This window comes from Ziziphus jujuba, chromosome 4 (genome assembly GCF_031755915.1).
Source record: "Ziziphus jujuba cultivar Dongzao chromosome 4, ASM3175591v1".
Lineage (NCBI taxonomy): Eukaryota > Viridiplantae > Streptophyta > Magnoliopsida > Rosales > Rhamnaceae > Ziziphus > Ziziphus jujuba.
This window is the reverse complement of record NC_083382.1, coordinates 25,185,197-25,257,285: the sequence shown is the minus strand read 5'-3', so window position 1 is coordinate 25,257,285 and position 72,089 is coordinate 25,185,197. Positions and strand designations below refer to the sequence as shown.

The 72,089-nt window shown below is 32.6% G+C and overlaps 1 protein-coding gene and 1 pseudogene across 1 annotated transcript; one reads left to right on the top strand and one right to left on the bottom strand.

The window, feature by feature from the left end:
* Positions 1 to 12,941: 12,941 nt before the first annotated feature.
* On the bottom strand, positions 12,942 to 69,472 carry LOC107435742 (cysteine-rich receptor-like protein kinase 7; annotated as a pseudogene).
* Positions 42,259 to 46,451, top strand: LOC107434343 (cysteine-rich receptor-like protein kinase 10). Its single transcript, XM_060816414.1, has 7 exons — positions 42,259 to 43,066; positions 43,559 to 43,648; positions 43,886 to 44,016; positions 44,096 to 44,306; positions 45,435 to 45,672; positions 45,873 to 46,014; positions 46,113 to 46,451. The coding sequence occupies exons 1-7, from the start codon at positions 42,259 to 42,261 to the stop codon at positions 46,449 to 46,451; spliced, it is 1,959 nt and encodes a 652-aa protein (XP_060672397.1).
* Positions 69,473 to 72,089: the final 2,617 nt, after the last annotated feature.

The window sequence follows — 72,089 nt, the reverse complement described above, 5'->3', positions numbered from 1 at the left end:
CTTCTCGGAACCCTAGACAAATCTTGATCCCAGGAAAACCCTACCGGACCGTCCTATGAAAAATCCGGCAACATCTCCCCTAAGGGTAAAACATGCCCAAAATTTACCTGCACGAAAATGCACTCCTATATGGTACCATCTTATCTCTCCCACCTTACTGCAATAATTTCTACAATACCAGCACTTCGATAACAATTTATATAAAACACATATGTATATATATGCAATAGGAATAATCAACTAAATAAACAACCAATTATACTTTTAATCATTCACGTCCGCCCACACCACTCACTTATTGCCGTACATTTCAAATACATTTCAAATATTGTGTTACAAAATATACCGATGTGTAATATAGGAAGAAAAGTAAAACAATCATCACATCAACAACAACAATAATAATAATAATAGCAATCATTTTCCTGATAAAAATAGTACTAATATCATCTGTCATATTTGCTCGAAGGTAATCACTTGTCCAATGGCTATTACATAATCACAGTTGTCCCAAGGACTATCTCACCTGCCCAAAGAGTACCACTTGTCCAATGACTATTATACTTGCCTAATGGCTATCTTTCTTGCTCGTAGGCTGTGATACTTATCTAGATTATATCATATGATGATAATAATAAACTAAAAAAAAGAAATTAATAATCATAATGATGATGATAATACTAGTAATAATGAAAATAATTGTAAACATAATTATGATAAATAATAATTGTAATATTAATAATAAGAATAATATTAATGATAGTAATGACAATAAAAGTAATTAAGTATAATGTTAGAAACTCAGGTTATGAATAGATAGAATAGTACGAGGTCAAATAATATTTTAAAATTCAAAATATATTATTGAATATACGCTCGTATCAGGGGTACAAACGATACCCTCCAACATGCTGCGCAATCCATGATTCCAGCTGTCGCCGATACACTGCTACCAATACAGTCCTGGGTGGTTGCCTAGATTGACCGTCCAATCCCCTGGACTCGTAGGGAACACAGTTACAAGGCTACCTCTTCATGGACCACATCGGATTGCTATCCCCATACAGTATGATACATACAAATATAAATTATATATATATATATATATACAAAGGATACTTAATGCACATACTATATACCAGTGGTGTCCTACGATGCCCAACGTCCCAAGGCACCATCTGATGGGAAGGTTATAGAGAGAAAACCGACATCCAGGCCACTCTGGTGTCCTAGCAGCACCAATGCGAAAAACTCAATCCCGGCCACAGAGGGGGGCGGCAATGGCCAATATCAAACTTGCCTGCCCTCGGTCCGGTGGCAACCACGGGAGAGTATAAACCTGCACGCTCATCACGCTCCATCAACACGTTACTCACATCCACAACTACAGAACACCGATACGTGTATGGTGCATCTAAAAGCTATAAATTTTTATAGTATTATTAAAATAATAAGTTTCGATAAAATAAGATAAAATCAAGTTTATGAATAAATAAATAAATAAATAAATATATAAATATATATATATATATATTTTTGAAACACTAAATTTAAATAAATATTTTTCTTCAAATCCATTAAATCAATTTTCACCAAACAATATAAAAATTCTTACATAACTAAAATCACATAAATTATGAGATCGCACATCGGTTGAAAGGGGGAATGAAGCATGCCTTAAAAGAGGGTGTGGATACCTTTCTCTTGTGCGTGTTTTGACAAAATCGTGCGGGCTGGGCCCAAAGCGGACAATATCACATGCGGGTGGATTGGGTTGTTACAGATGGTATCAGAGCCAGTACCCGAATCGGTGTGCCAGCGAGGATGCTGGACCCCAAGGGGGGAGGATTGTGAGATCCTACATCGGTTGGAAAGGGGAACGAAGCATGCCTTAAAAGAGGGTGTAGATACCTTTCCTATAACACCCCGTCCTAAAGTACACCGGAAATTTCTCAAATTTGACCAAGGTTGACCGGATTTGACCGTCGTTGACTGAGAAGGGGTCAAATGTTGACTTTTAGGTCGTGATGAAATTTTACATTGACCAAGGTACCGTTAAAAAGTACACGTTGTCACGAGTTCATAGACTAGTAGTACGTTGAAAATGGAGCTACAGTTTGAAAGTTATGAGCAAAAAACGTTAAGGTCCAAACTGTCCAAGGGGTGCCTGAGTTGACTTTTTGTTCATGCAAAGTTAAGCTTTGACTCATGCATGGTTGTGATGTACTCATCGATACAAGTTCATAGACTAGTGGCACGTCCGATTTGGACATGTGGTTTGAAAGTTATGGACCCGTAGAGTTTTTCAAATACAATACTATTTTAATATTATTTTTAAATATCTGAACAGTATGCCACGTGTGACTTAATAAAAGGTGCCATGTGTCACAACGGTGAGATGCCATATGTCAACTATGGTTAATTCTATACAATAATATTATTTAATTATTTTATTTTATTTTCTTTTTATTTCTTTTTCTTTTTTCTTTTTTCTGTTTTTCTTCTCCCCATGTGGGAAAAAGGGAGCCCCCCAGGAACCTTCTTCTTCTTTCTTCTCTTTTCTTTCTTCTCTCCCTCGGGTCCATCGGCCTTCATCATTTCTGGCCACCCATTGCTTAGACGCGTCGGCCATAGGCATAGCCCAGCTGCCAGCGAGCTTGGCTGTCAAATTTGGTGGAAGCGGCGGCAGCCGTCTCTCTCTCTCTCTCTTCAGCCGAATCCGCCGTGTTTCGGCGCACCCAAGCTGCACCGACCACACCAACCGGTAGCCCATCATGTGAGCTTCGTCAAAGTGTGATCTGGTCACCGGGGAAGGCATTGATGCGCCGGGAAACCGCCATGGAAGCCGGCGGCAGCAGCCCATCTGGTCATCGGATTCCCGCCGTTTCTGACTATGTTCTCGATCCCTTTCCCTTAATTTGGATCCTCTGAAGCTAATGGTGACCTTTTTTTTCTCCAATTCGAGCTCCTTCATGGCGTACAAAGGAGGGGCAAGTCAGCAGCGGCTTCCGACGAAAATTTCAGCCACCGCCGGCAGTTTCAAGCCAATCAAAGGTCAGAATCGTATTCTCCATATCCTTAGCTTCGCATTGACATCTTGTTTGTAAATTATGGATGTTTATTTGAGAAGCTGTTATTTTTTTATTAAATTATTAAATTAAATATGAAAAATGGAGATTTAAATTAAATTGTCTATTATATATATATATATGTGTGTGTGTGTGTGTTTTTTTCTTTTTTTTTTTTCTGTATACATGTGTATGGGGATATAGATAAATACATGCATGATATATATATATATATACCTGTGCTGTAATGTATATAAATACATGGTGATATGTGAATATGTATTGAGATGTGTGAATGGGTATATATATGTATATATATATATATATATGTATATATATATATATATATATATGTATAAATATATATTGTTGAAGCCTTTGTTTATGCATATCAAAATGTATGTATACATAGATATCTGGACATTGCGCTTGTTAAATTGTTTGTTAAAAGTTTTACCGTGTACATATATTTAAATGTGTGAAAATCTAAATATATATATGTGAATATATACGTAGACAGCTATGGATGACTTATAATAAACTGTATTGCTATATCTCTAATGTATTTTTGTATCTTTACTTGTATGTGGCCTTGATGATAATTTTGTTATAAACTGAATTGAAGGTTTGAGAAGAAAAAAGATAATTATATTAAATTATTGTGATCAAGAATATCCGTATATTTGATTATTTATTATTTATTATTATTGTTTATGTATTTGATAAAAGCATATGAATTGGATTATATATTATCTAAATTTAATATTTTATAATATTACAAAATTTATAGTTTTTTTAAGATGCACCTATACACGTACTGGTGCTCTGTATTGTATATGTGATTATGATAAGCGCGCAAGTTGTAATGTCTCACGTGAGTTGCCATCGGACCGAGGGCAGGCAAGTTTGATATTGGCCATAAGCCGCCCCCCTCCATGGCCGGGATGACGGTTTAAGCAGCAACGCTGTCGGGACGCCGAAGCGACCGCATGCAAGTTTCTCTCTTTAACCTCCTGTCAGTCGGTGATTGAGACGCTGGGTACCTTCGGGCACCACTGGTATATAGTATGGTGCATCAAGTATTTTTATTTTTTTTTATATATGTTCGTACATATATTTGTATGTTATATTATTTGATATTATACTGTATATACCGCACCATACGGAGGCGGCAAACAAATGTGGTCCATGTAGAGCTAGCCTCATAACCATGTTGCCTACAAGTCCAGGGGATCGGACGGCCCATATAGGCAACCACCCTGGTTTGTATTGGTAGTAAAATGCCGGCGACAGCTGGAATCATGGATCATGTAGCATGTTAGAAGGTATCGTACGTATCTCCATTGCAAGCATGCATATTTCATTTTAAGCTATGGATTTTAATATATGATTTTATGTATTTATGTTATGTTATCTATTTGTGATTTAATTTCTTACTAATATTATTAATCGATGTTATTATATTCTTGTTACTATTAACTGTATTTAACTATTTATTTAATCATTATTGTCACTGTTATCGGGATTGTTATTATTATTATAATGATTATTTTTATTGTAATTTCAATTTCTATTATTATCATTATTATAGTTATAGTTGTTATTATTGATTATTATTTTTATTTTTATTAACATTATTATGAGATCTTTAATTTTAATTTTGTTATTATTTTTATTATTACTACTACCATATGGTACCTTCGGATAAGTATCACAGCCTACGGGCAAGAAAGATAGCCATCAGGCAAATATAGTAGTTCTCGGACAAGTGGTAGCCTTTGGGTAGGTGAGATAGCCCTCAGGCAAGTTACATTAATATATGCATGGGAATATGACAACCCTCAGGCAAGTTATATTAATATATGTGCGGGAATATAATAGCCCTCAAGCAAGTTACATCAATACCATCATCATTAAAACGTTTGTTATAGTTTTTTTCTTGATTGTTAATGTGATGTTGCTTTATCTTTCTTTCTATGTTACGCATTGGCATATTTGTAAAAAGATATTTAAAGTGTATTTGACATGCGTAGCACTAAGTGGGTGGTGTGGGCAGACGAGAATCTATGATGGTATATTTTAATTGGTTGTTTACTAAATTAATTCCATTATATGCCTTTTATTTAATTTGTTTTCGAAGTGCTGCCATTTGTGGAATTAAATTGAAGTAATGTGGGTGGAATAAGGGGATGTATATAAAAGTGTGTTTTCAGTGCAGGAAATTTGTGGTAAGTCCAACCCTTATGGGAGATTCTGCCGAATTTTCCATTGGAAGGTCCGGTAGGGTTTTCCTGGGATCAGGGCTTGTCTAGGATTCCGGTGAGGAATTTTGGATGGGTCCTGACATTCCCCTTGCGATGCGTTTTGATAAAACCATGAGAGCTGGACCCAAACGGATAATATCACATGCAGGTGGACTGGGTTGTTACATAAATGCATTACTTATGCACCAAAATTTCAACATTTAAATCAACAATAAACTTAATAAAATTTAAATCATAATTTCATCCAACTATTCTTTCCCACAATAATTCAATTCCATGAATAAGTAAATAATCAAACACATAATATATTTTTGTTATCACGGTAATTGAACACAATTAATTCCTCAACCTTCAGATCAATTCACAACATATATCATTTAATTAACATATAATTTCACAATTTCACATATAAATAAGTATAAGAAAATATATTCTAATAGATACTATAACCTCACAGTAAAATTAACAATAATTTAATACTAATAATTTAATAGCAGCTTAAAACTACAACTTCCTAAACTTTCCAAAATATTATTTCAAAGCCATACTTATTCAATTCAACATGCATCTGGCATCTCCAATATAAATCATTATTTAAATACTACACATATACATTTTTTAGGCTATCAAATTAAAATAATAATATTTTATACAAAAATGGCATCTTTCAAAATACTCCATCATCATTTAAAAATGAAGTGCATATAAGAAGCTAAAGAAACCCGGAATACGTTACTGACTTTCGTTGGGCTCAATTCGATTGGTGGTGATGGGCAAAATGGACAGGAAATTTCGGCAAAGTTCAACATCTCATATCTATCAAACAACGAGGAACTGAGCTGAAAGGACCTCAAAATTGAGCTCAGAGGGCCCTAAAATATTAGAAAGGAGTATCAATTTGGCCGGGTGATGACCGGATCACAGAAAAACTAAATTTACTGTCACCGACGACGGAGGCCCGATCTAGGTGCGTCCAGCGACGGTCGACCTTGTCCTTTCGGGTACCGGTTAGGTTTTCCACTAGCTTTCCACCTGTCCAGTGTGTGTGGCTTCCGGCAGCTAGAACCCACGAAATCGTGAGGGACTCGAGAGGAGAAATTAAAGGAAGAAGGAAAGTAGAGGAAGAATAAGGAAGAAGAAGGAAGAAGAAGAAGAAACGAGGCCACCTGGGCTGTTTTCCCCTCCCCCCCACCACAGGAAAGAAAGAAAAATAAAGAAAAAGAAAAAGAAAATTAAAAAAAAGAAATAAATAAATAATATTAAAATATTAAAATAATATTATAATAGTATAATATATAAAATAATAACAATATTAATATAATATATCATTTACTTGTGTTTGACATGTGGCATTCTCTCATCGTGACACAGCCATATACTAAGTTACACGTGGCATATACTGTTCACATGTTAAAAAAATAATATTAAAATAATATTTTGTTTGAAAAACTTTGCAGGTCCATAACTTTAAAACCACATGTCCGAATCGGATGTACCACTAGTTCACAAACTTGTATCGATGAGTACTTCACAACCATGTATGATTTAAATCTCAATTTCACAAAAATAAGAAGTCAACTCCGGCACCCTCGGACAATTCAGACATCAACTTGTTTTACTCATAACTTTCAAACCGTAGCTCTGTTTCTAACGTGCTACTAGTCTACGGACTCATGTCGATGCGTACTTCATAATGGTGTCTCGATCAACCTAGAATTATTGTCGAATCAAAAAGTCAAAGTTTGACCCTTCTCGGTCAATGATGGTCAAACCTGGTCAACCTTGATCAACATGAGAAAATTCTAATGCACTTCGGGGCGGGATGTTACACCTACACGTTGCCCTTGCTTGGATCAAAGAGAAAAATCCAACCCACCAAAATATAGTAAAGCCAGCAGCAAAATACAGTAAAACTGGTCAAAACTCCTCCTATGCGCACAAGCCCATTTTGCTTTCCTTTGATGCTGCCTTGACTTGATTCCATGAATTCTTAGATATTCATTGAATCCATGAAGTATTGAAACCATTTCATGCTGTCGGGAGTCCATATTTGCACGAAAATAGCTACCTGGGTCTGTATGAGCCTCCACCACTTGTACGCTTAAAACAGGCCTTGTATCTTCAAGTATGGATAAGCCCTTTTGAGAATGAACTATTTGTTGTATAAAGGTAGTAAGGTTTTCCTTAAACCTCCTAGCTTGAATCTTAATGATAAGCTCGGTCTTCATTCGTATTGAGTAGGCACCTCAGCGAGTTGTTAGTTGTGCGGGTGCGGGCGGATTCTCATAAGAAGGGATGCAATGTCTTGATGAGGATCGAATCAAGATAAAAGGCTTTATGCTAGAAGTAGATGCTAGGAAGTGATAGAGAATAGAAAAGACGATGAGACATCATACTTGGGAGCAATTCAAGAATGTGTTCACCACAGACTATTGCCCTCTTACTTTCCATGGACTGCGAAGAAGAAAATTTAAAAGGTTGAATGAAGGACATATGACATTCTCCGAGTATGAAAGGAAGTTCCAGGAGTTATCTGAGTTTTGTACCTGTTTAATTCCAGATGATGCTAGCAAAAAGGCAAGGTTTATAGATGGCTTGAATGAGAATATTGCTCTGAATATTTCTAGGGAGGCGCACCTACCTTATTAGTCTGTGCGAGATGCCATGCTTGAAGTTGAAAGACAGATCTTAATGTGCATATCAAGGCATAGGTCATTTAAAGGTGCCTACTCAGGAGCCCGTAGCTAGGTCAACTAAAAAGAATTATAGTTCGAGCTCCTCTGACAGTGGAGGACGGAGTAGTAATGAACCAAGCCCTAACATAGCTCGATGTAGAAGGGCCATCATTTTCTATAGACAACTGGATATTTGATAAATGGTAGTATTAACCCTTTCTGAAGGTCTAATTTTGAAGGCATTTCTAGACGAGCTAGTAGCATTTATGGTAAGTCACACGGTTGGCCATGTGAATGGGATAGTGTATGCTTTCAATGCTTGCAATCGGGCCATATGAAGAGGGATTGCCTCTATCTACAAGGCAGCACGGGAGTTTTGGGAGTTGGCCCACAAGCTCAATAGGCCAATGGTTTTAGGGGGTCAAAGTTCACACGCAACTTAAGCTGCAGGTGATTCATCTGGATTAATGCAACAGCATCAAGACTAACATAAGCATCAGATGAAGGCCTCATCCAATAGTCTGTAGGACTAGGAGAGCCACTATGGCTTAGCAAATGCTTAAAGGTTGTCTTTTCTGCATTAAGGACCAAATGATGGAAGTAGACATGATCCTGTTGAATCTTTTTGCATTCGATGTGATTCTAGGTATGGATTGGTTTGCTACAAATTATGCCTCTATGGATTTCTATAAGAAAGAAATGACGTTTAGGCATCTGGGCTTACCAAATGTAATGTTCCATGGAGAGTGCAAGAAACCTTTATGAGGTTTAATTTTTGCCCTTACTACCCTGTGTTTGCTCAAAAAGGGTTGCAAAGGGTATCTTTCTCATGTAATTGATACCCTAGTGGATGGGATAAGTTTGGAGGACTTACTAGTGGTAAAAGACTTTTCTAGACGTATTCCTCAAAGAGTTACCAAGATTACTACTGGAGAGGGAAATCAACTTTGCGATTGATTTGGTCCTGGACACTATTCCTATTTGCTTACCACCATGTCAAATGACACCTGTAGAATTAAAGGAGTTAAAGGCTCAGTTGCAAGAACTGGTAGTTAGGCCTAGTGTATCACCTTGAGGAGAACTAATCCTATTTGTAAAGAAGAAATATGGTAATCTTAGATTGTGTATTGACTACATGCAATTTAACAAAGTTGCTGTTCTGTACCATTATCCATTGCCAAGGATCCAATGACCTATTTGACCAACTCCAGGGTATAAAGGTGTTTTCAAATATTGACTTAAGGTCTAGATACCACCAGTTAGGATCAAGGAATCTGATATTCCAATACTGCTTTTAGAACTCGGTATAGGCACTACGAGTTCCTAATGATATCGGTTGGACTTGTTAATGCTCAATTGGCTTTCATGGATTCAATAAGCTGTATATTTCATATGTACCTAGAATATATTGTCATTATGTTCATAGATGATATTTTGGTCTACTGAAAGAGCAGAAAAGATCATGAGAGACATTAAAGAAGTGTGTTATAGACCCTAAGGCAGCATCAACTGTATGCCAAGTTTAATAAGATCAAGTTTTGGCTAAACAAAGTGGATTTCCTTAGGCATATAGTATTAGCAAATGTTATTTATGTAAGTCCTAAGAAAGTAACATCCATGTTGATTAGGGAGGGCATTACAACAATGACCGAAGTGTGGAATTTCTTTTGCATAGCAGGATACTATTGCCATTTTGTCAAGGGATCTCTAAGATAATGAGGCCACTCCATCACTTAATCCGAAGGGGGCTAGGTTTGAATGGACGGATAGATGTGAACGAAGTTTCCAAGAACTAAAGAAAAAGGTTGACATCAACGCCTGTTTTAACCTTACCAGATGGGAATGAGGGTTTCAAATTCTCCTACGATGCATCCAATCAAGGTTTGGGATATGTTACGATGCAAAGCCAAAGCGTAATTGCTTATGCTTCATGACAATTAATGAAGCATGAGTTTAATTGCCTTACTCATGATTTGGAGCTTGCTACTCCGACCATAAAAGCCTTAAGTATATTTTCTACTTTTAGGGAATAAGATAGGAGGTAGAAGAGGTGGATGGAGGTATTAATGGATTATGATTGCATGATTAATTACCATCCAGTCAAGGCTAATGTGGTAGTTAATGCTTTAAGTAGGAAAGCTACTGCTATTTACAATCTTTCTGACTTCCTCTAATAGTTGAACTAATGAAGTTAGGAGTGGTTATGCATATGATCATTTTGGAGTACTCTTAGCAAGTTTTTAGATGCAACTAGTCTTAGTAGATCACATTCTAAAAGTTCAAACGGAAGACCCTAATTTGAGAATAATTAAAAGCTAGGTGGAAGAAGGGCTTAACCCAAATTTCTTGGACAGAAAGGATGGAGTCCTAGTGTACAGCGTAGGCTTTGTGTTCTTGACATATCAGAGCTTAAAAGGGAGATTTTGGAGGAGGAAAATAGTTTGATGTATGCGATGCATCTAAGGAGTAATAAAATGTATCAGACATTGGTAATGGATTGGCATGAAAAAAAAAGTCACAGAATTCATACCAAAGTGCCTGATATATCAACAAGAAAAGGTGAAGAGATAGAAGTCTTCAAGACAACTTCAACCTTTACCTATCCCCATACGGAAGTGGGAGCACCTCACTAAGTATGATGGTATATGGGTTCTTTCTAGAAAATTTGGCTACGTTATTTGTGAACTGTATAGTGAGTCTGCATGTGGTATCAGTGAGCATCACATCCAATCGAGATCAGTGTTTCACTTCAAGGTTGCGGTGGAATTTTGTAAAGGCAAAGCTAAATTTTAGCACCTATTTCCACCCACAGTCTAATGCACAATCAGAGCAGACAATCTAGACCTTGGAGGACATGCTAAAATCCTACATCATGCAAGTCAAAGGAGGTGGGATGAGGAACTACTGTTGGTGGAATATCTCTACAACAACAATTATCAAGTGAGAATTAAGAAGCATTGTATGAGAAGCAATGCAAGACCCCACTGATATTATTGGTTAATCAAACACCAATAACAATTATCAGCACAATTGTTGTACCTCCATTGGTGGTGGAGTTTCAAAATGGAGGAGAAAGTGCTAATCCGGGTGGTGGAGCTGACATAAGGAAAACATATGATTCATAACGAAGGAAGAAACTCATAGAATATATCTGACACCCTAGTTTTTCATCATAGGACTGAGGTATATAACTGATAACATCTTCTAAGCAAGTTAAGCATTTGTTTTTCGTCAATTCTCTGGTACACTGTATGATAGCATATATGTTGTCTGAATCTTTGTAAGGGGCATTCCCACCTACAAATCTTGAAGGAGTAGAAGGCAGCTTGTGATGATAGATTTGTTAGCAAGTTAACCAGTTAACAATCCAAAAGAAATGGATCGTTTACATTGTTTGGATTAGGGAACGAGTATTTTAGAACATTGTTGAAAGTAGAGAAGAAATGCTAATTGGAATAGCATATCAAACAAAGAGTAAACCCTGTGGAAGCCTACTTTTGGTTTGAACATAGACCTCTGATCCTTTTAGCAGCTCTATTTGTTCAATATTAACATTCTTTTGCAGAGGCATAGCCTACGCATTGTACAGGCCATAATCAATATCAAGGTTCTAACCCGCACTGATGTTGTGAAATCCACCATTTAGAGAAGCATATCCAGCAAACAAGTGAGGGTAAGGTTTAAGTTCTTCTCATATACACTTCTAGAAGGGAAAAGGATGAATTACAGCAGTAATAGTTAAGTTCTAAATCTTGAGCTAAAGAAAGATAGTAAAATTCATGAATACATGGAAGTAAAAGCAAAGGGAGAGCATATAATGAATGAGATTGCATTTTTACAAGCTCTAAAAAGACTGGGAGCGAAATATACCAAAAAAAAAAAAAAAAAAAAAAAAACAAGGAGAAGAACAAGTGGAAACCGAGCCTTCCCTACAATTACTGAAGCAAAAGAAAAAACACCCAGTTGACTCTTTTATTTATTTCTTTTTTATGAATTTTTTTTTTTTTTTTTAAGTAAGTTCATCAGCCAGGGTTGCTTTTCTATGGCAGATAGTTAATTATGCAGTTACATGTACAAGCTGGAGTTGATTTTTGACAAAGAAAGCCGGGCAAGAAGGCAAGATTCTATGAGAATAATATATAATCATATAAGTGCTGACGTTCTATTTGACAGTACTTCAAATGAGACATGACCTTGGGAATGGCTTGGTACACATTACCTATCACATTGTGCCACGTATTCAATCAAATGCTCATCAAATGAGGTTAGCCAAATCATTGTGTACAGGATTCATAGTGGTCCTCTCTGTCAACCCTATTAGACTTGCTCAGAGGCCATTTCAAAATGAGTTTAGTATTTGTCACCAAAGGGCTTCATACAACAGATTTATTAGAACTCCCATGTATATATGGATTTATATTATATGTATATTTTTTGAAGCAGTAGTATAACAAAATATTTATTGACCGACTTTTTAAATATATATATTTTTAGCTGATGATTAATTTGGTTGTTGAGCTTTTGAAAGAACAGGAACACTTTAGAAAGATAATAAAAAATTTTCTTTCTCGTTTGTTTTTAAAGGTGCCGTGTGGATCAAGTCTCTTCCATTGAGGAAAAAAAAAAAAAAAAAAAGGTGGGTAAAAAATGTTTCGAATTGTGAATTATGTGTGTTCGATTTGCTCCCAATTAATAACGTGAAGTTCATCTTTTGTTCTTGTGTTTCATTCCATATGCCACAGCGAATATTCTGTTACGAGAAGGATTATTTTTGCTACATATTGAATATATATTTTTTTTAATCCATCATTCATTGTTTTAATAAGGATGAAACCATCAAAATCTGTATTTCTTCTTGATCAAGTCTGGGAAAATGACTTGAGTCACTCACTCAAGAGCATCTACCAAGAGGAAAAGAAGAATCCATAGACATTTAAATCCTCAGTTTCCGATTATTCAGTCTTGCTGTTACTCTGCTGAATTCTTGAATGCCTCTAAAATCTAGCTAGTTTAAAGTATATATCAATATATATATATATATATATATTCATCAGCTGGTGAAATTGCTACTACAAATCATTTTGTCAACTTGTGAGGATAAGGAATTTCAGCAAAATATGCTGGCCTTGAAGGAACTAGGGTAGACGTAGAGGAACTGCTAAGCATTGCAGAAACCTCAGACATTTTGGGTCTATCAGCTGCAGCTTCTTGAACGCAGAGTAACCCAATGGAGATGCAGTTTAAAGCTTCATGTCTAGGCCATTTACCACCCATTGCTCGATCCACTAACTCCAAAGCTTTTCCATTGGACCAGTGTTGCCATGCCTGAGGCAAAGTAAATTGAAGCATACAAATATCAATTACCTTAAAAAGAAGATAAAGTCTTAGCATTTTTATATAGTGAACAATCAGAATCATTGTACTCACAAGACTTTGAAGATTTGATAAATTGCGAAAACTTGAGCTCTTTTGACCTGTAATAATTTCCAGAACTAAAATACCAAAGCTATAAACATCTGATTTAGTTGAAAAGTTTCCATTCTTAGAGTATTCTGGTGCCATGTACCCACTGCATCCACAGTCAAAAACAAGAGAAAATTACAAGTCTTTACCATAGAAAATGAAGTATAACAAGCAAGTATGCTTTCTACTTACAAAGTACCACAAGTCCGATTTGTATTGCCTTGACTCTGGCTTCCACAGAATAGCTTTGCTTGACCGAAGTCTGAAATTTTGGGAGTCATGTCTGCATCTAGCAGAATATTGCTGGCTTTCAAATCTCGATGAACAATCCTAACCTGAGAATCTTCATGTAGGTAAAGTAGCCCTCGAGCAATACCCAGAATGATTTTATATCGTGTTTCCCATTCCAAAGAAGAATGTTTTCCTCCATCTACATCATTTAAGTTTCAGGTATACATTAGTTAGAACAAAAATACAAGTGCAGTAAAGCCAAACTTCTTTCTGAAGCTGTTAAATTTCATACAAAAGAAAGAGAAGTTGACATTCCATAACAGTAAAACGAAAACTAGCAAACCTTGACTTTTTTTCCTTTCTATTTCCTCTGAGAAGGAGCAAAAGATAATTATAAAAAAGAAAAAAAAAATGTAGAAAACTTGAACCTACCTAACCTAAATATTTACTACGATAGAAGAAGAAATTGCTAAGTGAACCTACTTATGATAATAACAACTTTCTCAATATGGAGAAAAATATCTTTGTGCCAACATTTAGAATAATTCCTTGAAAGAACAGAGAATTCTGGGAGAGAAATTTGGTGGCAATATTTCTTTCATAAAAAGAATAAAATAAAAAAGGAATATGTAGCTAATAGAAAAGAGATCAAATCATAATAATAATAATAATAATAAGGTATTTAATCCATACCAAATAAAATTTTGTCTAAGCCACCATTAGGAAGATATTCATAGACAAGTAGCTTTTCTCCATCTTCTAAACAAAATCCCAACAATCTTACCAGATTCCGGTGCAGCAACTTAGAAACAACCATTACCTCTGCTTTTAGTTCATCTAAACCTTGAACTGATTGACTTGATAGTTTTTTGACTGCTATTTCTTGTCCGTTATCCAGTTTACCCTTGCATACGGACAGTGTCATTTTAGACCATTAACAAAAATATTATACAGTGTACATTGATTATAATCAACTAAGTACCTTATAGACCGCACCAAAACCTCCTTCTCCTAGTTTTTGTGCATTGGAGAAATTTTCTGTTGCAACTTTTAGTGTTCTCAGTCCAATGAGAAATGACTCCACCCCATCTTCATCAAAACCACCAGTGTAACAAAGAAACAAGCATATATATATTACTAAATTTAGACAATCTGGACACCTATTAGGGTAGGTAATAGATAAAAAGAAAATGATAACATGAAAACAGACAGTAAACCAATTTTCACAGGACCTCTATTTGCTGCTGTTGCAGGGGAAAAGGAAAATGAAGTTCTGAAATCTTAAAAATCAAGTAAATGATAAGATATGAAATTGAATTACCAGCTCTTTTTCTCTTGGCGTTTCTCCTTGTTAAGTAAGTGCAGATTATTAGTATCACTAAGAAGCTCACAACTACCGGGATAACCACAGTAACAGCTTTTGTAGGATTCCTTTTATCTGCATAAACATCAATAGATTACAACAGCTGCAGTTTGTATTTCCTTAAAGAGGTGTAATTTGGCATATGCAAAAGTAAAAATAAAGTTTGTAAATAGACATGAATAGATATGTTCATTTCCTTGATACCATGGAAAACCAAATTAAGAGGATGGGAGGTTTATCTTGTAGAATCTACATATTCACTGATTATGATCTTCGGTTTCTATCTTGGCATAAAGATGGAACATGAAATATCAAGGACCATTTTGTTAGATAAATAGAAAACCTAACACCTCGCATTGCTAGTTGAATCTATTGGACACAATTACATCTTTAGTTAAGGAATATAAAAATAGCAATTGATCAAAAAGACACTAAATTTACCAGCAAGCATGGTTAAAATAACACCAAACAACCAAAATTTTAGACCAATGATAGATTATCCAATTTGATATTATTGGTTAAAGAGACACCAAAAATACTAGCATGGTTGATTGCATTAGAAATATATACCTTGGGAGGTGGTACAGTTTCGGTCAAGGACTGGAGAAGGAGAAGTTAAATCAGATGGTGGCGGAGCTGACAGAAGGAAAAAATATGATTCATATCGAAGGGTGCAACTCAGAGAACATATCCGACACCCTATTTTTCCATAACAGTATTCAGATATGTGACCGATAACATCATGAAGACAACTTAAGCAGCTGTCTTCTGCTAAGTCTCTCGTACACTGTACCATTGCATATAAGTTGTCAGAATCTTTGTAATTGGTACTCCCAACAGCAAATCTGGAAGGAGCGGATGCAGCATTTGATGAAAGCTCTTGTAGCAAGCTTCCCAACTGGCGATTCCAAAGAACAGGATCAGTTACATTGTTCGGATTGGCCAATGAGTATCTTCGATTGCTATTGGAAGTAGAGAAGAAACGCTGGCTCGAATAGCGTATTAAGCAGTTTTTATAGCCCATGGAGGCCTCCTTCTGGTTGGGACAGAAACCCCTGATGCTTTTAGAAGCTTTATTCACACAATTTTGACAGTCGGTATCAGAGACATTGCTTATGCATTGTGCAAGACCATAAACGGTGTTGAGGCTATTTCCCACACTAACGTTGTAAAAGCCATTTAGATAAGCATTTGCAGCAAGCAAAGTCAGAGTGAGGTTTAAGTTCTTCTCATAGACACTTCCAGAAGTGTAAAGAGCAGAATTACAGTAGTTATAGAGAAGCGAATCTTGGGCTTCAGTGAATTCAACAATATATGAAAATAATAAAAGTAAAATGAGAGCATATAATGGAAGAGATTGCATTTTATAAGCTATGAAAAGACCAGAAGCAGAATAGGCAGAAAAGGGAAAAGAAGAAAAAGTGATTATGAATAAATTTCAGCCTTTTCCCTTCAACTTCTTAAGCAAAGAATCCTGTTGACTTTTTTGTTTTTGGTTCCAACAGTTGATGATTCATCATATAAAATAATTTTAAATAAAAAAATGATAACAGAACATGCATTATTTAGATAGACTGAAATTTGATCAAATAATTAGCCTACCAAGATGATGCAAATTTTTAAATCATCTTGCTTGCAGAACAGTCAATAAATTTTAGGAAGGAAATTTTAAAATTATTATATCTCCTTCTGAGAAACATCGTCTTCAAAACCATTAATGCAACACCACTGTCTACGCATCCCAACGAATCTTAGGGACACATAATTTAAGAAAATAAATAGAAGTATTAATTTAAAGTTACTTATAAAGAAAGAAACAACCTAATTTATATAATCAAATTAAATAGAAAGTCTTGCAGGACTTGGTCACAACTTTTCTAGTCAAAATATTTTTGGCTGCTAGAATTGTGAGCCTACTAGAAGTATGTAAGCCAATAGAACAAAAGACAGATAGAAAATGCAATTTGATGGAGAACAGCTGATCAATTTTAAAAGAATATTATATAACATTGTTTTTTTTTATTTTTTTTATTTTTTTTTTTGGGTCAAACTTATACGACACGGTTTTGATGGTCAATATAGTAGAATGGAAGAGTTCCCTAAAAAAAATATTCAATTTTTTAACCATAAGCAGCATACCTGCCTCTCAACTAGATTCTGACAGCTGCTGCAACAACAAAATGGCAAGTTTAACAATCTTTGGCTGAAATCCATAGCACAGAGTGCAAGCAAGCTCATTTATGTGGGTTCTGATTTTCTGACCATGACCTTCCCAAATAAAACCTGAACCCCTCGAGTAAAGTTCACAGAAAAAATATCCCATTAGCTCTTTGTGCGTTTGTTTTTGGAGTTTGTTGCTGAACTAGTAAAGATGTTCTTTGATCTACTTGTAGTCCGTCTGAATTTGAAAATTACCAATGTTATGAAAATCACCTGCGGTTATTTTATAACTTTTATGTTGGAATTTTTTGTTTCATAAAGATTTGTTATTTTGCTTTTCAAAATAAATTTATTCCAAAAAGATTTAATTTATAGCCAATCCAGACTGAAAGGTCATGAGTTCAAAATATCAAGTAGATGGAAATTATTGCAAACAGTCAATAATCATCAACCATCATCATGAGTTCAAAATCGTAGTTAATTAACCATCATCAACCAAACCGGGTAGAATACTTTATGAAATGAGCGGAGTAACAGAGATTATAGCCAAAATAACTCTAATCAAACATTTAAAATAAGCAAATTCCACATAATATGTCCGGGAAAAAAAAAAAAAGAATCTCCTTAAAGTCAACGACAAAAACCAAGCAAAAAAAGTCAATGATAAAGCAAAGTCAAGTCAATGACAAGAAAACAAATCTTGTTGAGTGCATAACAAAAAAGTAAAATACAAAAAACCTTTTATAAGGTGATATGTTATGTTATAATTCAGAACAACCTTAAATTAAACTGAACCACATCATCCCAATATATTATCCCTTCTATTAGACTATTACACGCTCATATTTATTTATCTATTGATCCACATTCAAAGCTCTTATTCACAGCTCTTGTTTGTATTTGCGTTAGCCTTTAAGTAGGTTCAAAGCCATTAATTTAGCTAAGCTAACTAAAATATCTACAAAAAGTTATCTGTGAACAAATACCGACAACTTGATCTTTAAAATGAAGGGAGATTGCCAGGAAAGCAAGCAACCAAATTTGGACATTTCAATCTCTGGGATTTAATTCAGTAATTGTGACCTGATTAAGAGATTGATGTGATTCTTCAGTAGTAAACTTATCTAATTGAAAATCTGGTACCACAAATGAATCATCACTCTCCTCAGAAACATAAAAAGCTGGCCTTGATGGCATGGAGGAAGATGTAGCATAACCATTAAGCATCAAAACCACCTCTGACATTTTTGGTCTATCAGCAGCAGCTTTCTTGAACACATAGCAAACCCATTTGGATGCACTCCAAAGCTTCACGTCTAGGCCACTCATCCCCCATTTTTGAGTCCATTAGCTCCATCACTGTTCCTTTTCTCCAATGTTCCCATGCCTGTTATAAATTTATTCATCTAAATAAATTTAATCATTTATGAGCTACTAATCATGGTAAGGATTTGCTCGCTTCCATGGCTTTGAAGATTTGTTAAGTTTTGAAAACTAGAGTTCCTTCGACCTGTAATGATTTCCAAAACCAATATACCAAAACTATAGACATCGGATTTTGTCGAGAACATACAATTCATAACATGAGAACATACAATTCATAACATACTCTGATGCCATATATCCATTGCATATCAATTTAGAAAAATTTAAGTCCTCTGTAATGGGAATAGAAATATTTGAAGCATGCATATAGAAGAAATTCTTAATCACTTACAAAGTACCAGAAATCCTATTTGTATTGCCATGAGTCCAGCTTTCGCCAAATAGTTTTGCTAGACCAAAATCTGAGATTTTGGGATTCAGGCTTTCAAATCACGGTGAATAATCTTGAGTTGAGATTCTTCATGCAGATAAAGTAGCCCTCGAGCAATACCCATAATGATTTGATATCGTTGTTTCCAATCCAAAAGATTGTGTTTCCCTTCAACTAAATCATTGGGTTTTCAAACATACAAGTTATATGCAAATAAAGAATGTTTGATGAGACAAACAGATTTAGAATATATTATACACATGTAAATATGAGTTGTAATTTGGAAGGGGCAGTCGGTTATTCAAGGAAAAAGAATCTTATAAAGGAGAAAATATAAGAGAAAGAATGGAAATTTTGTGAAGATAGGAAAAATAATTTTGTATGGCTTTATAGGAAATGATGTGCCTACAGTCATGGGGCCTTAATTCAATTCAATTTTGACATCATTTCATTGACTCACTATGACAGAATGGCTAAAACAAGATGACTATAAATTTGAGTAGCAAGTTTCTAAATTCTGAAATTATAGAGAGCAAAGTAAATACGGCAAGAATGTTTAGGAAATGATGTGCCTATAGTCATGGGACATTGTTAAATGAAGCACCACATTACAACAAATTGTTGATGCAGGCTCTATCTACAGTTTTTATCCCTTTGAAGGAACTTTACGTATTCGTCGAAGATAAAGTTTCCCTAGACTACTGCTACTATAAAAGAAATGTTCACTGAGAACCTAATTCATATTCCAGTTCATGGTATTGATTCATTACTGTAGAATGGAAGTAATATGAGGCATGTCCGATAAGCTAGAGCAAAGTGACAATGAATGAAGCAAATAATCCATATACCAAATACAATTTTGTCTAAGCTCCCATTAGGTAGGTATTCATAGACAAGTAGCTTCTCATTCTCTTCTAAGCAGAAGCCCAGTAGCATTACAAGATTCTTATGGAGCAATTTAGCAACCACCATTACTTTGGTTTTTAGTTCTTCTACACCTTGAACTGAGTAACTTGACAACCTTCTCACTGATATTTCTCTCCCATCATGCAGTTTACCCTTCACCACAAATAGTACTTACATGTTAGATGAAACAAGAACAGAGATTATAGCATTATCAATAAAAACTAACAAAGTACCTTGTAAATTGGACCAAAATCTCCACCTCCTAGTTTGTACTTGTTCGAGAAATTTTTGCTTGCAGCTTGAATAATTCTTAATCTAATCAAAAATGAATTTATGCTACTGTTATTATCTTCATCAAAATAACCATCTTCATGAACAATAAGAGAGAAATATTAGTTGAGATAGACTTGAAAATCACCTTTTTTGTGCACTACACAGCATTACTTGTATGGCAAAGTAGCAGCTTGTAAAATGACAAATATTCCTCGTATGTTCTATAATCTCTTTTTACATCTAAGATAAAAATCGAAATTGACTTCATAATGGCAAATATAATGTAGTTACCAGCTCTCTTCTTCTTAGCATTTCGCCTTGCAAAGCAAGTCCAAAATATGGCGATCACTAGCAGTGCTGCAAATACCGGAATCAAGATAACGACCATTGTTTTTGTACTTTTCCTTTTCCCTGCATATAAACATCCAATGGATGCATTATAAATTAGACAACATTTAAGATTAATAAATTAGACGTTCATTATCAGGATTGGTTGCATTAGTACCTCGGGTTGTGCTAGAATTCCACTTGAGCAATGAAGTGGGCGAAGGTGCTATCTGAGGTTGTAAGAGTTGTACTAATGACAGAAAGAATGGATAAATTTCATACTGGAGATAGCAATTCATAGAATAAAACCTGTTGTGAAATTAAAACAAAAACAATAGTAATAAAATAAAACAAAGCATACACAGATTTATGTGGAAAACCCTTGACAGGAAAAAACCACGGACAAAGAGAGGCAAAGCTTTCTATTGATTGTTGAAACAGCTAGGAATTTGACACGGCCAATGGGAGAAAGGTTAAGACAAGGGAAATGCAACACCCTGCGGATTCTCCATCTTGAGGGTGTTAGGGGTCTTCGATGCTTATCTTTAAGAGAAATTCACTTTGAAGGTAGTGTTGCTATGGACAATAAATGATTTCCCAGCTTATGGTAACTTGTCCGGTCATGCAGTGAAGGGATATTATGCTTGTCCAATTTACAGTGAAAATACTTTTGCTACAAGGCTAAAGAATGGGAAAAAATGAGTTTTATCGGGCATAGAAGATTTCTTCCTCCAAATCATTGCTACATATGACAAAAGAAGGCTTTCAATGGATTTCAAGAATTTGACTGGTGAAGAAATCTTAGCTAAGCTTAATGCTATGAGTTTTGATAACTCAAACAAGAGGAGAAGGACTGTTCATTCTGAAGAATGTTGGAAGAAGAAGTCCATTTTTTTTGAACTGGAATATTGAAAATTTCTCCATGTGTGACATAATTTAGATGTCATGCATATTGAGAAAAATGTTTGTGAGAGGATATATGGTAAATTGCTAAATATTCATGGTAAGATGAAGGACGGAGTTAATGCTCGATTAGATTTATAAGAAATGGGTTTGCGAAAAGACTTGGCCCCTAAGCTGCAAGGAAATTGAACTTTTCTACCACCGGCCTGCTATACATTATCAAAGCATGAGAATAAATTGTTTTGTAAGTGTTTAGTGGACTGAAAGGTTCTAGATGGTTATTCTTCAAACTTTAGGAATCTTATTTCAATGGAGGACTTAAAGATGGTAGGATTAAAATCTCATGATTGTCATATATTGATGCAACAACTCTTGCGTCATGCAATTCATGATTGTTTATCATTGTTGCTGAATTGGACAAAATTCAAAATGATCTTGTTACAACTTTGTGCCTTCTAGAGAAATTATTTCAACCATCATTTTTTGATGTAATGGTTCATCTAACTGTACATTTGGTTCAAGAGGTCAGATTGTGTGGACTAATACATTTCAGGTGCATGTACCCATTTAAGAGGTACATGAAAGTATTGACAAGTTATGTTCAAAATAAAAATTGGCCAGAAGGTTGTATTGTTGAGAGTTACATATACGAAGAAGTGATTGAGTTTTGTAGTGAATTTTAGAGAGGGTTAGATGCAGTTGGAAACCCCGTTGGTAGATGTCAAAAGTTATATGATAAAGATGATGTTGGTGCCCTCATTAAAGGTGGAAAAAATCAATCAATTGATCAATAACTTTGGGAGCAAGTCTATAGATGCGTACTTTCGAATACCCCAGAAGTGGAACCGTATGTCAGGTGCGTATATGCATGTTAATGTATAAATTAGTTGATATTTTTAATATATATATATATCAACACGTATAATTTAGTTGATATTTTGGATATTTTTATTAATTACAAAACTTTTATTTGTTTTAGTATTCATTTTGAAGTCTTGAAGTCAAGAAAAAAAAAATGGAGGAAAAAAGGCAAAATGGTTTCAAGACAAACACAAACGTACATTTATGTACTGGATACATGATAAGGTAGGGGAAAGTTAAATATTCAATATATAATATCATTGTTTTAGCTTTAATTTTTCATATTTTTTTCAATTAACTAGATTGTATAGGAGCGAAGTCAACCTAATCACACAGTATCTGAAACATTAAGATGGATAGCCCATGGTTCGCAATGGGTGGTAACGAAACATGAAGGATATGTCATTAGAGGGGTTCGATCAAGCACTTTAGATATGGATAATAAACGGGTCACCCAGAATAGTAGTGACAAAGTTATTGCCAAAAGTGAGCATTTTGCTAGTGCTAAGGATAATAACCCAATTTTAGCTGAGACGACATATTATGGGATCATAAGAGAGATTTGGGATGTCGATTACACTATGTTTCGAATTTCAATGTTCAATTGTGATTGGGTTGATAGCAGTGGTATGAAAGTTGATGAAATGGGGTATATATGTGTTAACTTTAGTAAAATTGGATATAAATCTGACCCATTCATCATGGCTTCACAAGTTCAATAAATATTTTATGTTGAAGATCAACTTGATTTGAGATTGTCTATTGTTATAACTCCACCACGACATTGTACTTTTGTTGAAGAAGATGTTCTTGGCGATACTACAATGGCTCACAATCCATTTGCCATACAATTGCCAAGTGTTGATGAAAATGATAATGAGGATGAATGTGAGAGTGGCTATGTTCGTAATGACTATGAGGGGATATGGATAGAAAAATCTTCTAAATAAATTGGTACGTATATTTATTAACTTATGTTTTAAGTAATATTTATTTATTCATTAAGTTATTTTTTCTTATGTGTTTTCCCCTTTTAATTAGGAGAAATGTGTCACGCCAACAAGAGGACGTGAGTATGCATTCATGGAAGTTTAATTCAAATTGAATTTGCTTTGCATATACTATAGTTCACAAATTATGTAAAAATATGTCAATGAGATGATATTTAATTATATTGATAATTATTTTGTTATGAACAAATATTTATTTAAAATTTTTGTATTCTAATTATTTTAGACGAAGCTAGTTTTAGTTTTTTTGTATTTTAATTATTTTTATATTTTTACTATTTTAATCAATTTTTACAAATTTAAAAAAAAATTAAAAATATATATATATAAATGGCGACCCATTAAAAAAATACAACGTTGCCTAAAATATATGGCAACATATAATTAGATAATTTTAGCGACTCATAAATTTCGCAACTCTTCACAAAAAGTCACTGATAGAATTTTTGGCAATTATAGCGACATACATATATAACGACTCTTCACGAAATTGTTGCTAATAGATTTTTATCGACTTTTTCATATAGCGTCGCTAAATGTATGAGTCGCTTTAAGTTGATTGGTGAATGTGTCGCTAAATGAAACCATGCATCGCTAAAAATAAAAAACATATGCGACTCTTATAATGAGTCACCAAAAGATAGATGCGTCGCTAAATAGGCGACCTTACTAAAACGCCGCTAAAACAACTTTGAGTCACAAAAAAGACGACATACAAAATGAGTTGCTAAAACTACTATGCATCGCTAACAAGATGACATACATAATGCGTCACTAAAACAACTATGCGTTGCTAAATAAGTGACACTAATAATGAGTCGCTAAACGAACAGTACGTCGCTAAATAGGCGACACATGAAAGCGTCGCTAAAATGTAGATGAGTCACTATTCAACAGTAATTTTTAGCGACGTAAATATTTAGCGATGCTTTACAAAATAGTCACTAAAATATTTAGAGTGACGTTCTATTTCAGCGTCACTATATTTTGCATCACTATAAGTTAATTGTTACATGCGTCGCTAAAAAGTATGAATAGGCGACTGTTTAACTGCGTTGCATGTTGTCTTACGTATTTAGCGACAGAACATGAGGCGACTCTGTTGAATGTGTCACTGTTTATTTTGTGCGACACAGTAGTTGCGTCATTTATCAACGCGATTCTAGTAGTGATATCCTGAGGAGACAAAAGAACTTAAACGCCAGGTAAGTGAGTTGTTTGAAAAGGTTACATTAGAGAAAGCATGAGTTCATGTGCTATTCCTATGTTGTTATTACCTAAGAAAGATGGTTCATGGCTTATGTGTGTAAATTGTAGGGCAATTAACAACATAATTATTAAGCATAGGCATTCTATTCCTAGATTAGATGATATGCTTGATGAACTATATGGTGCATGCATGTTTTAAAAAATTGACCTTAGGAGTGGGTATTATCAAATAAGAATGAAAGAGGGAGATGAGTGGAAAACCGCATTTAAGACAAAGTATAGTTTGTATGAGTAGTTCGTAATGCCTTTTGGGTTAACTAATGCACCTAACATTTGCATGAGATTAACGAACCATGTTATGCATCCATTCATTGGAAAATTTATCGTTGTTTATTTTGATGATATTCTTGTATATAGTAGGAACTTAGATGACCATGTAGGACACCTTAGGTTAGTTTAAGTATTTAGGAAAGAAAGATTATATGTTAATATTAAAAAAATGTGATTTTTACCAAGATGAGCTTGCATTTCTAGGATTTTTTCTGAGTGTTATAGGAATTAAAGTTGACCAATCCAAGGTTAAAGCAATCCAAGAGTGGCCATAACCTACTACTATCACCCAGGTAAGAAGTTTTCATGGTTTGGCTAACTTTTACAGGAGATTTGTCAAGGATTTAAGTACTATTATAGCACCATTGACCGAAATTGTCAAGAAAAATGTTGGATTCCAATGGAAAGAAGCACAAAAGAAGTCTTTTAACTTGTTAAAAGAAAAATTAACTAATGCTCTTTTATTGGTTTTACCTAATTTTTCTAAGACCTTTGAAATTGAAAGAGATGATTTAGGTATAGGTATTGGAGCTGTGTTAATGCAAAAAATAAGACTTATAACATACTTTAGTGAGAAGTTAAATAGGGCGGTATTGAAGTATCCAACCTATGACAAAGAGATGTATGCCTTAGTTCGAACTTTGGAGACGTGGCAACATTACTTGATGCCGAAGAAATTTGTGATTCATACGGATTATGAATCTTTAAAGCATATCAAAGGCCAAGGCAAGGTTAACTGATAGCATGGAAGGTGGATTGAATTCATCAAGATTTTTCCTTATGTCATCCGTTACAAGAAAGACAAAGAAAATGTAGTAGCCGATGCTTTATCCCGAAGGTATGTGTTGTTTTCAAACATAGATGCTAGATTGCTTGGTTTTGAACAATTAAAGAAAATTTATTAACATGATAATGACTTTGGTAAGATATATAGAAATTTTCCTAAACATGGATATAGTATATTCTATATATTTGAGGGGTATTCGTTTTGGAAAAGTGATCCACACTGCACCCTTAAAAACAAACAACAAAGAAAACTTTTATTATCTTTCTAAAGTGTTCCTATTCTTTTGAAAGCTCAACAACCAAATTAACCATAAGTTAAAAATATATATATTTAAAAAGTTGGTCAATAAATAATTTGTTAAACTACTGTTTCAAAAAAAATTATAATATGAATCCATATATACATGGGAGTTCCAATAAATCCGTTTTATGAATCCCGTTGGTGAAAAATACTAAACTCGTTTTGAAATGGCCTATGAACAAGTCTAATAGGGTTGACAGAGAGAACGACCATGAATCTTGTACATAAGGATTTGGCTAACCTCATTTGACAAGCAATTGATTGAATAAGTGGCTCGATGTGATTAGTAATGTGTACAAAGCTATTTCCGAAGTCATGTCTCATTTCAAAAACTATCAAATAGAACGTTAGCACTTATATGATTATATATTATTCCCATAGAGCCTCGCCTTCTTGGCCGACCTTCTTTGTCAAAAATCAACTCCAGCTTGCTCATGTAATTGCATAATTAATTATCTACCATAGCAAAACAACCATGGCTGATGAAATAACTAAAAGTAAATGAAAATAACAAAAATAAATACATAAAAAGAGTAAACTGGGTGTTTTTATTTGCTTCAGCGGTTGCAGGGAAGGCTCTAGTTTCACTTATTCTTTTTCCTTTTTTCTGCATATTATGCTTCTAGTCTTTGTAAAGCTTGTAAAAATGCAATCTTACTCATTATATGTTCTCCCTCTGCTCTTACTTCCATGTATTCATGAATTTTACTATCTTTCTTTAGCTTAAGATTTAGAACCTATATATTATTACTGTAATTCACCTCTTTTCCCTTCTAGAAGTGTATATGAGTAGAACTTAAACCTTATCCTCACTTGGTTTACTGGAAGTGCTTTTTTAAATGGTCTATTTCATAACATCAGTGTGGGTAAAAACCTTGATACTGATTATGGCCTTGTACAATGTACAAGCTAAGCCATTACCAAAGAATGTCAAGATTGCATAAATAGAGCTGTTAAAAGGATTAGTGGTCCACATTCAAACCAGAAGGAGGCTTTCCTAGGCTTTACTATTTTTTTGATACGTATTCCAATCGGTGTTCTTTCTCTACTTTCAACAGTGTTCTAAGATACTCATTCTGATCCAAACAATGGAAACAATCTAGTTCTTTTAAATCATTAACTGGATAACTTGCTGAAAAATCTATCATCACAAGTTACCTCTGCTCCTTCAAGATTTGTAGGTGGGAATGCTATTTACGAAGATTCAAACAACATAAATACTATCATGCAAAGACTTGATGGAAAACAACTACTTTACTTGCTCGAAAGATGTTATCATTTACATACCTCAGTCCTATGATGGAAAACTAGGAGTTAGATATATTCTATGAGTTGCTTCCTTCTTTATGAATCATATGCTTTCCTTATGTCGACTCCACCACCTGAATTAGCACTTTCTCCTCAATTTTGAAACTCCACCATAAATGGAGGTACAACAATCATGTTGATAATTTTTATTGGTGTTTTACTAACCAATAATATTAGGTAGCGTCCTGCACTATGTCTTATACAATGCCTGATACGGGGACATCTCAATGCTTGCCTGATAATTGTTGTTGTAGATAAATCCCACCAACAATAGTTGCTAATCATTACTTCTTTTGAATTGCATGATGCATCCATTAGTTTGTAAGTGGAAAAAGGTGTTAAAATTTAGCTTTGCTCTGAATGTATTTACCAAATTCCAACACAACCTTGAAGTGAAATGCAGATCTTGATAGAATGTGATGATCACTGGTACCCCATGCAGACTCACTATAAGGTTCACAAATAACTTAGCAAACTTTTCTAAAGAAAACCATTCTCGCACTGGTAGAAAATATGCAGATTTAATAAGTCGATCAATAATCACCATATACCATCATACCTTTTTGTTGTGGGATGGAGTTTAAACACAAAATCTATAGTGAGGTGCTTCCACTTTTATAAGGGGATAGGTAAAGGTCGAAGTAATCTTGAAGGTTTTTGTCTCTCCGCCTTTACTTGTTGACATATTAGGCACTTTGATACGAATTTTGTAACTTCTTTTATCATGCCAAACCACTGGGATTTCTTTACCAATGTCTGATACATTTTAATACCCCATGGATTCATCGTGTACATCAAACTATTTGCCTTCTCCAAAATCTTTCTGTTATGCTCTAATATGTCAGAAAGAAAAGCCTTCCCTTTTACATTAGGGCTCCATTCTTAAGGCTAGAGAAATTTGGGTTAAGCCCTTCTTACACCTTATTTTTTATTATTATCAACTTAACGACTTCCATTTGAACTTCCAAAATGCAATATACTAACTTTTATTGCATTTGAAAACTTGCTAGGACTACTCTAGGAGGATGCATATGTATCACTACTCCCAATTTCTTTAGTTCAACTATCAAAGGAAGTTGGATAGATTGAACATATCAGTAGCCGTCCTACCTAAAGCGTCAACTTCCATAATAGCCTTTCCTAGATGGTAATCAATCATGCAATTGTAATCCTTCAATAGCTCCATCCACCCCCTCTACCTCATATTTAATTTCCATTGAATAAAAATATACTTGAGGCTTTTATGGTCAGTGTAGGTTTGCCTTCAACTCATGCTTCTTCAATTTTTGTGAAGCATAAGTAATTATCTTTTTGTTATGCATGAGGACATAACACAAACCTTGATAAGACACATCACAATAGACTTTAAAACTCTCATTCCCATTTGGTACGGTTAAAAAAGGAGCTGATGTCAGACTGTTCTTTAATTCTTGGAAACTCCTGTCACACTTGTCCATCCATTCAAACTTAACTCCTTTATGGTTTAGGTAGTAGAATGGCCCTGCTATCTTAGAGAATACCTTAACAAAATAGTGACAATATTCTGCTAGGCTAAGGAAACTCCATACTTCACTCATTGAGGTTAGGCGCTCTCAATTTAACATGGCTCTTACTTTCTTAGGATCTACATAAATAACATCTGTTGATACCATATGCCCAAGTTAATAAACTCTGTTAAGCTAAAACTCTCATTCATTAAACTTGGCATACAGTTAATGTTGCCTTAGGGTTTGTAGCACCCTTCTTAAATGTCTCACATGATCTTCTCTCCTCTTTAAGTAGACCAAAATATCATCTATGAATATAATGACAAAATGGTCTAAGTACGGGTGAAATGTGCAGCTCATCAAATCCATGAATGCTGTTGGAGCATTAATAAGTTCGAAGATATCACTAAGAACTCATAGTGCCCATTTCTAGATCTAAAGACAGTATAGGGTATATCATATTCCTTGATCCTTAGCTGGTGGTATATAGACCTTAAGTCAATATTTGAAAACACCTTTGCACTTTGGAGTTGATCAAATAGGTCATCGATGCTTGGCAACAGATATTGGCTTGAAACATTAACTTTGTTAAGCTGCTTATAGTTAATACACAATCTCAAGGCACCATATTTCTTCTTTACAAATAAGAATGGTGTTCATCAAGGTGGGAAATAAGAAAAGTGACAGGGGTGAAATCAATAGCAAAGTCAGTTTCCCTCTTCAGTGGTAATCTTTGGAACTCTTTGAGGAATATGTCTAGAAAGGCTCTCACCATGAGATAGTCCTTTAACCTTATCCCATCCATTAGGGTATCAATCACATGAGTAAGATGCCCTTTGTAACCCTTTTTGAGCAAATGCCTAGTAGTAAGGGCAAAAATCAAACGATGAAGGTCTCTTGCACTCCTGGCAAAACACTACCTTTGGTAAGCCCTGATGCCTAAATGTCACTTTTTTTTTTTCTTATAACAATCCATAAAGGCATAATTTATAGCAAGCCAATCCATGCCTAGAATCACATCTAACCCAAAAAGATCCAAAATGATTCGATCTACTTTTATCATTTGGTCCTCAATACAGAAAATATAATCTTTGAACATTTGGATAGGCCACAGTGACTCTACTAGTCTTATAGACCATTGGTTGAGGCCTCTATCCTTTGCCTCTGTTAGTGCTGAGACTATTGTGTTAATCTGGATGAACCATCTGTAACTTGACTTACGTGTGAACTTTGACCCTGATAACCACTAGCCTGTTAAGTTTGCAAGCCCTATCCTAATATTCTGATACTGCCTTGTAGATATGGGTAATCTCTCTTCATATGGCCCAATAGCTCGCGTTGGAAGCATATACCATTTTATTTGCATGGCGCACCACGTGACTTGCCACAAATTCTACTAGCTTGTCTAGAGCAACCTTTAAGAATGAACCTTTAGTAAGGATTAATATTGCCACTTATTAAATGTTGAGTTGTCTGCAAAAAATGATGACCCTTTCACATCAAGCTATGTTAGAGGCTTGGTTTACCACAACTCCATCCTCCACTATCAAAGGAACCCAAACTATGACTCCTTTTAAGTGACCCTTGGCTATGGGCTCTTAAGAACGCAAACTCAAATGATCTGCACTTGATATGCGCATCAGGGTCTATCTTTCAACGTCAAGCATGGCATCTCGCATAGATTGGTAAGTTGGATGCACTGTCCTAAAAATATTTGAAGCTACATACTAATTCAAGCCATCTATAAATTAGGTAAGTACAAAACACATACAACACTTGGAACTTTCCTTTCATACTAAAAAACTATCATATTTCCTTGATACAATCTCTTAAATTTTCTTTTTCCTGATTTATGAAAAGCAGGAGGGCAATATTCCATGGTGAACACATTCTTAGATTGCTCCCAACTATGATGTCTCTTCATCTTTTCTATCCTCTAGCAGTTCCTAGCATCTATTTTCAGCATAAAGCCTACTATCCCGATCCGATCTTTGTTAAGACATTACATCCTTTCGTCCAAGATCTTTTCATACTACTAAGCCAAGCAATGGTCACTGCTGGGCTTTCAGCTCCACTAAAATTCATGGCTCTCAAGCATCATGCTTGATCCACTATGTACCCCATAGTGTTAGTATTTCATAATGCTCGATTCAACTATATGACAAGATTTCTAAAGGTTGACCTACTTCTAGAACTCTTAGTTGAGTCCTCTTGAGAATTGTGTCTACCTTATTTGTGCATTGCAGTAGGTTCTAAAGAAATAATATAGAGATTCAGAAAAAGATACTTCAACAATGTTGGATAAAAAAAATAACTGACATATGAGATGCACAACAATGCAGAGTCTTGAGAATCCAAGAACCTAAAGCTTTCATACTGAGGTTGCCAAGAATCTCCTAAGATTCCCTATCGCAACCTTAGGCTAGCCCTGACTAGCAGAAATCCCACTAGAGGTTCTATAAAAAATCCAATAGTATCTCCTTTGGGATTGGACTAATCTAGAAATTCTTAAATGGAAAACACACTCCAAAAGTGTAACTGCTTTATTCCTTCCCCTTTGCTACAAAATTTTTCGACAAGATTGTAGCATTCCAAAAAAATAAAGAAAGAGGCATAAAATAATAATTAATAGATAAACAACATTTAATGTGTTACCACTACCACAATTCAATACTGGTGGATTCTAAGACATTATTTTAAAAAATAAAGGTGTAACATATATAGGAGTAATAATAATATAGAGATGTTCTACTTTAGTTGCAATAGCGAACAAAGGTAGTTAGATGAACTACCAACTGGACAATCGATCCATTATTACATGTACCTAAGGAATGGATTGAAAACAAGAAAAAAAAAAATTAATGAGATACTGTTCATCCCAGTGAGTGGCACCTATTTAATTACTAACAATAACAATAAATAAAAAAATTAAAATAAATAAAATAAAATAATAATTAGGAAATGAAGAATTTAATAATGGCCAAGGTAAATTAAGGAATTTAAGAAAATATCTAGAAATATGATTTTCTCTCAAAACCCTTACTAATTCATTTAATTTGAAAGGTTTCCATATTTAACAAACATTTTTCACAAAACTCATAATTTTGTATCCCCCGGATATTTAAATATTTTATGGGAAATAAAAATAAAAATAAAATAAGATAAGTTGAAATGCAATAAAATTTAAATAAGATAAAAAAAGGAATAAAATATTATTTAGATAATTGTCGCAAAAATATTTGTTTGAAATAAATAAATAAAATTAATGTAAAAATAAAATAATATGGTATAATTAATATTATATTCAAACAGTTAGATAAATTTAATAAATGACTAATTAAACAATTTAAACCCATAATTTAAATAACTTAAAAAATATTCTAAAAATATTTTTGAAACATGTACCTAGTGTTTACTTGATACACCACACCATATACCAAATGACGCTAGGTGGAATTTGGCACCTAAGCACTCCCTGACAAGGAAATAACAAGAAAAATCTACAATTAGACACCTTGCTATCTTAAGGCCTCTGATGTTAACAATCTGCCATTCAACGGCTAGAAGGAGGATGACCAATGTTCATTGCACAAAATACCAACTTTTCTTACTTAGTTCTTGTTGGATGACTAAATAATACCTATGCGCTAATTGATAAATATGACAGTACAAAATACAAGTAGTGATGAACAATTTTATCACAATACCATTTTTATAAACTTTTACCGTGTTTTAACAACTTACCAAACCTATATAAAAATTTACTCAATTAATCGAAAAGGCATTTATGAAACTTACGATGTTTACCAAAAAACAATTATCAAAGAAATAAGTATAAATAAAATATATGTGCCACCAGATCAATTTTTATTATTCAGTTCTCAGTCAACCATTTTTCTTACAAAAATATTTGTAAGAAGTATAATTATTATCACACATACATAAAATAATAATAACAATTTTCCTTCACTAATTTACACCATATTTAACAAAAATTATAGCAATATAAATAAAATAAATTAATCCCCAAAAATATATGTTTGAAAAATGTACAGCTCACATGAAAATACAGCTCACTCCTGATCTTCTATGAGATCCATCCCTCTTATTATACAGGCATTTAAAATATCAACAAAAATATAATACCCATTAAAATAATATTTATATATGGTATTTTACACACAATTTACCCAGGAAGTTAACACAAACCTTGATCAAAACAAGCAATCTATTTAGTAAAATGAGCTTAGCGTACAAGAATTGTGAATTTGGCCTACCTGTGGGAGATCTGGCTGGCGGTGGTTGAAATCTTGTCTAAGAGACTTGATCAACTTAATGTTCTTTGATATTGTAAACTAGCCCAAATTGAGCAAATCGGATCTTGGATTTGGGTTCAGAAAAGCTAAAATTGGTGGAAAATGGTGGTGGGTTAGCTGAGAACTTGCCAAAGTTGAGAGAACTAATGAGCCATCTCCATTACCAAAAAATGTCTCAGACACTGACACATCAACTATCCACTAGCTGTGAAAATTTAGGGCAAGGTGATAATGAGTGCGATGAAGCAAAATGGTTGCCAGAGAGGGAGATATCGACCTTCAAAGCCAATGGCTGCACTTCCAAAAACTGCCCAATCCCAGTTTGTTGTCGAAGATCTCATTGAGATTTTTTATTGCTTGGTCAGGTTCGAGGAGATCTTCATGATAGGGTGGCACATGTGATTGAATAGCGGTTAGAGATCGGGTAACTTAAGGGTGGTCGGAAAACCCTCTCTCTCTCCTCGTTTCCTTCTCTTTATCCCAAATGGTCCAATTAAAAGCCATCGATGGTGCTACTATACACTCACATGATTAGTTGGGGTGCTAACACATGGCATGCGTGGTCCAATCACCACATTTTATGCATGTGTTAAAAATATATCTAGTAAAGTTAGTCTTGAAAAAATAATTAAAACCTTACAAGTCCCTAACTTTTCAACCATAAATTTAAATTAAGTGAGCCGCTAGTTAAGGGACTCATATCGATGAGTACCATATAATGTACATGTGTTAAAACCAAAATCCATACAAATAAAAAGTAAAACTCAGTCTCACTTGATCAGTTTAGATTGTACTTTGTTCTGATCATAACTTTTTAATCTAAGCTCCAATTTTGACATGCTACTAATCTATGAACTATATGTACTTCATCACAGTACCTTCATAAGCAAAATTTCTCTTACAGTGAAAGGTCAACTATAGGGCCCATTTGATCAACCCTATTAACTATTGTCAAACTTGGTCAACAAAAATGTCCTATACACCTTGCTACGAGGTGTTACATGTTTGTCTTTCATGTCAAAGTTTAGTCAGATGAAGCAATAGAGGACCTTTTGCAACAACTATCTACCTAGTCCATTTAGAAATTTCCTTTTTATATCTTGGTTTAGTGCTTAAGAAAATTCAATATTTTTTGTTTTAGGTATTTAGCCCTTTTCTTTTTCAGTGATAGAAAAAATAAGGATTTACAAATAAATGCTTTCCAGTTATGGAATAACAACTTATGTCTTTTTCTTCCATGCAATTTAACACCTATAGAAAGAAACTTAGTTGTATTACATTTGTATTATTTGCAAATAATGTATGTCAGAAATGGGAAACATAGTACAAAATCATTTAGGGAATCGCTCCAGGGCTGCTTTACTTGCATGAAGATTCTTAGCTTAGGATTATTCATTAAGATTTGAAAGCCAGCAATACTTTTCTAGATGAAAACATGAATCCTAAAATTTCATATTTTGGTCAAGCAAAGATATTATATTGAAGCACAAGTTAAGGTAATACAAATTGGATTTGTGGTCCTTTGTACATCAAAAGTATATTTTCTGTATGCTTAAGAGATATAGTACTACATAATAGTAGTCTTGGGTACAAAAGTAAGATCTTTTCGTAACAAACCCTACCAAATATCTATAGCTATAGATTCTTTTTGATTTTTATGGTAAAGAGTTATAACTTTCTTTCATGTTTTTTTACTTTGCATGTATTGGATACATAGTACCAGAGTAAGCTAAGAATGGAAACTTTCTACTAAATTAAATGTGTATAGCTTTGATGTTTTAGTCTTCGAAGTTATTACAGGTCCGAAAAGCTCAAGTTTTTGCAATTTATCAAATCGTCAAAGTCTTATGAGTGCTATGATTCTAAGTTTTCACTATATAAAAGAAAATTGTTAAGATTTATCTTATTTTATAAATAATCAATGTTTGTACATGCTGCAATTCACTTTGCCATAGGCATGGCAACACTAGGCCAATGGAACAGCTTTGGAGCTAGTGAATGTAACAATAGATGGTAAATGACCTAGACATGAGGCTTCAAATTACATCCTGATTGGATTACTATGTGTTCTAGAAGCTGCAGCTGATAGAACGAAAATGTCTAAGGTTTCTACAATGCTTGGCAGTTCCTCTCTGTCCTCCTAGTGCCTTTAAAGTCAGCATTTTTTGCTCAAAGTCTGTACCCTCACAAGCGGACCAAACTCATTTCTAGTAGCAATTCCCCTAGCTGATGAATAAATCTTCTCTAACCTAGCCTTATTTTGGAGGCATCCAAGTAAAAGCAAGATTAAATATAGGAAACTGAGGACTTAACTGTCTTAAATGTTGATATGTGCAATTTGTTAGCTTATCATACATAGGTTTAAGGATTCTTCCTATTTGATTAAACTTTTAATAGATGGTAAATTTATATGGTATTAAAGCTTAGTATGATGTATGATGAGGTGCAAGGTCGGTCCTGAGATGCCTTGTATAAAATTCGAAAGAGTGCCATTTTTCAATCTATTTAGATATATATATATATATATATAAATATGAACCTCCTCCATTTATTTAGAAATGCTTATATAGAACAAATAATAATATAACTATTATAATAATCATTGAACAAAATCTATTACATATAAAAAATATAGCATTTCAATTTTTTTGTACTTTTATTTTTTTCATATACCATGAAAGAACAAAAGGTACATGTAAAGCACTTAATTTATGCTTGAAAACACCTTCAAAACTCCCATGCAAGCCAACCACTAACATCTTCTACTAATCTTATATGAATAAACATTTCAACAAAAAATAATAATAAAAATAAAAGAAAACAAATACCTTAAGCAATACCACATGTAAACCTTGAAATGTAGTAAATCATGTAAAAATAATTCTTCTTGCAATTCTAGAAATTTAATTTTAGGATCCTTTTCCAACGAAATAGGACCATTTATCAACAAATAAATGTCTAGATTTATCATCCCAAGTTCTTGGATCATAAATAGTAGAAGGAACAGACCTATTATCAACTAAATTATTTAAGTTTTCAATTTTGTCATTTTCATTACATACTTCATCATCAACATCAACTTTATTATTTTGATTAAGTCCGAATTTTTTTTTCCATAATCTATTTGATGGTCATTCGTGAAATATTCAATTGAATTTTTAACTACATAGTCTAAATTTTGTAGTTCTTTAACAATGAATCTATCAAAATTTAGAAGCATCTTTTTGAGATTGTATTAACTTCTCAGTTTTTCCGTTTTCTTTCATTTTTCACATCAAGATATTTGTTTTCTATAATACATTTTAATTTTTTTTATGGGAAAAAAAAAGACAAGAAACAATAGGAAAATAAAACAAATACAAAAGTAAATAAAGAAGATAAAAATAAATAAATAAATAAAACCCCAATTTAGGTAAAACAAAGATAGAAAAATCCACTGGCAAAAGCTTTATAGCTATGTTGTTTATGGAGAAGAACAGAAGCATATAGACAAAATTGTAAGACATACGACTGTGGAGAAGATTAAGGATTTTTTCACTTTGTACTTCTTATAATAAGGAAAATTTTCCTAAAAGCTATTAATTTTAGTTTGAGACTAGTTACATCTGAATAAAATATCTACTTTTTTCAACCAATAACTTTCCATAAAATAAGATATAAATATATATATATATATATATATATTTTTTTTTTAATTAGTTTTGCATATGACGATATTTACTATGCATTATTATATAGTCTACCTTAACTATATCCAGTCACATTCAATTGTGATATGGGTTTCAAAATTAAAAAAAAAAAATGTAATTAAAAAAAATGTTAATTAATATGCTTTTTTTTCCCAAAAAGTATATATATATTCATCTAATATTTATATATTTTTTAAATCCTTTCATGCCCAAAATTGATGCTTATTAATTTTGGCAAAATTAAATTTCCTTTACAAAACTCTTGAAATAGAATAGTACATATATATATATATATATATAAAACTTATTATATACCAATGGCTATGGTGGTCCCATGATTGCTGGATCCTATGTGATAACTAGTGAAACAAAAGTCACCAAAACTGATGAGAAATCGACGATAATTTTGGTTGTTGGCCGCCGTTGACACAGATTGGCCTCCGGGCGGGGGGGGGGGGGTGGGGGGGGGGGGGGTGGGGGGTGGGGGAGGAGGGAGGGGAGGAAGTTTCTATCAGGAGTGCCTCCGATTTGTCATTGGAATCGAAGAAAGTCACCGAAATCTTCAAAAATCGGTGGAAATTTCCTTCTGTTGGTGGAAAATGCCGACCGAGAATTGGTGTGTGTGTCTTTGTGTGTTGTGATCGAAAGGGAAAGATCTGAAGGGAAAGAGAGTTAAAGGGAAAGGGGACAATCAGAGAGGAGGAAGACACTGGAATTTTTATTTTTATTTTTTTTGTTATTGATTTTTTAAAAAAAAAATGTTAATCAAAGTGCAATAGAGGAAGACATGAGAAATTTTTTTTTTTTTTTTTGTTATTGATTTTAAAAAAAAAAATGTTAATGAAAGTGCAACTGTGGAAAATGTGAATGAAAGTGCAAAAATTGTTGATTATTTGGATTTGATGTTTATGGATTTTCGCAATGTTAATTGAGTAGGAGAGGACATAGAAAGGGAAAAAAAAAAAATTTGAAATGAAACGAGAGCAGAAAAGTGAGTAGAAAAGTAATAGAAAATGAATGTTATACCACTCCTTAGATAAATCCACATTACCCTCCGTTTGGACAGTTGGTTGGGATTAATAGAGAGACATACTGGGCACATCCACAATTATATGGAAAATTTCTCTAATATGACGAGTTAGAATGCCTATTGTTATACTCGCGAAACATCGAGATATGATCATCAATTTGAAGAATCAAGAAATTATTTTTGGTATTGATAGTGTATTAGGGATTATATTTGAGAATTTCTTATATCTTACTATTATCTATTCAATTTTCTATGTTTTGGTGCTAATTAACATTATATTTTATTCACTTATAAATAATTGGTAATATTTATAGAATATTTTATTATTATTGTATTTTTATATTATTTTTACTATATTAATTATCTCATATGTAAAAATTTGTATTCTAAATTAAAAATTTATAATTTTCATAATTTTATTGATAATTCCATTGATATTGATTTTTCCATCGATATTTCCGTAAAATCATACCCTCGATATTTCCATTAACATCGATATTTTCTTCACTGGCGATAACACATTTTTCACACCCTCCTGGCCGACCCTAGTTAAGTATTGAGTTTGAATCTCTTCCGTCGCTGTTATTATGAGCGTGTAACTTGCAATCTTCAATTCCATAAAGCTACCTTTAATATTATGCATCTCCATTGTTTCAATTTCTAGATTTCCAGAGTGAGTAAACATATTTTGCCACAAATTTTTATTTTATTTTATTTCTTTATTTCTTTTTCTTTTTTTTTTTGGGTGCTGTAGACATTTTGATAGACTTGATCAAAAAGAAACCATACCCTTTCGATATTACCCATTATAATATTTAGAAATAATTTAATCAAAACTTTTTCTTTTATTATCTAAATATTAATCGTAATAATTCTTCAAAAATATTTTAAAATACTTTCTTAAAAACTTAAAAACAATATTCTTCTAAAAATTATTAAAAATAATATTAAAATTAATTAAATGAATTTATTAATTATAGACACTTAAGTTATTTTACTTTCTAGAATCTTTATAGATTTTTTTCTAAAGGTTATTTGTCTTAATGTAGAACTTTTATTTTTCCTCTTAAAAATATTTTCTTAAAAAATATTAAAAACAATATTCTTCTAAAAATTATTAAAAATTATATTAACATTAATTAAATGAATTATTAATTATAGACCTTTAAGTAATTTTAATTTGTAGAATCTTTATAGATTTTTTTTTAATTATAAAGGTAATTTGTCTTAATGTACTACCACTTTATTTTTTTCCCTTTGTAAATTTTTAATAATTTTAATGAGTTATAGGTGTCAAATAGTTCATGGGAAGTTTATGTAATTTATCCTTAATTTTATGGGTCTTTTGAATTTATATGTCAGCCTGTAAAACTTGACTCATATGTAATACACCGTTTCTATTAGCGAACGTGTTACTCTATGCCTATATTGTTTCCAATTTAGTGACCGTACTCAATTGATATTTTCTCAATTTAACCATTGCACTTGATATGAGGCTTTTTTAGCCATCACATTCAATATGGGTTAAGACTCGACTCCTATGTAATACCTAGCCTCTACTCTCTGCCTATATTATCTCGATATGGGGTTTTTTGTTCAAAACTTCTTGAGAATTGAGCTAATTTAGCTATCGCACTCGATATGGGATTTTTTTATTCAAAGCTTCCCAAAAAGTTATCCATCCTTAAATTACTCTAGCCTGAGTATGTTTAACTTCAAATTTTTTTGAACCTTGAAGTCAATTGCTCTGAAAAATTAATCTAAAAATCTCTCAGCATCATGAACTTCCTATCATTACATTTAAAACATCTCACGATCTACATTAGAACGATGTGGGATTAGACACTTTCAGCTAATCTGCCAGTGCCCTACATCCACACACACTGATTGTCACAATTCACCTCCTTAGGGTCCGGCATCTTTGCTGGCACACTTTTGGATGGGTATAGACTCTAATACCATTTGTAACACATGCCTCCACTAGTAGACTTGTCATTTTATGTGTTTTTTGTTCAGAACTTCCCAGAATGTCATCGTTCAAAGCTTCCTGGAATGTCATCCATCCTTGAACTATTCTTACTTAAGCACGCTTAACTTTGGAGTTCTTTCAAATCCTAATACAACTGCACTGAAAAAAATCTTAGTATTATGAAAGTAACTATCATTACATTTGAATATCATGTAATAGACAATTAATACCCTACACTTGTCCACATTGTTCGTCATAGATAAGTGATGGATCGCCACCACTGCTGATCCAGCACTCTTGAATATTACATGTTAACATGGCAAATAATATGTTACCATTAAAGGTTTACTTTGTTTTTAGTAAACAAATAATTAGAAAAATATATTTAAATGAAACTGAACTATCTATCATATCAGCATGGATCTTAATAATAACAAACACCATAGATGACAAATAGCTTTTCTTTTACATTTAGTTAGCAAATTCCATGTGGCATATTTGAAACTCCACGTGCACTTACAATTGGACTCTACTCTCGTGCATAAGAGCATACAAAGATGATAGTGATGGAGCGAACAATTGGAGCGAAAAATTTTCAATATCGGAATATTTCATTTACATCCCTTTAAAGTTTAAAATAAGTATAAAAACATCTTTTGAGTTTTTAATAATGTCATCTAAGTTAAATTACTTTGAAAATTACTTTTATTTTTTTATTTTTTATTTTTTGCAATAACTAATTTGAAAACTTCAAAGTTTTATTCATCTATATTTTAATTAATTTTATTTGAACTATAACTGATAGTTTTTTCGTTTGAAAAAAAGAAAAAACTATGTGATGATTTTAATAAGATAATTTTCTTTTTTCAACGAAGTGATAATTTGTCAAATATACTTTAATAGATGTATTAAAATGTGTTATGGTTTGTCAAATATATTCAACTACATATAATATAATTTTTCAATATATTTAACTGAATATTTTTATCAAATATATAAATTACATTAAAAAGCTTATATAATCAAAATTATCATATAGTTATAAATAAATAAATATATATATATAAAAGGAAGATTCTCACATAATTTAAATAAAAATTAATTAAAAATATAAAAGCGGCTTTGAAGTTTTCAAATTAAATATTGCAAAAAAATAATAATAATAATAAAAGGAATTATAAAAAGTGTTTTAATTTAAGTAAGGATATAAAGGTAATTTAAATTTTTTTAGTGGGTGTGGACCATATTATAAAAAACTTGAAGGATATTTTTGTATTTATTTCAAAGCTTAAAAAGTGTAAGTAAAATATTTTTTTAAGCAATGCATAGAGTAAAATGGAACACCCCATTTTGTGTGAAAAACTTGGGTGTGACCATTTGTATGAGCCTATGTTGGGTATGTCTCTCCAATCATAGGATGACTTGTATCATTTTAAAATACAGGTGAGAAAATTGCCCTCTCACATTCACTGCACATGATTTCTTTGTTAACTAGTTTAATAGAAAATGCAAAAAGGATTAATAATATAATTTTTTTTCATAATTAAAGGTGTAAAATATCAGAAAAAATTGTTTAAGGTGTAAAATACAACTGTCCATGCAATTTAAAATGTATTAGTATCAATATTTTTTTTACATTGTAAGTTTTATTTTCAGTTTTTTAAAGAATTTCTATTTTAAGGAAGAAGGGAAGAAACATATAAAATTAAAATAAACTAGTAAAAAGATAGTTGTGTGATAGGATATATATCAATTATTTTCTTTTTGCATCATATTCCACTTATATAGAGTGGGGACAGCAGCCTAGCTATAGCTAGCTGATTTGAACCTATGATCCACCCTGGTATCCGCCACTGGTATGAACCTATGATCTTGCAACGAATCCAGGGTCTCCTAAAGAAAAGGAAAAATCATCGGTTTTATATATATATATATATATATATATAAATATATTTAAAAAAAATTTTGTGATGTTGCTATCACAAAAGAATCTAATTATTGAAAGACGTCTTTAGTTTAGTACAGTATAATTTTCATAGCTGTTGTTCATGTGGGCAAATTTCATAATTTTGCTTTTATATTATCGTTGAGATTTCTCCAGTACTATTTTGAGTACAGTATAATTTTATGCTGGTCTAACAAACCAACCCGGCCACTATTTTTAATGACATACAAAATGTTTTGTCCGAAGCATTTGGGTTATGTAAAAATGGCCGCTTTGTCATATTTGACTTTATAATGGACTGAAAAATTAAAATTTCGTAGTTGGATCTTCAAGGAACTGGAAAATCTATTATATATAACGTTAGGAATAATAAAATTATATATCCCCTACTTTTTTATTTTTTTATTTTTTTTGACTTTGACATTTCCAGATATAGATATTCAAAATCTTATATTTGGCTGTCTTTCTTTGTTAAAATTCGACTTCAATCGCTTACGTGACTGCATTATTTAAGAAGTTGCAGGGAAGGCTCAGTTTATTCATATCCAATTATTGGCATGTATTAATCACTTTTTTCTTCTTCCTTTATTATGCCTATTATGCTTGCAGCCATTTAACAGCTTGTACAATGCAATCTTATTCACAATATGCTCTCATTTTGCTTTTGTTTTTGTGCATTCAACAACTTTACTATCTTGCTAAAGCTCAACTAGATATAGATGCTCTCTATAACAACTGCAATTCTGCTCTTTTCCCTTCTGGAAGCGTGTATGGGCACAACTTAAATCTTACCCTTACATGGCTTGCTGGCAATGCTTCTCTAAATGGCGGATTTTACAACATTACCGTGGGTCAGAATCTTGATACTGTTTATGGCCTTGTACAATGCACAGCCTATATATCTGCCAAAGATTGTCAAAATTTTGCAGACATAGCTGCTAAAAGAATCAGGGGACTCTGTTCCAACAAGAAGGAGGCCTCCGTAGGCAATGACAATTGCTTGATACACTACTCCAATCAGCTTTTCTTCTCTACTTTCAATAGCGGTCACAGATATTCACTAGCTAATCCGAACTCCGTGACTGATCCGGTTATTTGGAATCGTCAAATAGGAAACTTGCTGAAGAATCTCTCATCAGATGCTGCCACTGCTCCTGCAAGATTTGCTAGTGGGACTGCCACTTACAAAGATGCAGACAAGATATATGCTATGGTACAGTGTACCAGGGACTTGACAGAAAAGGGCTGCTTAACTTGCCTTGAAGATGTCATCGGTTACATAACTCAATACTGTGATGGAAGCACAGGGTGTCGGATATATTCTGAGAGTTGTTTGTTTCGTTATGAATCATATTCCTTCTTTCTGTCAGCCCCATCACCTGAATTAGGACCTTCTCCTTCTCCATTCCCTGTGTCAAACTCTGCCATTACCAGAGGTACTTCTAACACTACCAATTCGTTCTGGTAATTAATATCTGTTAATTATAGGCGTTAGTTCTTCTCATTTTCAGGATATTTGTGTGTGATAAATAATAGGGTAGTTCACCACCTTGCATTAATCTGTCTAGCTTTATGTCCTGTCAGTTAAATGTGTACCATAGAAGGTGATATGTTATTGATAATGCTCCACAGTCGTCATTGTGATCAACAATGTTCTAATGTAAATGATTATAATGTTGTGAATCTTTTTCAACTGACTGCTGGTACTATGCAATCTAGCCTGCCTGAAAACGAGGAACTCCTACTTATTTCCCTCGGTAGTTAATATTTCCTACCTTGAAAACCTGTATATATCATGTCTTTTCAGATGTAATACTAAACAATCTCCATCGAGTAAAGAAAATTGGGAGAAATGGATATGCTCTTGTGACAGAATATTATGCCAACTATGCAAACTCATGATATTATGCTAATTTGATTTTATGCAGGTAACAAGATTGCTAAAAAAACAGTCGTTATTATTGCAGCAATCCTTGTAGTTGTGAGCCTGTCAGTGATATTCGTAATCTGTGCTTGCTGTATACAAAGAAACACCGAGAGAAAGGGAGCTGGTGACTAGTTTACATTTTCAATCATGTATTCAATTATGGTCTTAGCTGTAAGATCTAAATTTTCCTAAGGTTCTTCCTCAGCAACAACAGAATAATACTGATAGTTGGCTGCTGTCTCCATTTCGCAGCTACAAATTACATTCAAGTGTGAGAATGCACTTTTCAAGTATGTCTAAACTGATGATTTTGCTAAATGTGACATAGATAGTATTCATGGAGATGGGAACGGTAGCCTGGAGGTACTTGTGATTGGACTAAGAACGATTAAAGTTGCAACAGAAAATTTCTCCAACGCATTCAAACTTGGCGAAGGTGGTTTTGGTCCAGTTTACAAGGTATAGCGAACTGTTTTCAATTATTCAATGTACAATATGACATTCTGTACTTAAATTAACGAGACTAAAAATATATAAGGGTATATTGGGTGATGGACAAGAAATAGCAGTCAAGAGACTATCAAGTCACTCAGGTCAAGGTCTCGATGAATTAAAAACAGAAGTAATGCTGGTTGCTCAATTGCTGCACCGGAATCTGGTAAAGCTGTTGGGCTATTGCTTAGAAAATGAAGAGAAGCTACTGGTCTATGAATATGTTCCTAATGGGAGTTTGGACAAAATTTTGTTTGGTAAGGATTATAATCTAGTTTCTTCTCAAATTGTTTGTCTTTTAATTTCTTTTAGGATCCTGGTATTTTTGAGGTTATACTCATTAAATTCCTGCCATATATTCTGTGAAAATTGTAAATTATACTTGGGTCCTAACATCATTTAATTTCCAGTCAAATCTAATATATGATGCTTCATTTAGGTCCCATGCCCTGCTCCCAACAATTCCTGTTGAATCTGCAATGAAAATCCAAATCCATTTTTTACTGATTTACCCTGTAGTGTGGTTTTATCTTTGTTTAACTTCTTTCACAAGGTTTCCTCTGTCCCTTACTAAAACTATTATCTTTTCCACCCTTGTTCTTTTCATTCTTCATTCCCCCTTTGCTATCCACATTCTTTCTGCTTCTTATTTTCCACCTTCTCTTTCTTCTTTTCTGCTGAATCCTTTATATGTTTATGTTGAAGGAAGCTAGCCATGTTACATTCTTTTTTGAACGATCAGCGATGCCCTAGTCTGATTGCTAATTAGTTGTGTTGGCCAACCAACAATAATAGTTAGACCCTCCTTTAATCAGCTTCGGTTTACATTATAGTTATAACTTTATAATGGTAATATGTCAAAAGCTTGTTATATTTTCTGTGTCCTAATGTTTTTATGTTTTGTTTGTTTTTATCTTTTTCTCTGCTGTTTCCTTTTTGACATGTTGGTTTAGTAGTACTAATTGCAATTTGGCTTTCCGCCTTGTTTTCCCATTGAAAATTCGTAAGGATTAAAAAGGAACATAAAAAATTAAAAAAATAAATAAAAGGAAGCATACGTTTACTGTATTGGAGATCACATCTTCATTGATATCATTCCTTATTAATATTATTGTATCTGTAATTATCATATCTTCACTGATATCATTCCTTATTAATATTCTTGTATCTGTAATTGTATTTTACTTATCAAGTATGCATATGGTTGATTAATATGTGCCTTTGATAGATATATGTTACCTTCTAAAGGTTCTATATCTTGCACAAAAGCTCAACTCTTGTATTAAAAAAACATATGAATATTATTCCCACATATTCCCTTTCTTCTACATACTGCATGGTCTTGCTTACCAATGACTTATATGTTTGAATATCAAATGATGTAGACGACCAAAAACAATCTTCTTTGGAATGGAAAACACGGTTCAAAATCATTGTTGGTATTGCCCGAGGGCTACTATATCTGCATGAAGATTCTCAGCTCAGGGTTATTCACCGTGACTTGAAGGCCAGCAATATTTTATTAGATGAAAATTTGAATCCTAAGATTTCAGACTTTGGTTTAGCAAAAATGTTCAGCGGAAGCCAGACTCAAGCCAATACAAGACGGATTTGTGGTACATAGTATGTCAAAAACCATTGCCATATGCTTCAGACAAATTGCAATTTTCCTAAACAAAGGAGATAATGCTAGATCACTCTTAATTATAAAGTTACATCATTAGTCTCAACCTTATTGAAATAATTAAATGTCAAAATATTTCCTTAACTATGTGTGATGGCTTTTTAATTTAAATGCACTTATGTTTCTAATTGGCATGCAGTGGATACATGGCACCAGAGTACGTTAAGCATGGGAAGTTTTCAACTAAATCTGATGTTTATAGCTTTGGAATTTTAGTTTTGGAAATTATTACAGGTCAAAAGATCTCAAGCCCTCAAAATTATGCAAATCTTCAAAGCCACGTAAGTATCAAAGAGAAAGTTGTATTATTTTCTTCTACATTATGCTATGTGTATCTCAGATCAGTTAAATATTAAATGCTTTCAATATTTTGTTACAGGCATGGCAACATTGGACAAATGGAATAGCTTTAGAGCTTATGGATCCAACAATGGATGGGCACTGGTCCAAACAAGAAGTTTTAAGCTGCATCCACATTGGCTTGTTATGTGTTCAAGAGGCTGCTATTAATAGACCAAAAATGTCAAATGTAATTACAATGTTTTCTAATTTGTCTGTATCACATCTAGTACCTTCACGGCCAGCATTTTTTGTTTCGGATATTGTAAGTGATAGCTCAGAACTAGTCAGAGAAAATCCAGGATCTACCATAAAAGCTTCAAATCGTGATCCATCTGTTTATGGGGTTACACTTACTGAATTACACCCTCGAGATTGAAATGTTAAAATTTGTATGCTTTTTTTTCCTCTCTTCAATTTTTTTTTTTTTTCCTATCAATCTTGTTTAGTTATCACTTGGATTTTAAACTTCTGCTCTTGCTATGGGTGTGGAGGAATTGTAAAATTTGCAGTCTTTTATTTTATTTTATTTTTTTTGAGTAGTTTGACTATGACTTAGATGTTAATATATCTTCCTTGATTTTGTATGCATGTTTCTAATAAATATTATATAATACATATTTAAAGAGAAATTTTCAAATAAATCAGAAGTTTATAGCCTTCATATTTTAGGTTCTGAATTATTACAGGTCAATAGTACTCAAATCATCTTCAGTCTTGTGAGTAGAGATGATACTAAGCATTCACTTCATATATATATATATATATATGAATGTTAGATTTATATTGTTTTGGAGGTATGTTGTGATTGATTTATTGATTAATATTTGGATGTTTCACTTGCCAAATGCATTACTACATTTATTAATTTATTGATTAATATAAAAAAAGAAAGTTGTATTATTTTCTTTTGCATGATGCTACATGTGTCTTAAATCAATCAAATATCAAATGCTTTCAATATTTTGCTATAGGCATGGCAACACTAGGCAAATGGAATAGCTTTAGAGCTTATGGATCCAACAATGGATGGGCAATGGTCTAAACAAGAAGCTTTAAGCTGCATCCTCATTGGGTTGTTATGCGTTCAAGACACTACTGTTGATAGACCAAAAACGTGAGATGTAGTTACAATGTTTTCTAATTTCTTTGTATCCCCTCTAGAACCTTCACGGCCAGCATTTTTTGTTTCGAATGTTATAAATCATAGCTCAGAACTAGTCAGAGAAAATTCTGGATCTACTACAAAAGCTTCAAATCATGATCCATCTGTTTTTGGGGTTTCACTTACTGAATTACACCCTCGAGATTGAAATGTTAATTTGCCTTTTTTCCTTTTCCTTTTCTTCTTCTTCTTCTTCTTTTTTTTTTTTTTTTTTTTGTCAATCTTGTTCAGTTGTCATTGGATTTTAAACTCCTGCTATTGCAATGGGTGTGCAGGACTTGTAAAATTTCCAGTCTTTTTTTTTTTTGTTTTTCAGTAGAACTATGACTTAGATGTTATATCTTCTTTGAATTTGTATGCATGCTTCTAATAAATATTATATAATACATGTTTAAAGAGATATTTTCAACTAAATCAGATGTTTATAGCCTTCGCATTTTAGCTCATGAATTAATATAGGTTAAAAGAACTCAAGTTTTTGCAGTTTAAAAAACCTTCTTCAGTCTTGTGACTTATGAGTACAAATGATACTGAGCATTCACTACACATATATAAATGTTAGATTTATCTTGTTTTGGAGATATGTTGCGATTGGTTCGTTGATTAATATTTGGATGCTTCACTTGCTACAGGCATGGCAACACTGGGAAAATGAAACAACTTTGGAGCTATTGGATCCAATAAAAAATGGTCAGTGGCTTAGACATTCATGACGCTTTATATTAAATCTTCAATGTATTATTGTGCCTTCAAAAAATCTACAGCTAATAAACCACAATACTTTGTTGTTCCTCTATGTCCTCCTAAGTGCCTCTAAGGCCAAGATTTATTGTTCAAAGTCCACATCCTCACAAGATAACCAAACTGATTTCTAGTAGCAATGCCACCAGCTGATAAATAAATCTTCTCTGAACTAGCCATATTCTGGAGGCATCCAAGAACTGAGCAACTAAGAGTAAGATTGAATCATTGAAAATCTAGAAGTTAACTGTCTTGAATGTCGATTTGCTTAATTTGTTAGCTTGACGTACATTGTTATGATTTTTCCTATTTGCCTAAGTTTTTGATAAATGGTAACTTTACATGGTTTCAAAGTCTAGGTATTGTAAGTGTTGAGTTTAAATCTCATCCTTATATGTTAGTGTGAGGGTGTGAATTGAAATCTTTAATTCAAAAAAACTACGTTCAATATTATGTATCTCCATTTCCACTTCTTTCTTGATTCTTCAATGAGTTGGATGACCTCACTTTGCCAGACTTTAATCTGTTGAAGTGTGGCAATTTTGCCACTTGATGGTGCATGTCACCGGCTAGCATGCACACCTTGGTATCAAATCCTTTCCTTTTATGAGTTTATATTTTTTGTATGTTTTTAATTGATTCAAGGTATATTTTGATAATGTTTTGTGCCTAAGTTATGTATGCAAAATTATAGGCAAAATTATGCACAAAAGAGTAGGAATGTTATGCTTGAAGTGCCTATGGTGCTGGATTCATAATTTCCAGCAACATAGTTCCACTATTTATCTTATATCTCAGGTTGCAAATGGAGTTTTGGGCTGAAATTTTCAGGTCAAAATGACATGGGACAGTCCATTTTCTATTCCAAACAGATTGCTGTATCTGATGGGCCCAGTATGCAGAGTATGGGCCAGTTTTGGAGCTGTTTGGCCCATGATCCGGTTCCAGAACTTTCCTAGCTCTTGGAACAATATTTATTGATGACCAAGGATGCTTCAAACCAAGTTTCATAAGCAGATACAAAGGGGAACTAAGTAGGTGAAGCTAGTTTGGTTGTTTACCCAAACTAGTTAAACAATAGGAACTTAGTTCAAACCATGTGCCACTTTTTACTATATTTGGAATAGACATGTTGCAGCTGGTTTTTGACTCTTTTGTGTATGAAAAGTTAGGTGTTGACCATTTTACTTTTTAAATTTCAAATACTTTACTCATTTTGTAAGCTCACATGCTTGGCATGTGTGAACTAGTTGTAATTTCAAGCTTATATTGTAAAATGAATGAAATGGCTACACATCTAAGCCTCATTTTTCAAAAGCAACGTGGTCCCCTTCTTCTTATCTCTTCTTCAACACCTTAGAACACTCTAGGAACCCTAAAAACCAGAAAACACCATAACCAAAACCTAAAAACACAACTCACACACAACTATTCCCAAGAGCATCACCAAAAGCTTGCTTGTTGCTAACACTTCAAGCTAGCTTGCTCTTGGTCATAACCTTCTCACCCCAACATAATCAAGAAGAAATAAAATTTTTTGTTGGTTCCCTAGGTGTTTGTTTTTTGGTTTCTAATTTTTTCTTCAAAGGTTTGACTTTAATTGTGTATAATTTGGTTTGTGCTTTAAATGATGTAGTTAAGTTACTCATATTCCAACCAGATGAAAGAAATTGAATAAAATATTAAAGAAAAAATTAATAGAAACATCAAATTAAAAATGCTTTTTCAAACTGTTTATAACTTGAAATTCATTTTGATAAATGTGCTATTTTTATCTTCTTTTTTTTAATGTTTTTCCACAATAAATGACTATTGTTGTGAACATTTCAAAAATGTACATGCGTGTTAAAAAACAAAGAATAGGAAAAAGAAAACCTCAATATGTAACAAATAATTTTTCCTTTCTAATTAAAAGGGTATGATATAAAATGCAGACACAAGAAGAAAAAGCTAAAAACTGAATTACATTTGATTAATTATATTAGTCAATTTTGTTTCAAGGAGAGGAGATTTAGCCCACACTGATCAATTTATGAATTTTCAAACTATTGAGGAAAATCAAGATATAATTGAACAATAAAACTTGTCTAATTAAAAAATTATGAGTTTCAAAATTCCATAAATTCTTAAAATTCCAAATTCATTACATCCCATTTTCAAATAATTGAGGAAAATAATAGAGGGTGAATGGGATAAAATATGCACATCAAAGAAAGAAAGAATGGTAGGGTCATTTGTTAGGGAATCTTATTTGGACTACCCTATATTCGACCATGTAGGTTTATTGGCCCTTGAATAAATATGACGATTGGATTAGAATAACCATTGAACTTGTTGATGCTATAGGATTGGGTTTACTCATTAAGGTATTCCACCCTTATCCTATGTCCAACCTTAATCCTATTCTAACATTTATCCTATACCAACCTATATTCTATTTGGCCTATGAAAGGACATCTAGAAGGATTAGTGGCTTTATACTAAATGAATCATATTAAATAAAGTACACCAGCCTATCTATTATAAATAATGAATCTATTCCAACCTTATGCTTCATACAATAAGCTGAATAGATTGCTTCCTTGCACATTAAGCTAGTGATGTATGGAAAGATTACCATATTTTGGGTGGGATGCGAACCTTGAGTATCGAGTAATTAAATTAAAGAAAGAGGAACTTTCCTTATTAATAGCAAATCATGCAGATCAAGAAAGAATGATAAAGATAGAATGGAAAATGTTGAATTAAAGATACTTTTATTAAAAAATGAAAAATTATTTTGCGGTCCAGCCCTTTAAAGTTAGGAGATTTAGTTCAGGCATACTTATAAAGGCTCATTCTTCAACCACAAATTTTTTAAACACCCCATTGACTTGAAAGTCAGAGTGTTTTTAACTGGTACGATGCCGACATCCCAAGATTTTTTTACATTTTTTACTCTTTTGTAGGCAATCTTGTAGGAAGGTTCCTCTAATTCACTTCAAGATCTATAGGTCATATTTGTCCATTAATAGTTTGGTGCACCAAATAGGGCTGTGCAATCAAGATAGCATCTTAGAGGAACCTTAAATCTCTATTGGGTTGTTCACTGTTTTTATTTAAATCTAAAATAATGGCTGATGAATCTCAAAACCTTAATCACGCTGATAAAGACACTGCTCCCCATGTCCATGGCAACTGGATGGAACAAATGGCCTCTATGAAAGCTGAATTAGCTTTGACCATAGAATAATTGGCTATGTCAAATGCATTTAATGAAGAACAAATGGTAACCTTCTTTTAGCTTGCTAAATAGCTAAGGACTCTCCTAGCATTAGCTGTCATTAGGGGTGATTCGTAAAACCCTAATGTTCAAAACCTCAATTAGTTGATGAATAATGGTCTAACTAACCTAAAATCTAAATCTGCCATACTATCAGAATAAACCAAGTCAGATTCAGGATTGTCCGAATCAAGAAAGCATAATCAAACTGTCTAACTACGAAGCAACACAAAACAAGAAGAAAGAGGTTCTTCCTAGAGAAGAAACAACAATTTTCATGAAGATCACCGAATCGATCATGCTAGATTTAAAAGAATGAGAAGCATGGTAGTGCCAAATCCATCTTTATAGAGTGTTTCTAATCTCACCATAAAAGCAAGAATGAAAGAAGGTATCATTCCATTATACTGAAAAGCAGCCAAGCAAGAAGCAAAGCCATCAAGGTCATGACTGCATAGGCTTAGTTGATGCTCAAGAAGAAGACGGCTGATCTTCAAATCTATGGTTAGTGATAGCATAAGAGATTGGGAAGGAAATGAAAGAAAGTGAATATCAACCAAATGGAGAATAAGTAAATTGTCTCAAAATCCATTTGCTAGCTGGATAACACTTCTTATCAATCTATGAGAGATATAGTTCCTTAGAGGTTGAGAATAAGACAATTATATGCAAATCGATGTGTTAACCTTTAGAAGGTATATTTTCAAGAATGCTTATTCAGGATTTGTCTAATAAAGGTATCTATAATTTTGAGTTTTCTTGCAAAGGAGGTTTTAGAAGACACACAGAGCTTCAGAGTAGTACAATTCATATAGCTGGTCATAGTCAAAGTTTGGGTTTGTAGTCGTTATCAATGATAGTAGTCATCATCAAAGGTCACAATATAAGAGCAATTTTTGAGTTGCATACAACACATGTGGCAGCTATCATAGTGGAACTTAAGAATTGATAAATACTTTTACTGTGAACAGTTCAGTCATTTCAATAATATCCTCTTTTGTTACATAATGATAGAATGGCTTATGAATCTAGTTTTTCTTATTAGGAAACTTGTGGTGCGAGAAAAGAAGATAATCAACCATGTGAAATTTGGATGTACGAGTTGTGAGCCTTGGAAGATGCAAGATCAGGGGTAAGATCAATGAACAATACATCGGGGCGGATTGTGATAGCCACTGTAGGCAATTGCAGGGCATTGGCAAGCTACCTTACTAGCAAAGGTTACATAGTGTCCAATCCTACATTGCCTGGGTGTGGAACGGTAATGATTTAAATGTAAAAATAGACACTCTATTAATAACCAAAGTCTTTTAAGTGTGGTTGATTTTAAGGTTTGAGAGAACTCTAAAGTTAAGCATGTTTTAATGAGAGCAATCTTAAAATGGTAACCTTTTGGAAAGTCTGAATAAAAATCTTATACCGTTTACAGTATAATGGCAAAACCCTTGTACAAAGTTTAGATAGAAACCTCCTACCGTTTTAAGTATGGTGGCCAAATTGGGGATTATGTTGGTAGAGCAGGAAAGTAGTGTTGAGGTGTTACAAATCCATTGTAAAAATTTTGCACTTGTATTCAAAGCGGAAAATCATCCTATGCTTCATATAATTGTTGAGAATTACCATGGTATAGACACTTTCTTAATAGCTCTTTACATTTTTCCTATGCTTCATATAATTGTTTATATTTAGCAATGCCACTCTTAAGCTTCATGGGTTTAGATGGTAGGAAATTTTTTTCCAAAAATTTAGCTTCTATCTCATCCCAAGTAGTCATGGTACTTGAAGCCAATGACATCAACCATGCCTTTACTTTGACATATCACACAACTGAAGAAAGCTTGAGATGTGCTTGTTAGATCTACATGTTGTAGGCTTCCAAGTTGAACATTTTGAAATAGAGCAGTAGTTGATGCTTTAACCTTGAAATATTTAGCTTCAATAGGTGGTCTCTTAATGTAAAACAAATTCCTAACCTTTTTATGAGCAACATACTCATAAATAGGCAAGTCGTCATCTCCTTGATTAGCCATAGCTTCCTTTGGTGAATCTTCTTTTAAATTCAAATCCTTATAAAAACTAGCCTCGTTTTCTCTTAATGCCTTTCCATTTAATCTCCTTAATCCACTTTCAATTACTTCAACACTTTCAGTTACTTCAACTTATTTTTGAATATGCATAAGCTAGAAAACAATCTAAAAATAAAGAAAATAAAAAAAAAATCATCGAAAGAATGCATATAAGAGAGAAAATTTAAAGCTAGATTCCTAATTTCTCAGTTAAAAGAAAACTAAACAAATAACAAATAATAAAGCAAAACAAAACAAATATTTAAACTAAATTGATCCTAAACAAGAATTGAACAAAGAATTTTTTCTTTTTCTTTTTTTTCAGCTTGTAGAAAGAACGCAATGCAAATAAAAATCAAGCTACAATTTAATTCTAATATGTAGCTAGGACAAAGAATTAATGGGAAACAAAAATAAAAACAAAATTTAGGCTAAAATGACAACCTAATGTGTAACTAGACTAGATGGAACAAAAAGAAATAGTTAAAAATCAAAAATTAAGCAAAACTAGTCGAAAAGTGAACTTGAAGTGCAGCAACAATATTGGCAATATTGAAAACTAACATAAAAATAATTTGAATGGCAATAGTTGCAACTTGGCTAGGATTAATGCAAAATTATATTTCGAAAAGACAAATAATAATAAAAACAGGTGTATCATGCGACAAAAGTGAGGATTGATGAGAACGATTATGCAAAACAAAAACTTAAGCCACATAATGCTACAATGCAGCTACTTTTGTGGATTTGTGTCTATAATATGTTCATGCTCAATTCTTATATCTCGATTAAGACATTTTATAATATTGTAATGATCGTTCATTTTATACTTTTGAGCATCGATTTTATGATATTGAATGGGGTACAAGTTTGGATTTTGTGAAATGATTTTAAACGGGAAACTTTTCTAACGAGAGGAATAAGAGGTATTGAGAGAAAGATTTTGCTGAAGTAAATTATTATTTTCCTATTATACTATGCCACTCACTGAGATTTCCTTATTTCACATTTTGTTTGTTTTAAATTCATTCCCCAAGGCTCAGGCAGTTAGTAGTAGTCCACCTCGCGCACCGCTCGTTACTTCGTTCTTCTGCGACAGCAGCAGTATTTATCTTTTCTTATCTTATCTTTTCTTTTCAGACTCGTTTATTACTTATTTGCACTCTCAGACTTCGTTAACACTTTTAGAATGCTCTGATATTAAATTTGGGACTCTGTAGAGACCATGGTATTTATGTTTTGGTTATGGCCTGTAGTACCTTAGGCCGGTTGTGGACTTTTATGTTGTTCTGGATTTATTTATATTTATATGTTGGGGTATTATTGATCTTACTTGTGTTGGTTGTCCACATGTCAGGCGGAGTTCCATTGGATATTCTTAGGAATTGTCCAGTGGTACTTCACCAGGCGGGACCACCAGGGAGATCCTGGAAGGGTCCCCAAGGCCGGTTCTCTCATTGTATGTCGCCTGTTCCCTTGTTTTTTGTTTTTTTTTTTTTTGTTCCTTTTATCAATCTAGTTTAATTGCAGCTACAAATGACTAGTGAAAATATTAGAGTAACATAATTGGGCTTTTTTTTTTTTTTAATTTTAGGTAACAGGCGACGCACATACTACAGTATAGGTTGCCGGTTCTCTTTATTTAATTTTTTTTGGTTCTTTTAATAAATATAGTTTTAGTGCAACTACAAATAATCAGTGAAGATATTAGAGATAGGATATACCAATTGTAAAAATAGAAAACAATTTTATTAATTCTCTTTTCATTAATTCACATATATGTGTATACCCAAAACACAAAAACACATGTCACGACTGAATTTGAGATAGGATATACCTATTGTAAATTGATCTGAAGCAACAAGGACTTATAGTCCAATTGTTCGATGTAAGTATGTTCAACTAGATGAACTTTAAGGTTTTTGGGTTTCAATGATAGTTTATTTGAATTTAAAATTTATAATAGAATGAATAATGAAATTTTTTTTTTAAATATAGGTAACAAGCGACGCATATAACACGTTGTGCGTCTCCAGTTTTCTTTTTTTTTTTTTGTGTTCTTTTAATCAATTTAATTTTATTGCAACTATAGATAAAAAGTGAAAATATTATAGCAACATAAATAGATTATTATTATTATTTTTTTTTAAATAGTGTTAACAGGCGATGCACAATGTATTTTATGCGTCGCCTGTTCCTTTTTTCTTTTAGTTTTTTTATCAATCTAGTGTTATTACAACTACAAATAACCAGTGAAAATATTAAAGCAAAACAAATGGGCTGGTTTTTTTTTTCTTGTTTAATATAGGTAACAGGCAATGCACAGGTTAACTTGTGCGTCACTTGTTACCTTTTTTTTTTTTTGGGGTTCTTTTTATCAATCTAGTTTTATTGTAACTCTTAATAACCAATCATAATATTAGAGCAACATAACTGGGCTGTTAATTTTTTTTGGTTAAAAAAAAAATTTAGGTAACAGGCGATGCACATACTACGTTACACGTCGCCGGTTCTCTTTATTTAAATTTTTTTTTTTTGTGTTCTTTTAATAAATCTAGTTTTAGTGTAACTACAAATAATCAGTAAAAATATTAGAGATAGGATATACCAATTGTAAAAACAGAAAACAGTTTTATCAATGCTCTTTTCATTAATTCACATATATGTGTATACCCGAAACACAAAAACACATCTAATGACCTAATTTGAGATAGAATATACCTATTGTAAATTGATCTAATAGAACAAGGACTTATAGTCCAATTGTTTGATGTAAGTATGTTCAACTAGATGAACTTTATGGTTTTTGGGTATCAATGGTAGTTTATTTGAATTTAATATTTATAATAGAATGAATCATGAATTATTTTTCTTTTAAATATAGGTAACTGGTGACGCAAAGAATACCATATGCGTCGTCTGTTCTCTTTTTTTTTTTTTTTGGGTTCCTTTAATCAATCTAGTTTTATGGCAAGTGAAAATATTAGAGCAACATAAGTGAACTATTGTTTTTTTTTTTTTTTTGGTTAAATAGAGACATCAGGTGACGCATAACAAATACTATGCGTCGCCTATTAGTTTTTTTTTTCCTATATCTTTTTATCAGTCTAGTGTTATTGCAACTACAAATAACCAGTGAAAATATTAGAGCAATATATTTGGGCTGTTTTTTTATTTTTATTTTTTTGCTTTCTTTTTGTCAAACTAGTTTTATTGCAACTACAAATAACCAGTGAAAATATTAGAGCAACATAACTAGGCTATTTTTCTTTCTTTTTTTAAATATAGTTAATAGGCGATGCATAGTATACATTGTGCATCACCGGTTCCTTGTTTTTTTTTTATTTTTCCTTTTTGGTTCTTTTTATCAAGCTAATTTTATTGCAACTACAAATGACCAGTGAAAATATTAGAGCAACATGATTAGGCTGGTTTTTGCTTTGTTTCTTTTTCAAATATATAGGTGACAGGTGATGCACAAGTCACTTTATGCATCGCTTGTTTCCTTTCTTTATTTTTTTGGGTTTTTTTTATCAATCTAGTTTAATTGCAGCTATAAATAACCAGTGAAAATATTAGAGCAACATAACTGGACTAGTTTTTGGTTTTTTTTTTCTTTAAATATATAGGTAATAGGCAACGCATAGGTCACTTTATGCGTCCCTTGTTTCTTTTTTTTTTTTTCGGTTCTTTTTATTAATCTAATTTAATTGCAACTACAAATAACCGGTGAAAATATTAGAGCAACATAATTGGGCTGACTTTTGATATATATATTTTTTTAAATATATAGGTAACAGACGACGCACAAGTCACTTTATGCATCGCTTGTTTCCTTTTTTTTTTTTTTGGGTTCTTTTTAATTGCAGCTACAAATAACCAGTGCAAATATTTGGGCTTTTTTTTTTTTTAAATGTATGTAACAGGCAACGCATATTATACATTGTGTGTCGCCGGTTCCTTGTTTTTTTTTTTTTTTTGGTTTAATGCTTGATATCAATATATTTTTATTGCAACTACAATTAACCAGTGAAAATATTAGAGCAACATAGCTGGGCTGTTTTTTTTTTTTTTTTTTTTAACTATAGTTAACGGGCGACGAACAGTACACATTATGCGTTACCTGTTCTCTTTTTTTTCCCCCCCTTTTTTGTTCTTCTTTTATTCCCCAATAATCATGAAATATTAAAAAATAAAATAACACGTTTTTCGATGGGCTATCTTTTCAATATTTAACCCCAAGTACTTGAAGGGTTTGCAGATTTTGAAAGATCACTCTCTCATTATGCATTCGTGTTTCTTTGGTGGGTTTAAAGGATTTTGTGGGTTTCTTTCCTAAATTTCAAAGTTCCATCTTCCTCTGCTTCTTCTTCTTGCCGGTGGTTGGGTTGGAAGCACTTCCCTGTTTTTCCATGGTCGTGGCCGTGGTCGAGTTGGGTAGGCCGTGAACTGTGCTGTTGTAGGGTTAGGGGGCTGGGATTTTTGTTGTCTTGTCGTCGGGATTAGGTTGCTGGGTTTCTACCATGCCTTCGCCGTCCCCTGCTATGGTGACTTGAGTTTCATCTTTATTGCTGGATTTGTAAAGGTGTGATGTTTTTTATCAGTTATGGGGTTCGGTGGTGTATGTGCTGCTCCAAAAAATTTTCTGTTTGCTGTTTTTTTTTTTTTTTTTTAATTGTTCGTTACTTTTATGTTGTTGGGTTTTTTTTTGGGTCAAAATCATGTCTTGTCATTGACAATAGGTTAGCTGAATTTTTTTTTAAAATAGATATATTGATCGAGTGGGGTTCACTTGTATGTAATGCAAAATGATATGCTAATTTTTGTATTATGTGTTCATATGTTTAAATTTAAGATATAGCCGTTATAAATTACGTAAGAAATGTCAACTATAACACATATGGTTCTCTATTACGTGTGTTAAAATGACGTCATTTGTACGGCTCACAATCCATTAGTGATTTAATCGCCTGTTGTGGTTGAAAATGTTAATGACTGTTAGGGGAGATAGATGTTAAAAGATACTAGTTACTGAATCAATTGGTAAATAAATTACATGAATTTATCATTTATTATTGTTATTAATGGTATGTTAATTATACTACACACTATGTTCGTATTGTTAGTAATATTAATTTGTGTTTATGTTTTTTTCTATGTAGAATTATGGATCCTTTTAATGAACATGTCCTCTTAGATAAGGATGGCGCTAGATCACCATCCAGTGATATGGAAAGATTGACTACGTCATCCCCAAGGCGTAGAAAATGAGGGGCTACAACGATGAAAGGCCTTAGGAAGGATTTAGGGGGAAGCAAAAGCTTCAACCTCAATATAATGAGGTTGGAGTTGCTATTAACTATGAGGCCGTTCGAATGAACAATTTGGAGGGCTCACTGGTTAGGAACACAATACCAATTAATATACCTAATTGGAGAGATGTGTCAAAGGGGTTAAAAGTTAACCTATGGGAATAGATAAAGGTACGCAGTACATTATTATTAAATCTTGTTTAGTATGAGTCATTTTAATTGATGAAGATTTTATAATTTCATTTTTTTCTTTTGTAACTTGTGTGCATTTTACTTGCATTAATCAATGTTACTAAATATATATATCTATATATATATATATTTTAATTTTGTAGCAATATACGGGTAAAGATGATAGTTTTAGGAAGGCATCTTTAAAAGATTGTTGTGACAAATGGAGAAAATTTAAGACTTACTTATATAGACATCCCGAAGTGTTCTAGCATCCATCCTCAATGTATGAATTCATAGGTCAAGAGGTGTGGGATGATTTTGTACAACAAAGGTCGTCGGATAAATTCAAGGTATAGTTTTATTTAATGAACGTTAATGTTGTATTAAATTGCGTTGTCATTATTTATATAAAAATTCAAATTTGTTATGGTGGCCTAAATTATTTGGGTTATCTAGTATGTACATGTGTTTATAAATTTTGTAGGCATTAAGTCAAAATATTCAGAAAAATGAAAATTAAACAAGTATCCACATAGGATGGGTGCAATGGGCTATGCGAGATTAGAAAAAACCACTATATGCAATTTATTTTTATTTACATTTAACTCTATTAATTTTGTCATTGTTATTCACTTTCATTACTAAAATTAATTTATTTGTAACTTTTGAAGCAACTTGAAAGAGTCACCCAAGATTATGTAGACTGACATGACCTGTGGATATGGGCACATATGGGGAAGAATGGAAAATATGCAAATGAAGAAATTGAACATTTAGCAGGAAAAATTTGTGAGAATTGTATTTTTTATGAATATTTGTTACATATATTATTATTTGGTTCATTATTATATAAACTGATATATTTAATCATTGAATAAATATATTGTAGAATGACTTAAAGAAGAAGGCAGCAGAAGGAGAAATTCAGCCTTCACCTCAGGTTGATATCCTCACACAAGCTTTAGGAAAAGAGGAGTACGAAGGTAGGCTTTTTCCATACTCCTAAGCAAAGTTCACAAAAAAAGACTAAGTCGGAGGGAGGTGAAAAAATGGCAGTGATGGAGATACTGCTCAAAGGTCTTATGGCGATCGTCAAAAATTCAAGTAGCAGTAGCGCTTCCCAGGTTGCACGCTCATATGGGCATGTGGTATTGATATCCCGTTGCTTTCTCATCCAGCCAATGATGTTGCTGGTCAAGTGACTCTCCCAACCGATAATGTTGATGCTCCTGGGATCTCAATCGATGATGTTGCTACTCATGGAACCCAATCTACATTATAAGATTATGCTCCTCCGATCTATCCATCACTTATGATATGTTCAGAGGTATTTAGATGAAAATTATTTCATTATATATGTATATATATTTATATATATATATATATATATATATATGTTTCAGTGGGTTATTATTATCTGTATAACTCCCGTGGTTGAAGACCCCTTACCTACCTCCATGAGGTCATGAGATTGAGTATTTATATTGTCATATGAATATATATTAATTTTTTTTTTTAACTTTGTAGGGTGTAAAATGCAATCTTGCACAAGGCAATGTCGGCCATATAGTAGCACATGGCACTTTGATACCTTCGCTGCCAATGAATATGTGCTATGGTGTGAAGCTAGGTGCACAAAATTATAAAGTCACTGTTGATGACCTTATTGATGGATTTGCACCTTTGCCTATTTCGTCATTTTACATTATACATGTCAATGATGCTGAAGGTGCTTTTGTTGCATGGCTGAGAGATCTTGTTATTTTGCCATCTGATGAGGTATTATTCGATGCAGCTATATATAATATTAAACTTTTAAATAATTTCATTTTTGTTCTACCTTAAATGTTGTTTGTTTATATTTGTAGGGAAGTTCGAGCAAGTCACATGTTGAGGTTGATCAAGATGATAATGTTGATCCTTTAGTCGTTACGCCATCATCCAAGAGTTGCTATGCCGTATTAAGGACGTTGAGAGCGGTCATTTATGGGTATTTAATATGAAAAAAGAGATTTTTGGGGAAGAACAACAGCTGGGCATAGCGAGGAGCGACATAAACAATTTTTGTTACATGCAAGAATTATCTTCTGAGTGCATCTTGTTCTACATAAGGTAACATAAATTTGGATGTGCTTATAACTAATTCTTCAATTTAATTAAGTATAAACACTATAATTACTTGTAATTGGATTATATAGGCATTTATGTGATGGATTGACGGGCTTCTCCGAAGGGAATTATTGCTTTGTTCATCTGGATATTATTACACCGGTTGGTCATCCAAACCCTCATGAACAGATGATAAATATATTGAGTAGATGGCAAGATGCAAGAAATAATCAGTTATGGTTCTTTCCCTACTGTGTAAGGTAATATTGTGTTAGTTTTAATTGAATTATGTTGTTAAAATATTAATTTAAAAAATCTCATATTAACTAAAATATTTATTGGTGCTTTTAGGAATCATTGGATGCTATGTGTTGTTGATGTATACAAAGCAGTAGCATGGTTTTTTTATTCTTTGAAGACTCATAAGAATATAATCAATAAGGATCTAAAATCTCTGCTCAACGAGTAAGTTAATAACTCTAATTTTTTTTAATTAATTTTTTTATATTGAATATGTACTTTTGATTCTACAATATAATATTATACAATATTTATATTTCTATATAGTTCCTTCGTTGAATAGAACCAAAGAAAGACATCTGAAAAGAAACTTCGATGGCAAAATGCTAAGGTAATTATTATATATAAAGTGAGCATTATTAGTTGTTAATTAATTTAAATACTTGAATATATTTGTATCTAATATTACACGTAATTTACTGTTTGCAAATTTAGACATCGATGCAGCTCGGGAGTACAGAAAGCGGTTACTATATCATGATGATAATGCAAGATATCATTAGGAAAAATGTTCCTCCCCAGGACTTAAGAACAATGGTAAATTATTATTAATTTAATGATTTCATCATATCTCTATTATGTAATAATTAATATTTATGATTATTTGTATATGTATTAACATAAGTTTCTCATGTTCAGTATGAAGGTGTCACTTTGTTACAAGCTAAACATGTCAACGAATTTAGAGATGAATGGGCAACAGGGATGATCGTAAATATCTCAAACCAATGAATATCTAGTGTAATAGCTTTTGTTAATAGCTTTTGTTTGTATATATAAAATATAGTTGACCAATTTGTAAAAATCACACATAAATTAATATTTTTTTTGCTTGAACTTTGGTTTTAAACATACGAATTTTACAAAAATTCAAACAATATTAAAAATAATTAAAAAAGATGAAACACAAAATGGAAAAAAATTTAAATAAAAAAACTAAAAAAATGTAAAAATGAAAACCTGCTTAATTATGTTGCTCTAATATTTTCACTGGTTATTTGTATTGAAATAAAACTATATTGATTAAACGAACCCAAAAAAAAAAAAAAAACTGAAAATTTAGAGAATAGGCAACACAGTATGTGGTCAGTACGTCACCTGTTTCCTATCCTTAAAAAAGAAAAAAAAAATAGCTCAGTTATGTTGCTCTAATATTTTTACTGATTATTTGTAGTTGAAATAAAATTAGATTAATTAAAATAAAAAATAATAATTAGAGATAATAGGTGGTGCACATGGTGTCCTGTGCATTGCTTGTTACCAAAATCTAACAACCAAAAAAATAAATAAATAAAAAACCAGCTCAGTTATGTTGCTCTAATATTTTCACTAGTTATTTGTAGTTGAAATAAAATTAGTTTGATTAAAAGAACAAAAAAAAAATAAATTAAAGAGAACTGGCAACTCCCAAGGTATTCTGTGTGCCGCTTGTTAACAATTTAAAAAAAATAAAAAATAAAAACCAGCTCATCTATGTTGCTCTAGTATTTTCAATGTTTATTTGTAGTAGAAATTAAACTATAATGACTACAAGAACCAAAAAAAAAAAAAAAAAAGGCTAGAGTGAATCAGTGACGCACAATATGTACTATGCATCACCTATTGTAAACATCAAAAAACAAAAAAAAAATATGTAAAAATGAAAATCTACTCAATTATGTTACTCCAATATTTTCACTGATTATTTATAGTGAAATAAAATTATATTGATTAAAAGAAGCCAAAAAAAGAAGAAGGAAACTTTAGAGAATAGGCGACGTACTATGTGGTCAGTACGTCGCCTGTTTAAAAAAAAACAAAAAAGAGCTCAATTATATTGATCTAATATTTTCACTGGTTATTTGAAGTTGAAATAAAATTAGATTAATTAAAAGAAAAAATAATAATTAGAGATAACAGGCGACGCATAAGGTGTTCTGTGCATCGCCTGTTACAAAAATCTAACTAAAAAATATAAAAATAAATAAAAAACTAACTTAGTTCTGTTGCTCTAATATTTTCATTGGTTATTTGTTGTTGAAATAAAATTAGATTGATTAAAAGAACAAAAAAAAAAAAAGATAGAACAGGTAACTCAAAGTGTATTCTGTGCGTCGCCTGTTAACAATTTAAAAGAAATCAGCTCATCTATGTTGTTCTAATATTTTTACTGGTTATTTATAGTAAAAATTAAATTAGAATGATTAACAAAACCAAAAAAATAAATAAATAAATAACAAGAGAGAACAGGCGATGCACAATGTAGTAAGTACGTCGCCTGTTACCATTATTTAAAAAAATAAGAAAAAAATAAAAACCAGCTCAGCTATGTTACTCTAATATTTTCAATGGTTATTTGTAGTAGAAATTAAACTAGAATGATTAAAAGAAAAAAAAAAGATTAGAGTGAATTGGCAACACACAATATGTACTGTGCGTCGCCTATTGTAAATATCAAAAAACAAAAAAAAAATGTAAAAATGAAAATCTGCTAAATTATGTTGCTCCAATATTTTCACTGATTATTTGTAGTGAAATAAAATTATATTAATTACAGGAACCCAAAAAAAAAAAAAATTTAGAGAACAGGCGATGCACTATGTGGACAGTATGTCGCCTGTTTACTGTCCTTAAAAAGAAAAAAAAAAAAAACCTCTATTATGTTGCTCTAATATTTTCACTGATTATTTATAGATGAAATAAAATTAGATTAATTAAAAAAAAATTAATAATTAGAGATAACAAGCAATTCAGAATGTGTCCCGTGCATCGCCTGTGATGAGGACATGACCAGGAGCACACCAAGATGAAGTCTAGAGCCACTTCAAATCTCTACGGGACTAATAACTAGGGTAAGAGAAAAGAGGTTTAAAGAAGCACTAAATGGTTTAATCCAAGAGGTGTTCACATCCCAAGGAAGCAAGTTCATTAATGAAGATGACCCAAAATTGGTTCATATGATTGGAACGGAGGATGCCAACATGAAAGAAAGCCTAACGCGTGGAATCCAACAATATGGTGATGTGGACGATTTGATGACATGGATGGTGACGTGGCATCATATGGTGACATGACACTTTTTCCATGTGGAGGATGATATGCGTCTACATCACATTGGCTGAATTTTATAATTAGGAAATATTAGTTTTTATTTTATGTCTTGATTGGATTTTGGCATGTTGCCTATTTTATTTTCTAAATTTAGTTTTATTAGGTTTTTAAATTACTTTCCTATTCTTATTAGAAAACTAAGAGATAAATTAGGTTTTCTAAACCTAACCAAATTAGGTTTCCTAAACCTAACCACATTAGGTTTTCTAAACCTATCAAAATTAGGTTTCCTAAACCTAATTTTCATCCATAATTATTCAATAATTATTTTTAACAAATTTAGGAAAGCTTTGTAATTTATTTTACCTATTTAAAGGCACACAAGTCATGAATAAAATTCAGATTACAATTTTGATTCAAAGTGAGAGTGATTCTCTTGGTTCTCTAAGAACTGTATCAAACTTTTCAAGCTTTACTTGTGGAGTTCAAATTTGACTTATCAATAGGTTATTTCGCATCCTATTGTGGCGTCTTCACCATACCAAGGTTCTTACCTTAAATATAAGTAACGGGTCGAGGTCTTCCATTGATGGCTTGTAATTGGACGGTCTAATTTAATCTTTGTTACGGGTTTAGAGGCAGGTCGCTTTAGGTTCGTACCAGCCTGTTACCAAAATCTAAAATTTAAAAAAAAAAAAAAAAACCAACTCAGTTATGCAGCTGTAATATTTTCACTAGTTATTTGTAGTTGAAATAAAATTAGATTAATTAAAATGAAAAAAAAAAAATAAATAAAAGATAACAGGCGACGCATAAAGTGTCGTGTGCGACGCTTGTCGACTGTATCTTGAAAAAAAAATTAAAATAAAAACCAGTGCCATTATTTTGCTTTAAAAAAAAAAAAACAGCTCGTTTGTGTTGCTTAGATATTTTTTCACTGGTTATTTGAAGTTGAAAGAAAATAAGACTGATTAAAACAAAAAAAAAGAGAGGGGGAGCGAGCGACTTGTAATGAAGTTTTGCATCACCTATTACCAATATCTTAAAATGTAAAAAACCAAAGAAAAAAAACTAGCTTAGTAATGTTGCTTAAATATTTTCACTGGTTATTTGAAGTTTAAAAGAAAATCGGATTGATTTTAAAAAAAAAAAAAATATATATATATATATATAAGGGGAACAGGCGACTTGTAATGATTTTTGTGCATCGCCAGTTACCAATATCTTAAAAAGAAATTACTATTTAAGTGATTTGCAAGAATAAACTCTACATGAGAAATTATATAATTGAACAACAACCTCATATAATTAAATTTTGTTACTATGTAAGCATAGATAAGTGATTGGTAATCATTTTTCATGAGTCTAGCATTTAAACAATACAATTCAAATAAAATATACATGTAGTATTAAAGGCGACTCTGTTCAGCTGCATATTCAGCGACCCTTAACGGATGTGTCCCGTGTTATTGTTTTTAGCGACCTTTTGACGTCGGCAATTTTTGGATGCGTCGTATATTTATTGAATTTTTACTGACGTGTTAACCTCAGAGTTGCCCTTTTTTTTTCAAACACGTTTGTTTCGTAGCGTCGCTAATTGAGTGTCGCTAGATATCAATTTTCGCATAATGAATCCAAGTGATAACTAAACAAGATTGATAGGAAAAAAAACAAAATATTATGAGAGTAAAAAAAAGCATACAAATTTTAACATTTCAATCTCAAGGGTGTAATTCAGTGAGTGTAAACCCATAAACAGATGGATCACGATTTGAAGCTTTTGTGGTAGGAGTTTTCTCTGACTAGTTTTGAGCTATCACTTACAATATCCGAAACAAAAAATGCTGGCCGTGAAGGTACTACATGTGATATAGACGAATTAGAAAACATTGTAATTACATCTGACATTTTTGGTCTATCAATAGCAGGCTCTTGAACACATAACAACCCAATGTAGATGCAGCTTAAAACTTCTTGTTTAGACCACTGCCCATCCATTGTTGGATCCATAAGCTCTAAAGCTATTCCATTTGTCCAATATTGCCATGCCTGTAACAAAATATTGAAAGCATTTGATATGTAACTGATCTGAGATACACATAGCATCATGTAGAAGAAAATATTACAACTTTCTCCTTGATACTTACGTGGCTTTGAAGATTTGCATAATTTTGAGGGCTTGAGATCTTTTGACCAGTAATAATTTCCAAAACTAAAATTCCAAAGCTATAAACATCAGATTTAGTTGAAAACTTCCCATGCTTAATGTACCCTGGTGCCATGTATCCACTGCATGCCCATTAGAAACATAAGTGCATTTAAATTAAAAAGCCATCACACATAGTTAAAGAAATATTTTGACATTTTATTATTTCAATAAGGTTGAGACTAAGGATGTAACTTTATAAAAAAGAATGCAACATGGCTAGCTTCCTTCAACATAAACATATAAAGGATTCAGCAGAAAAGAAGAAAGAGAGTGGAAAATAAGAAGCAGAAAGAATGTGGATAGCAAAGGGGGAATGAAGAATAAAAAGAAACGAGGGTGGAAAAGATAATAATTTTAGTAAGGGACAAAGGAAACCATGTGAAAGAAGTTAAATAAAGATGAAACCACACTACAGGATAAATCGGTAAAATATGGACTTGGATTTTCATTGCAGATTCAATAGGAATTGTTGGGAGCAGGGCATGGGACCTAAATGAAGCATCATATATTATATTGGACTGGAAATTAAATGATGTTAGGACCCAAGTATAATTTAAAATTTTCACAGAATATTGGCAGGAATTTAATGAGTATAACCTCAAAAATACCAGGATCCTAAAAGAAATTAAAAGACAAACAATTTGAGAAGAAACTAGATTATAATCCTTACCAAACAAAATTTTGGCCAAACTCCCATTAGCCAGGTATTCATAGACCAGTAGCTTCTCTTCATTTTCTAAGCAATAGCCCAACAGCTTTACCAGATTTCGGTGCAGCAATTTAGCAACCAGCATTACTTCTGTTTTAATTCATCGAGACCTTGACCTGAGTGACTTGATAGTCTCTTGACTGCTATTTCTTGTCCATCACCCAATATACCCTTAAATATTTGCAGTGTCGTTAATTTATGTACAGAATGTCATATTGTGCATTGAATAATTGAAAACAGTTCGCTATACCTTGTAAACTGGACCAAAACCACCTTCTCCAAGTTTGTATGCGTTGAAGAAATTTTCTGTTGCAACTTTAATCGTTCTTAGTCCAATCACAAGTACCTCCAAGCTACCATTCCCATCTCCATGAATATTATCTATGTCACATTTAGCAAAATCATCAATTTACTCATACTTGAATGTAATTTGTAGCTGGGAAATGGACACAGCAGCCAACTATCGGTATTATTCTGTTGTTGCTGATGAAGAACCTGAGCAAAATTTAAATCTTACAGCTAAGAACATAATTCAATGCATGATTGGAAATGTAAACTAATTACCAACTCCCTTTCTCTTGGTGTTTCTTTGTATACAGCAAGCACAGATTATGGATATCACTAACAGGCTCACAACTACAAGGATTGCAGCAATAATAATGACTGTTTTTTTAGTAATCTTGTTACCTGCATAAAATCAAATTAGCATAATATCATGAGTTTGCATAGTTGGCATAATAATCTGTCACACAAGAGCATATCCATTTCTTCCAATTTTCTTCTATAATAACAATACCACCACTCTGTGGCTCATACTTAATGGAGATTGTTTAGTATTACATCTGGAAAGACATGATATATACAAGTTTTCAAGGTAGCAAATATTAACTACCAAGAGAAATAAGTAGGAGTTCCTCGTTTTCACGCAGGCTAGATTGCATAGTACCAGCAGTCAGTTGAAAAGGATTCACGACTATATAATCATTTACATCACAAGATTGTGACGACAATGATGACAGTGGAGTATTATGGTACACATTTAACTGTGTTACGGAATTGGGAGAAAAACAAATGGCAACAGAAACAAAGAAATCGAAGAACAAACACACAATTAACGTGGAAACCCTTGACGGGAAAAACCACGGGCAGGGAGAAGCAAATCCAATATCGAAAGATTTGTACAAGGTGAGCCAAATTTCGAGATACCCTAAAAAACCCCAATGACGGCCGAACAAAAATACAGATATATATATAGTACAGAAGAAACCCTAAATTTTTCTCCAAAATTTAGTTTCACCAAATGGGTCGCACCGCGAGCTTTTCGGGTCGGGTCAACAAGAATTCGGGTCACAAACTCTAACAAACTGACTGGATATAAAGCTAGACAGATTAATGTGAGGTGGTGAACGGCCATATTATTTATATCACACACAAATATCCTGAAAATGAGAAGAACTAACGCCTATAATTAACAGAAATTAGTTACCAGAACAAACTGCCAGTGTTAGAAGTACCTCTGGTAATGGCAGAGTTTGAGACAAGGAATGGAGGAGGAGAAGGTCCTAATTCAGGTGATGGGGCTGACAGAAAGAAGGAATACGATTGATAACGAAACAAACAACTCTCAGAATACATCCGACACCCTGTGATCCCATCACAGTATTCAGTTATGTAACCGATGACATCTTCAAGGCAAGTTAAGCAGCCCTTTTCTGTCAAGTCCCTGGTACACTGTACCATAGCATATATCTTGTCTGAAATCTTTGTAAGTGGCAGTTCCACCAGCAAATCTTGCAGGAGCAGTGGCAGCATCTGATGAAAGATTCTTCAGCAAGTTTGCCAATTGACGATTCCAAATAACCGGATCAGTCACGGTGTTTTGATTAGCTTCTGAATATCTGCGACCGCTATTGAAAGTAGAGAAGAAATGCTTATTGGAGTAGTGTATCAAGCAGTTTCCATTGCCTATGGGGGCCTCCTTCTTGTTGGAACAGAGTCCCCAGATTATTCTAGCAGGTCTGTCTACAAAATTTTGAAAATCTTTGGCAGAGATATAGGCTGTGCATTGTACAAGGCCATAAACAGTATCAAGGTTCTGCCCCATAGTAATGTTGTAAAATCCGCCATTTAGAGAAGCATTGCCGGCAAGCCATGTAAGGGTAAGATTTAAGTTGTGCCCATACACGCTTCCAGAAGGGAAAAGAGCAGAATTACAGTTGTTATGGAGAGCATCTATATCTAGTTGAGCTTTAGTAAGATGGTTAAGTTGTTGGATACACAAAAACAAAATAAAAATGAGAGCATATAGTGAATAAGATTGCATTGTACAAAGCTCTTAAATGACTGCAAGCATAATAGGTATAATAAAGGAAGAAGAAAATAGTAATTAATACATGCCAATAATTGGATATGAGTAAACTGAACCTTCCCTGCGACTTCTAAAATAGAGAAACCCAGTTGACTTTTTTTAAATTTTTTCCTTTATATCTTTGGGTATCAAAAGAAAGTTGATGCAGTTACGTAAGCGATTGAAGTCGAATTTTAAAGAAAGACGGCCAAATATAAGATTTTGAATATCTATATTTGAAATGTCAAAGTTAAAAACAAAAAAATTAAAAATTAAAAAAAGTAGGGGATATATAATTTTATTATTCCTAACGTTATATATAAAAGATTTTCCAGCTCTTTGAAGATCTAACCACGAAATTTTAATTTTTCAGACCATGACAATGTCAAATATAACAAAGCAACCATTTGTGTATAACCCAGATGCTTCGGACAAAATATTTTGTTTGTCATTGAAATAGTGGTCGGGTTGGTTTGTTAGACCAGCATAAATATATACTGGAGAAAAATCTCAACCATAATATAAAAGCAAAATTATGAAATTTGCCCAAGTGAACAAAAGCTATGAAGGTGTAGTCTAAGATACCTTAAATCGCATATAACCCAAATCGCCAGAAATATCTAATTCTGATTTACCGTATCAGCAACGGAACAGGAGAAAATGCCGCATTTACACGATGAAGCTGTGTTCTTTTCGTATAAATATTTTAAATATAATGTTTATCTTATTTTCAAAAGAATAGGTTGAGCATCCAAAAAGATGAAGTTAATTTTTCTTTTTATTTTCAACTATTTATGGTTTTGCTTAAATTCATAAAACCAAAAAGATTGAGTAAGAGATATGACTCCACACCAGGGTGTTGAGTAACTAGCTACTTCATATAATTTTTTGCCATGTGGTATATTTTCCATATCACCGAACAAACAACTCTCTTTCTCTCCTCTGAACCAAAAGAACAAAAAGTTGTTTCTCTTCCTCTTCTTACCCAAAACTACTGAACTAAAGGCGTCTTTCGATAATTAGATTCTTTTGTGATGGCAACATTATAATTTAAAAAAAAAAAAAACCAAAAAAAAAAATAATAATAAATAAATAAATAAAAACCGATGATTTTTCCTTTCCTTTAGGAGACTCTGGATCCCTTGCAAGATCATAGGTTCATACCAGTGGCGTATACCAGGGTGGATTTAGCATATCCGGGGTGGACCATAGGTTCAAATCAGGTTGCTATAGCTAGGCTGTTGTCCCCACTCTAAAATCTGGAATTTCCATTACTAGAGTATAAGCATGATATGATTGGATTATTATATTTTTGAACTATATACAAGATGGAATATGATGCAGAAAGAAAATAATTGATTTATATCCTATCATGCAACTATCTTTTAACTAGTTTATTTTAATTTTACTTATCTCTTCCATTGTTTATAAAATAGTGTGTACGATACATTAATATCTTTTTGGTAATATGTCAAGAGAAAATTACTAGTTTCTTAAAATAAAAATGCTTTAAGGAACTGAAAATAAAACTTCCTCATAATACCAAAAAAAAAATATATATATATATATATATATATTGATTGTAATGCATCCAAACTATATGGATAATTGCATTTATATCCTTAACTATTTTTATTTTTTTTGACATTTTACACCATAAATTATATTAAAAATTACATCATTAGTCCTTTTTCCATCTTCTATTAACAATCATGTCCAGTGAACAAAGTGAGAGGGCAATTTTCTCACATTTATTTTAAAATGATACAGGTCATCCTATAATTGGGAGAGATACCGCAACGTACAGCTCATACAAATGGTCACACCCAAGTTTTTCTCATGCAATGGGGTGTTTTATTTTACTCTGTGCATTGCTCAATAGGAATATTTTTATTTACACGATTTAAAATAAATACAAAAATATCATTCAAGTTTTTTATAATATCATCCACACCCTTTAAAGGAATTTAAATTACTCTTATATCCTTAATTTAAATTACTTTTAAAATTCCTTTTATTTATTTATTTATTTTTTACAATAATTAATTTGAAAACTTCAAAGTTTCTTTTATATTTTTAATTTTTTTCTATTTAAATTATGTGAGAATCATCCATATGTAATCATGTATAGCTATATGATAATTTTGATTATATATGCATTTTAAAGTAACTTTGATATGTAATAAAATTATTTAAATAAATATATTGAAAAACTACAATACATTCAGTTGAATATATTTGACAAACTATAAACATTTTAATATATTCATTAAATTATATTTAACAAATTATCACTTCGTTAAAAAAACTTATAAAAAATTATTACTTATAATTTAAATAAAATTAATTAAAATATAGATTAACAAAACTTTGAAGTTTTTAAATCAATTATTGCAAAAAATAAAAAATAGAAAAATAAAAATAATTTTGAAAGTAATTTAACTAAAATAAGAGTATAAAGGTAATTTGGACTCTTGAAAAGTATGGATGATATTATTAGAAGCTCGAAAGATATTTTTATATTTATTTCAAAATTTCAAAAGATATTTTTTATATTTATTTCAAATTTTAGAGTGTAAATAAAATATTCCCT

What these genes read in the sequence shown, in the direction of transcription:
- LOC107434343 (XM_060816414.1), top strand. Translation starts at nt 42,259, where the DNA reads ATGCAATCTTATTCACAATATGCTCTCATTTTGCTTTTGTTTTTGTGC. An exon ending in ATTCGTAATCTGTGCTTGCT is followed by an intron (nt 43,649 to 43,885) that starts GTATACAAAGAA and finishes AATGTGACATAG; the next exon opens with ATAGTATTCATGGAGATGGG. An exon ending in GTTTTGGTCCAGTTTACAAG is followed by an intron (nt 44,017 to 44,095) that starts GTATAGCGAACT and finishes AAAATATATAAG; the next exon opens with GGTATATTGGGTGATGGACA.